We start from the raw sequence: 60,948 nt of genomic DNA on the forward strand, positions 1-60,948 counted from the left end.
TATCCACTCACGTGCTTTTAGTAGCTGTAGCTACCAGCTGTCACCCTTATTTTATTAATTTATCACTTACTCATTGTTTTATCATTCGTGACTTGTGAATTTATTATTAATTTTATTTTTCAACCCTGTAAGAGTGGTATTAAAAAGGTCTATTTCGTTGAATTCTCTGTTGTCTGGAAGAGATCGCTTTTTAACGATAAGACCGCCTGTTGTTTACCTCTTCTTAATATGCTGTTTTATTTGTATTGTTTCTGTATTGAGTTGTGCAATAAAGAGTATTTGTATTTCTGTTGCCGCTATAATAACGAATACATGGATGTTACGTAAGCATTTGCTAAAACAAGAGTTCAAATAATATTCATTAATATTATATTAATATTATATATCTATGTGTGTCTTATTTTTATAGTGTGTATGTATGTTTGTATTTATGTGATATATGTAGTTTATACGTATATTGGTATGCTTTTCTTTTTAATTCATTGATTTTTTTTTCTCTCTCTGCACCAATTGTAAGTGTCTCTGTTTGGTATTTATTTTGATTTTATTTAACATTTTAGGTTCTTGCCGCTGTCTTAGAAAACATATTGTGTGCAATGGTACATAATTAGGTCTTAAAGTTGAAGTTACAAACTTATCTTCAGCCCTTGAATGTAAGAACCCTTATTATGTAAAAGTTACACGAAAGACTATTTCTTCAGGCTGCTTGAATATAAGTGTTCATAGGTGTATAAATGTCACATAAAAAAACTAGGAGTAGGAAAATACATTTTCGTAAGACAGCTCTGCTACTGTTATATTGTCCACCAAAATTAGGGTTGCCAGCCTAAATGCACAGTTTTGCAGTACATTTGCGATCAATTTGCGGGACTTGGGTATACAATGCGGGACTCCTTCACCCGGCCTAACTGGGAAATGGTATGCCTATTTGCCGTCAACGTATTGAAAGGCATGAAAAATTCAACCAAGGTAACTTTCTAAACATTTATAACATACTAGCATATACATCATTTTATTACATAAACATTAAAGAATATTGGTTAATATAGATCGGTTCAATCCCTGAAGACTTCAAATTCACGCGCTGGTGCAACCTCCGTTTCATTGCTTATAATCTAGTCTAGCCAGAAAACGGGACAATCGGCGCCCCGCACGGACCTTTTGCGGGACGCATACTTTAGGGCTCCAGAAACGGGACGTCCCGCATATTGCGGAACGGTTGGCAACCCTAGCCAAAATGTCTGAAAACTATTCTTCTGAGAGCTTTTTCCTGTTGAAGTAAATGTTAGCGTGAGTGGATAAAAATAGGAAGTTACGATTAAAAGGTAAGGTTCTTACATAGGTAAAATATATATATTTGTTCTTTGAAATCAGTGTATGAAGTTAATTATTAATCTCTAGAATGATGTTTAATCACTAGACTACTTTCGTATTTAAGAAAATGTATACTTAATAGAATCTTAATGAGGAGGATAACTGACATTTTATCAAGCTAGGTGGCGCTTTGTAAAACCGTGCAACTACCAACAACTACCTAATCACGTCGACTCACACACTCACACTCCTTTTAAAAAAAAAATATTGTACAACAAATTGTGGAGACAAGGCCTCACTTATATGCAGAAATAATAATAAAATATTTTTCATCACACTTGCTTGAATAAGATATATTATTATATGAAGGTATACTGAATAACAAAGGCATGTATTGGCCCCGCGGTAGTTACGGATTGTGGAAAAAAGCTACAACTTCCTCGCTACGTCGCTACTTTTTTAAATTGTCTGACTAATTCATACGAACCAAATAGGTATTAATGAGTTTTTACTTCTAAAATACTGACGTTTATAATTTATTTTTATTGTTTATGTTAAAAAATATTTAATTTAATAGCCGTTTAATATACTTTTACATAATTTTCAATCGTGGCTGAATGCCGGATAGATCTGTGCCTTCGATGCCTAAACTTTTTTTTTATGATAGAGGAGGCAAACGAACAGACGGATCACCTGATGGTAAGCGATTACCGCCGCCCATGGACACCTGCAATACCAGAGGGAACTGTCAAAGAATAACAATATGGCGGACGAATGTTTGAAATATTAAGAATTATAAATATGTGTAACTCTGGGGGTAAGAATATTGCAAAATCGATTCCTTAATGCACTCCAGTTTTTTTTTTTAATTTCACTTACCCTCCTCGTTGCACAATGTAAGTACCATTCAAAGTAAATAATTCAAATTCTGTTCAAGATACTTGCCAGTCCAGCATTTTGTAAGGCAGCTAAAAGGGCGATAAGTAGGTACCTATTTCCAAGTTTCTAGTGTGAATCTTTTTTTATATTAACTACATTAGTATTAATAATTTTGAGGAGTACCCCACGGACTCTCCAGTGCTCCCGAGAGTCGATCAGGGTCTCCGTCTCCAACGTGTCTTCGTCGGTCGGAGTGGACCCCAAGGGGACCCGCAGGACTCTGAGCTCTGGGTTGCCTTCATGAGCCGACCAGAGAGGAAGATGCATAAGACGCGAGTTGGCACAGTGGTTGTTAACAGCCACTGGGTAGAAAGCATCGCACACCTCACGACACCCCTGAGCCGCTCATACCGGTGTTGCGCCTCGTCTTTACGACGGCAGTTTCAGGGGCCCATCTAGTCAGCGGCAAGTCACCGCCTGCCTTGATAACATGTATTAGCATCGTTATGACCGGTGTCCGGACCTCTTTACAATACCCCAATCTTAAGCTCCAGCCAAACTTCATATATAGCCCTGAACACTTTCCATGTTTGATACAATAGCCCCAATGCCAGCTGAGACCGATTCACGGGTATCTATTGCTGTACCCATGAATGGGTTCCAGCAGGCGTTTAGACATGACATCAAACTTGTCTTAAAGGGTCTCTGCGATATGGGCTTCGGCCCCAAGCATGCCTCCCAAAGGTCCAGAAACCCATGGTCCCTCGGGACCATCTCGATATGGAAAGACATACAAGTAATAATAACAACTTTACTTTTGGCCTGGCGTGTAGATACCGCGCTGTAATGTCAACAGCCTAACCCATGCGGGCGCAGGCGCTTTATCTACGTCTTCGCGATTCAGTGTTTTTGCTACGACAACCGATATATTAGCTGCTTTTAACTGTGTTAAAAAACATAGGACTTTGTGCGCTTCAAGTTGAGTCCTGTATTTTAAGTTTTGGATGGGAAACACTCAGATTTAAATATATTTAATAGATAGAAATTTATATATGATTCAAAATGATTAAAAAAAATTTTCTAAAATACATACCGTAACATATTTTCCCATCATTGCCTGTTATGCCATACATTGCTTGGCTGATTTTCTATCAAACAGCTGCTTAATAATTCCTAGTAATAAATCGCCTTCCTTCCATTATTGTAAGTTAAATATAGACAATGTTTGCTAGAGAATCATTGTTTTCAAGGCAATGTTTGTATAATAAATATATGGGGACAATCTTACACAAATTGACCTAGGCCCAAACTAAACAAAGCTTATATTGTGGGTACTAGGCGACGATATACATATGTATATAGACAAATACATACTTATATATGTACATAGAAAACAGCCATGACTTAGAAACAAATATTTGTTTTAAAAATTAATCCCTTACCGGGATTGGAACCCAGGACCATCGGCTTCATATGCAGGATCAATGCACACTAGGCCAGGACAGACCGGTAGTCAATAATAGTCAGCAAAGAAAATTAATTCCCTGTACTGTGTCATATGTTTTGCGGTCACTGAATTGTCAAATGTCAACTTTTGACAATCAAAGTTAACTACCGCAAAATGTGTGGGTAGCGCCATCTCGTTTACCTATCAAATTCGAAACACGAAATTGTCTTGCATTTTACGCATGTTAATCAATGTATCTTTGATAGTCAGTAATGGTAGGCAATATTGAGATAGTTTTCAGTAATTATGTATATCAGTAAAAGCTTCACATAATGAAGTCACGTCACTGCCTTCCCTAATATTGAGCTCCCGAAAATTTAAACATGAGGATTGATTCGAAAGTCATTTAGTTGCTCCGGTTCTATTCGTGCGCTTTGAATATTTATAATTGCACCAGGGTGCAAGTCCCAGAGGAAAAGTATCATATCATTTTTATATTAAAAAATACCTCTGTACTAAATTCCATCAAAATTTGTTCTGCCGCTTTTGTTTGAAAGAGTAATAAACATTCAAAAATCCAATGATCTAAACATACAAACTTACATTCATAATATTAGTAGGAACCAAGTTATCTTGCGCATTACGAATATGTATTTTCTCAAAAATGTACCACAAGGTTGACTTTTCCAGGTTTAAAATTACGAGATAAAATACATAGTTTATCATTTCATCATTCCCTTGAGCTTAAATACGTTTTGAATTATTCTTTTAGGTGCTTCTGAATTATCCTTTTAGGTTCTTCGAAAAAAAAACTACTTGTGACCGCGGCCGGCAAAACGTCCCACTTTGCAATAAGGACGAACCCTAAAAATATTGCCACTTTTATTTAATAATATAAGTAAAAAGTACTAGTCACGACTCAAGTATCATTCACTACCAACAAAACCTACAACTCAATTAAATTATGATATCGAATTGCATCATACTCAGGTACCTACAGGAATCAGAAATCCGGCAGGAAAATTTCCCAAAAGTATTTTGCGTTTAAACCAAAACTATGAGTAAGTACTTAAAAACGGTGGCTCTTTGCCCCTGTAACCAGTACCAGTACAACGGAGAGTCTAACAATCAATATATATTAGTGACGGGACATCTGAATTATAGTCACTAATGAACTGTTTCTGAACATGTACTCTGCTCTATGAACAAAGGATAATTTACGACAAACCCACGCAACTATCGACGTGGGCTAAACTATTATCTAATAAATAATATAACCAGTAATTTTGAACTTGTATGTAACCTTCGTCATAAACCTCTCGTGATATTTTATCTCTTTACAACTCACATCCGCTTTGATATGTAAGACAGCGACAGAGCTATTGAGCAGAGCATTAACATCTTATACACATACTAAGGAGTTCTAAAATATCTGCGTCGTTGAAATTTGCTAATAGCAGGCATTGACTTTGTGGCTCTCGAAAGAGTTCAACGTTCTTCCACCTCGCCTAAGCTAGATGGTCTCACGATCGCACACAATAGCTTTTTTGTGCAGCCTTGCTTTTGGCTATGACATCATCCTGCCAACTTGACGCTACTAGATTTATTCGAACCAAGTAGCTATATTTTTTTAATATTACCTGGTCATCAGGGTACCTACATGACGTAATAACCAAAGGCGTAGTACGATAAACAATTTCTCGCACTCTTTAATTTAGTCGGCACCTCTTCAAAGTTGGTTTACATCATCTTTGAATGTGATTATAAGTACGAGTATTATATTGTAATTGTCGGCTGTGATTTTTTGCGTAATGTAGTGTATTATTTAACGTCGAAAATGGACGAGAAAGTGCCCCGTCAAAATGTCATGTAGGTAGAGAACGTTACATATTCGCATTTGCGAATAAGTTACGTTGAATAATTCTGTTTCTGAGATCAAGCGCCTTCAGTGCTTAATGCAGAAGGGACTGGAAATAGCTCCTTTGCTTAGACATTTTCTACTAGAGATCGTATTATTTACCAAAATGACGGATCATACTTTAAAATTAATGCGGCATCTGCGAGTTGCATCACCCCAGTATTCATGTGTCGTACTTAATATTGATTATATACAGTTCTTCAACGATTTATACTGTGATATAAGGGAAACTGTCATGCATTGAACAGTTCCTAGAAACACTGAATAATTCACTTTACTGCAGACAAATACGCTTTCTAAATGCAAGGCCCAGTGGCGGCACCCATCACGCTGCGTTTGCTACTGGGAATACTTGCTCGAGATTTTTTCATACGAAAGAAAATAGCTTTTTGCCTAATTAGAAAAAAAAACTTTCTCCTAACTTTGTCCTTTGTTACATGCGTTGTAAGTAAATCCACCATGACAAGGACAGCTCTCTTTGCAGTTATTTAGTACGAGCAACTTTAGGGGATATAATGAAATGCTACAAGTAGATTTATTTATGACGTATGTATTTCTACTCTTATATTTATTAACTAAACTTTATTACAAGCACCTTACTATAAACGTTCATTGTTTTTTTATTAACCAGTCCAACAGAAAAAAAACACTATACTTGTCGTTGTAAATAGTGCATGCATATCAAATATTCATTTTTGTTAACATATTCAACGTAGGGCGGCGATGTTGTAATAAAGAAAGTGTACAGCTTGTCATTCAAAAATATTCAGTTTTGATTCCATCTACTTACCTATTTGTTTGCTTAAGTCATCTTTACAAGTGGTAATATAAGGTGGCCATACAATACAATACAAATACAAATCCTCTTTATTGCACAACCTCTGAAAATAATGTACATGGAAACACATAAAAAACATGAAGATATACATGAAGGTAAACAACAACCATAATGTGAAATAAAATAATAAGTACTTACTTACATACATTTAGGGGGAGTCCGGGAGACTTGACCAAAATCAAATTATCTGTTTATTTTATCAGCACTTCAATATCACCGAACGATATCTATTTGGACATGACACATGATGAACACAAACTAAGTATTTTTATTTTTACACTTTCCTTTCAGTATTTAATGGTTCAAGTCTACCTGGTCAAGTCTCCCGGACTCCCCCGAAGTATTACTAATATGATTCGGATTACACATAATCTGATTCCTACAATACCCTACAAAGCCAACAAATATTTACAGTAACTATTAAATTACCTATCATTGAAACGAGTATAAAGCAACAACTAGATGAGCGTTATATTTTTGCTCAAGTTTATCTCTGTCGAGCCGGCGTGGCCGTAGAGGCGGGTGCGCAAAAACCCGAGGTATAATTTCGGTGGAAGAAGGCTTCGGCCCTCGGGCGGCGGCGGTTACATAAGTTCATCTAGTTTCAAGGTCGAGGACGTTGATCCCAAATCGCTGATCGCGTCCTGTGGAGGGGAGCGACTGACCAGTTTGGATGTTCACTCCTTTTTTGTCTAACACTACATATATATTATACGCAATAGATTTTGAATCGGCGCGAAAAGATTTATAAGACGAATGAGTCTGAATAACATCCTTTATTTGCGTGTGACAGAGACTAACAACTGTACAAATTAAAACTAATAAGAATTAGAACTTCTGTTTTAGTTCAACAGCGCTTAAAACAACCAAGACATACCATATGGGTAAGGCTACAACTCCCATGTCTCAAACCAAAACAGCCAGGTATTTAGGCATTGGATATCCTACATATCAAACACGCTGTCAGACATTCTTGCATAATTCTACAGAATCAAATAGTTCACGATTAGATAGCGACAAAAGAATTAATGGTGCTAAAAATAAATATTATCACCCCTTATGACTATTCGATCAACATCAAAATCTCACGAGATATAGGTATAACGTTTGAAACAATATATTTGTTTTTTGTTTACTTTGAAAACATTTTTAGGCATATTAGAATAACAGTTTTATACGACGAAATTAAGGCGTGATTGACAAGACAACATGTTTAAAATAAGTGTAATATATAGGTACATAATTTTTGAAAGTTATATTTTAACATATTTATATATGTACGTAGTTATAATTTAAAATATTTATATATTAAAATATAACTTTCAAAACTTATTATTTATGTTCGACATTAAACACGACAGTTTTATTCTTATAAACATACAAACAAACCGACATTTTCATATTTGTATATTTAATATAATTTACTAACATGAATCCCCGTGATATGTATTTTTTCGTGAGTTATGGGTGTTTTCTATGTATAATAAATATATTTCAAATAAATATTTTGGGGGAAATTCTTAAATTAACTACCACAAGCCTTATTGAGCTTACTGTGGGACTAACTCGATTTGTGTAAGATCTTCCTATAAAATTTATTTATTTAGATAATCCAAAATATATTTAGAAAAAAATCATTACGGTATATATGTAGCTCATTGGGTTTCAACAAGTACAGAATTGGCAGGAAAAATACCAAATAATTGTTTTTGGACAAAGCATTGGCTTAAGTCGTAATTTGTTATTAATTAACTAGATTTGGACTGACGGCCTTGGCTATTCATCTCGGCCGAAGCAAATCCATCTAAGTCCAAAACGCGCCGAACGCGTTAATCTTTTTTTTATCCGATCTGTATCCCATCACTCAAACAATAGGATAAGTAGTTAATTTATGGGGAAAAAAGAAGAGACTAGCTACCGAAGCCATAAATCATTACAAGTCACTCGGTCCATTTACACGAAGCATGGCATAATTTCATTACAAATTTTACACCCGGGGGTGGTCACTCGCTTTCTTTTTAAATAAATCAGGACAAAGTATGATAATAGGGCTACCCCTTTCTTTTATAGTCCGGCTACTGCACAATAAAACTCTTTCTGAAGGTTGTAAATGGTCTTTGACTGTTTAATTCATGCGGGAGGCACAAAAATGCGGGCACTTGTACATTAACAATCGTTCAATTTGAAAAAAAATCGGGTGGTTTATGATTTTTAATCATGGATCCAAATACCACCAGTACCTATGTTATATTTTAATAACATGAATAGACTAACATTTGCAGGCGTATACAATTGAATTATCTCGTTTTTAGGTTACCTAGTCTTTATTATTTGTAATTATAAGAAATAATCCGGAGAAAAAGAACTATTTGACCAATTTTTGCCAAATTATAATTTTACTGTAAAGGTCGTATCAACTTTACCCCATATTGTCGATTTATTAAAGTTAATTTCTGCCTTCAGACGTAGACCAAACGCCCTCTGGTTTTCGCATTTGTCTCTAACAGTAAAATTACTGTTCCCTTTGAGTTTCTGAACAATCGCACATACTTTTGTCACAGGAAACGTAATAGTTTCTGTCTTTGTGTTGTTTTTTCGCTGCAATGTGTGTTTGGGTGGATGAAGGACCGTTAGATTTTTTACTTATGGGTATTATAATGGGCACCCTTTAAAAAAAAACAAGGCCCGGCAGGTAGAGCAAATCTCTCGATCAAGGACTACGATTATGGTCGCGATTGATCATGGTATAATATTTTCTGTTTTTTGTCCAGTCCCACATTTCTGTGGTGCCTTTATGCAAGCGTAACATAACTGTAAAGGGCTTTTGAACGGCTCAAGTAGGACGGTATTTGTAGCAAATTCTACCAGATATTATCGAACGGAGGCATACTTACTTGAGCAATATTCGCTGTTCTGGCAGATGTCTCTATTACACATATTTCTATGTAATAGAAGTACAACTCAATGTCAACAAACATTAGGCTATCTAAACTTGTGTAATTAATAGTCACCCTGCTTACTAAGCGGGTCCAACAAAGTCAGATACCCGGGAAAGGCGAGCATTTGTAATGTGGCAGGTATTCCAAAATTGTTTTAAATGCATCCGTGATACGGCCGAGAATAATGTGATTTTGTTCATCTTGGCGGGGGCTCTGCCGTTCCCCTAGATCAAATTTATTCAAAACTTGGATTTGCAAAACGGAAACTAATAGAGTTGGTGCAAGTTTAGCCACGTGCACGTCCCCCTAAGAACAAATTTTCATGTAGTTCAAGATTTTCCGTCACTGCAACATTTAAACTTTTTAACCTTAGGTACAGTACAGTGTATGTTTTATCTAGATTTGTATAGGTAAACCCGGAATTGTTTGGCTAGTCTGTGCACAAATCGCTTAGATAAGAGCCAGAAAGATAAACAGATATCATCTTTCTGGCTCTTGAACAAAATTCATCCCGTGCTAGGTTAGCATATTTATTTCTGCTATTAAGAGGGAAATATACGTACTCGTCCTTAGAAAAAGAGAAAAGTTTTTCCACTAAATATTTTCCATCTTCCATGATTTTTAGTATATTATTGACACAATGAAAAGCTAGGTTTACGGGTTTTCCTTTTTTACAAAATCTGGAATACAAAAAAAATTAAACCTATAAACCTAGAATATATTATTTTAAAGCGTTGACATGAAAAAATGAAAGTGATTTGTTAAAATTTAGTTAGTAGAAACCGTTTTCTCCCGAACTGGTATTTCATAGAAAAAGTACCGTTATTTCGTTAGGATTTCAAAGCTATTCTTCCCTCTTAAACAATCTTTATTTATAACTATTACTTCACAAGTGCTAAGGAGCGTCTTCAAGAATGAAACCAATTTTATTTCAATATGAATTATTCGAAAGCATCTGTGATTTAGAAATCAAATTGCCTACATTATGAAAAAAAGTAAATTGCCCCCAGGCAAGGCAGACACCGTGGCTCAGTCCCGGACTCGAACACCCTACATCATATACATAGTTTAAGGACATACCGGGTATCCTTAAACCAAGTCAAGCCAAAAAAGTGGTAGGGCATATCACAGTGTCATTCCATACGAATATGAAGCAGCCGAACTGGGGAAATACCTTACAGAAAAAGTACCACAGCCAGTACAAAACAGTAGTAAAACTTCTACCTATTTATTCTACTTTTTACGTATATGGTTGTGTTCCTGATGGTGAGTAAGGTTTTCAGTGCTCCAAAGGATGCATTTTGGCTATCTAGGGCCTGTTTTTGTCCCTTGTCCTGCCAGTGATGCCAGGCGTACGATAATTGTCGTACACGTACGACAATTTGGGCTCCAGTACGTTGTACGTTCCACAGAGCACTATCGTACGCAAAAGTACGATAATTTTAGCCGTCATACGATGCCATCAAAAAAGTCTAGTTTATGAAGCAAAATATGACGCTTTCCTTGAGAAATAGGCTACAATTAGCACCTATTGGGCGTTTGGCTCCTTGGTTTTCATCAAAAACATCGAAATTTCCTGTAAACCGTTTGGAGCGATCACAAAAATACACAAATATAAAACTAGTTTTTACGCAATTTAGACGAAAATTGCATTTTTATTTGATTATACATTGGACATGTAAGCTTATTTTGCAAGAAATTTTGGGAGTAGTACTTTTTTCATCGGCACGATAATTTTGACACTCAAATACGATAATTCTCTTCCGCTCACCTGGCAACACTGTATCCTATATTTACTGTATTATGTGTGTAATTTGATCCTATGTGTAATCGGTCAGCAACGAGCGTGTAAACTCCACTAGAGTTGCAATCGCCCATAGGCTGCGATGGCTGCTTAACATTAGGGCGGCGGTACACTTGTTTTGAGAATCAAGCCGTGTTAAATAATAAAAACCACAAATTAAAATATTTTCATAGAAAGTAATTTAATTTGTTTTTAGAGAATCAAATCGTGGTATAGAAAAACCTCATCTGTGGTAAATTATCAGCTAATAGACATTGATATTAATAACACATGCAATATGTCCTGTCTCTGAACACAGGCGGTTCTGTAAGTTACGTATACATAACAACTGATAAAACGTAAGTCTTAAATTAGAGTTCTATTATGACTATAAACTTGACCTAGTCTTAATTTAATCCATCAAATTTAACGTTTTAGAGTGATAATAAACAGATGAAATATGTATGAAATTATTTATCACTGAATAAATTGATAGTTTAAAAACACTATAAAAACACGCTTTTATAAATGTGAAACCTGATCGTGTTCAAAGTCCATTACGTGACCTTTCTCACAAGTGCAAACACGACTATGATACGATGTTCCATCATGAAGTTCCAGTTCCTATCTTCCGGCTCCATCATCAGAACAGTTCGACAGTACTATATTATTGTATTGTCACCAGAACTACATACAGCTGCCAATTTTCATGACACTGGTTAAATTAGTTACCTTAGATTCCATTACATAGTTAGTTACATACAGGTCGACCTAATAAAAGCGTGTTAATAAATAGCCGTAAATTAATTTAACTAGTATTATTATACATATGTATGAACGATATTTTTTTTATAGATATATAGCTTAATTAAAACTTTAGAAAAACATGAGAAATAAATTTAAAGCACTGAGTCTATGTTAGTCCTTGAAACTTGACACTTTGGTTAAAATAGTAACATTTACTAATTGAGCATTGCGTCATTTTGTTGAACTCATGAAGATGTGTCACCGGGGTGACACCCAATAGTACGAAAATCGTTCAATTGACTGTGTGCTTGACACAACAGTATGTCCATCAATGTGAAATTCCTTAATAAAAGGTGTAGAGTGTGTATAGAGAGTATGTAGTTAGGGCTTGTAGAGTTAGCAGCTTGGCTCCACAAGAGATCTGATAACTTTATGACAGTGCGAGCCTTATGGTCTCGTCTTGGCTACATTTTATATGAAAATGTTTTTGATGGGATGTAACTTATACGCAAATCTCATGCCAAGATAAAATTCGCTTATTTGAACATACTCATAAATATTAAGTAAATATGTATGTATTATATAGCAATTATTTAGGGAATTAGGCCGGCGTTTGCGGGACAGGGGTGATGATCCTCGTTCTGGGTCGTACTTGCTCCAACAGGTCTCCATAGCAGTTCAGCGGGGGAATGCTGCAGGCATTATGGGGACCTTTGGGCCAGGTGCAATGCAGGGGGGGTTATTTTAGGCTAAGCGTATAATTAATTTTATTTTTAAGTTTTTTATTTTATTTTAAGGTTTGTTTTCTTTAGTTTTTAATAATTTACTTGTGTGTGTATAAAAATTGTGTATGTGACTTTTAGATAATAAAAAAAATGTAATGTTATATAGCATATAAAGGAATCTCATCGAAAAGTACATATAATGAAATAATTTGTTTCTATACACATACAAGGAGGCTGGGTAGCGCTACTAAAAATTAATATGAACAACTTCGGTTCTCAAATCTTTCTAGCAGTCTCAACTATTGTCATATTTGACTGTGAGCTCACAAAAAAACTCTTAATTTTTTGTTTGTTCTAGGTCTCGGTTAGGCAATTCCTAGCAACCACCATGGCTGTGGTGTTGGAGCAAGATGGAGCATGGGGCGTCCCTGTCTCGCGTTCATTCACCCGATCGCGGAAGAGCCGCAGGCCGCAGGTATCGGCGCGCGCGCCGCACATGGCCGCTGCTCAGTCGCAGGAAGCCTCCGACCATGAACGCGATGTTTTATCAGTATCCCGGCACTCTCGGTCCGTCACGCCGCGCCGGCGACATGGACTAAACACACCACACTAGACTGCTAGCAACATAGATCTCAAGAAAAGACTTATATTTTTTAATTATAATTTTAAGTGACGTTCTTGTGAGGTGGATATTTTTAAGTGATATTATTTGTGAAAAGCCGGGATTTTTCCAATTTGGATTTTTCGGCGTTGCTGTTTTTGGATTTTTGGCGCAATTGGTTAGTACATACAAATTTTAATGATATGCGAAGGACGCGCGGGATTGTCTTAGACAGTTAAAAGACATCAACGCGCATCTTACCCGCAAGGTCCCTTGCTCTGGATGTTTGTTTTTAATTTTGTTTACCTTTCTATTGAACCGACGTAGGTAATGAATGGGCAATAACAAACATCTAAAGCTGGTTCAAAAGTTTATTTACAAAAACCATAATAAATACGTAAGAATGATTTTAATTAATTAATTATTACAATCATTATATTTTTTTGGTTTTTGTAAATTTTATCTCATCTATACCACCGAGAATTGTACATATACCGCGAGGTAAGAAAACGAAGCAGAATACTGAATACATTTACATCTAGTTCTCTTTATGGTGCTAACGGGGTGAGTATATCATGTCAACATAGTCGAAAATTTAGATAATTATCAACAAATTTAGATGTTTTTAGCAACATACTGTTTCTTATGGATAGTTGATGGTAGTTACTATAGTTATAAGTCAAATTAGCAGGTAACTTAATATCCTCTGCGAATATTTTTCCTAAAATAGACTGCCCAAATTACCATAATATCTTGCGATCTATACACACACACTCACATACACTATTGTTATTTGGGCCGTCGCTATGTGCAAAAACAGAGCCTTGAACCCCTGGCCGCGCTCAAGGTGAGCGCATGAAGCTTACGCAACGTGGTGTCGTCGCAAAAAGGTATTATGTAAAAAGTTCCATGTAATCAAAGGACGAGTCCACACGGGGTGAGACTTCCCGCCTTTTTTGTTACTGTAACTGAACTTGACTGTATGCGATTATCAAGGTCCCTGATGAATAGTCTTGTTCATGTCTTATCCACTAGAACATATTATCTAGTATTCTAAACTTCATTTGAATTAAACGACTATGTCACCTTTCTTTTACACAAAAATGACACAACGTGGACATCGCACACTGCCTGGCTGCGAGCCTGCTTCGATACTTAGGTATACATATTTATGTTTCGTAAAGCAAAGTTTCTGGATAACTGATAAAACAAAACGAAATAGTGATTAAATTATCAGCATTAGCACTTTTGGCGCGAAATTAGTAGTCAATTAGCGTGTAGCTACACTCAGTATAGTCACTGATTGGACCCTTGGATACGAATTTTTATACTCAGGGTCTCAGTAAATTCCTTTACTGACCTTACACCTGAATTATGTTCTCACTGAGGCAATTCATTCAACATCAATATCATCATAAAATCACTATTTACTCACATTGAAAATGATAATTATCAAGTATAAATAAGTAGGTACATTTTTTTGCATTATATTCATGTAAATAAATCTGGCTCTACATATATCCGAATATCCTACAAACTGTTTAGTTTAATATGTGAATGTCCTAGAAACCGTTTAGTGAAAAAACTGATATTATGAATTAGGTATAATGAATAACTCCACTTTCCACAGCTTCTATGCGCACCCTTAATAGCTAGGTAATTGTTGACGCTTAGTGGCGTACACACACTAATTATTTGCACGCAAGAGAATTTATCTATCCTTCAAGTACCGTACAGAGTAACTAGAGTAAATTCCACAGAAATTTCAAGGAAACAAGTTGAAACATGTTATTGAAACAAATTACAAAATTCTGAATAATTGTAAAGATTTCCATAATAAAAAATCATTCATACGAACTGATATTTCCATATAAATATTGATCAAAAACACGGCATTAAAATATTACTATTTTTTAATCATAACTAGAGACGCACTCTTACTTCCCTGGTTAGACATCTATCTTAAAACTCTAAAGCAACGTGCCATAATTAGCGGGTAATATAACAATCATATTAAAATTCAACTCTCGACTGCACTCAACCTGTTTTACTGCGCCTGAAATAATAAAGTAAAATGTGCGATTTTACTTTATGTAAGTACTCTTATTTACTCAAATGTGCGTTACACACAGATAAAGAAAACTTAACCACATAATGTAGCACAACAAGCTCAAACAAAAGTGAGCCCAATGCAAATCGCAAAAGATATAAATTAGCATGCCCGCATCCGCCCGCGGTTTCGGCAATGACACTGACAACGACCGATGATATAACAGCAGGCCGTCAAACCCGTGAAAACTCGGTCATCGACCCGCGCTGCGCTGGCGCCCGCGGCCCCGCTACCCGCCGCTTTCGCTTGTGCGATTTTCATTCTTACAGCATAGGCCAGAGAGTCGATTATCAAAATTACAACACCTCTTAAATTTTAAGCAGTTTACATCTTGGACTTGAAAATTCGTGACGCAAGTACTTTAGCAGGCTCTCAGTCTTTCTTTGGATAAAATAATGCAAAACCTAATTGCATACTTAAAGAGTTTCTTTGAAATGCAGTGACAATACGTGCGATGGGTTCGTCAACAACTGACAGGGCAAGGTGGCTGAGGCATTTGACATGAGCAGAGACATCCATCAAAATGAGACGTGTCAAAGGATCCATTTGGGTTTTTTTAGCTGATGTCATTTTCTGCGCTGGTCTTGTAATGTTATTGTTTTGAAGTAGGACTTGATTCATTTGTCAGTCCGCCTGTCAATTCTGTCATTTCCATGGCGAGTCGTAGGCAGGGACTACAGTTAAGTGTAGATTACAATAATTGATAGCTAAGCTAACCAGTAATTGGCTTAGAATTGTTCTCTATCATTTTAACAACTTAATAAGACCGCCCAGTAAATTACAACTTGTGGCATAAGCAACGCCGCCTGATAAGACTGTTGACTAGATTTTTGCACTTAGGAAGCAGATTACGAGTCAAGGAAAGCACCATCTCCAATATTTACTCTGATATCTCGAAGCATGTATCCGGAACGCCCTCCCGAAAATGAGGCCACGAAATTAGAACAACATACAGTCCTAAGCAAGGTCATGGCTTAAATCAAAGCTTTCTTCACATGGTTGGGAAGGTCCTTGATGGGTAGAAAGTAAATGCTCGGTCAGCGGGCACGCGTGTTGGCGCCAGGGGGGGTGAGGCGCCCTGTGGAGCGGAGGGGGGCGGAACCTGTTCCCACAACGGTACAGTGGTGTCATGCCTCGAGCGCACACGCACCCATTATGTAATAATCTTTTTCTTGCTCGGATTACTTGCTGCGACGTAACCATTCTATTCTGGGATAAGGTTGTAGATGTTGGCTGAGGCTTTAAGTGAATGGGATCAATAATAAACATGATGGATTATATTTTAAATTTACATAGATGATTTGGATCTCCAAGGGAACTGTCAATCATATGGATGCTTAATTGTATATGTAGGTTTGTCACTCACATTTCGCTATTACTTCATGAATGTAATCATCCAACCTAAGACCATAGTCGAAAGTTGGATATAGGCATATACTTCAACACGAATAAACCACTCGTGTACCTATTTATTCTCTACTATGCCTATTAAAAGCAGTTAAGCAATCAACCCCTTTTATTTCTTAACTTCTTCGCTTCGAACCGTGGCATCAAGTTCAATGTCCAGTATCCATCTATCATTCCTACGTGGACTTCGACTTCGAGTCTCAAACGCGCCAACTTATAAGTGCCAAATGCAACCAGCATGCCAATGAAAGTAAAGCCACAGGAAACACATAGTACATATTTAGATGACTTGGCGAAGTGGGCCGTGCCACATACTTATTATTTATAATATTATGAGCAGTAAGTATGCCGCTGCCGCCAGCCTTCCGGCCACACCGTATAACATTACCACGAACGTAAAGCACCGTTCATTCATTGTTTGTCACCTTGTGATCACATATTTTATTCAAATAGCTGCGGTTTGGTATGAAGCAATCGTAAACAATAGTAAACGCTCACTATAGTGATCATTATAATAATTGTAGTGTTATGTGTGCCCCGCCTACACCACAGAACAAGAACTTCACCTGCAGATATACTTTACTATAGTATAACTGCAAATCAACAAGGATTTTAAACATTTTAGTTTATATTTTACGTTCAGTTTTTATTTTTTCAAAGAATGCCTGAATCACGCAGATGTAAAGATATTAAGAAAAGTCCCTTTTGCACAAATTGAAACTAGCATGTAAAATGTAACAAGTTATACAAACCCCCTTTACTGATTCCTATTTTTAAATTTAACCCATTTAGAGTGACGTGGAAACAAGAACGTGGGTTACATATAGTTAGATCGGTCACGGAATGATAATAAATGCCTACAAAAATAAACAGTTACTTGGTGCACTAATAATATGCATTATGGTAATGGGAATATTATGGAATGAATATTGAAGGCTCTGTTATCTCTTACATAATACACGGAAGCCGAGACCGTCGGCGTGTATCCCGCTGCGCTCTGATTTCACCCTCTTGTATTTATTTTTTTTCCCTTTTATACACAACCTAACGGGACCAGATACCGTATGAGAAGCTATTAGGGCCGCATACGTAACATTAAACCATGGGTGAATTTACCTGTTCGGAAAAAAATATACAGGTTGATTAGTCACCTGGGAAAATATTAAGGACGTCGAGTTTCGGTGCCATTTAAGTAATTTTGCTATATTTCTAGAATGTGTTAGTATGTAATTAACTAAGTTCTTAAATAAATACCAAAAAAGGATTACAGAATTTAGTAATCCGATTAAGTTATGTATTACGTTGACTTTGTGTTGTAAAGATTTCCAAGCATAATTAGGTTGTTATCATTTTAATAACAGGGCTTTCATAACCTAAAACAGGATTAGTTTTATTTGTGTTTTGCTCATAGTAAACTACCGACCAAAATACGATCTGAAATAATTATCGGCTTATATTTATATTCATCGTACAAAACAGATGCGGGGATTAAGTTTAAGCTCCAAAAATTAATAACAAACAAGCGATTTGACCACATTTCCACTGTTGATAGTGAGCATCTATCGTAACGGTACGCTTCACAAAGGCCCGTTGTCCCGCCTTTGATATATCGTTCCATTCTTTCTTCTAAAAGCCACTAACAGATTAGGGGTGTCATAGACTATTGCGACCTTTCTCTTCTGGCTGCGGTGTCTTCGTCTACCTGCGTTTTAACCACTTGCCGGGTCCTTTTGATTTTTTTATAAACCAGTAACCGTGGGTAATCAGCTTTTTACGACTTCAGCGATTATTGCTCTCAAAGGCCATTTATGATTCAAAATTCATACCTCCAAATGTCGTTCTAATGTTAATAATGTCGTCGCTTAAACTTTTTTTACCAAGCATAACTACAATCAGTAAAATAATTATTAGGTATAATTTCATTCGAGTGTTATATTTCGAGGACGGTAAGAGCCAAAGCTAACAAAGAAAAGTATACCATCGGCATCGATGTGGTTTGGTCGATCGATGAAAGTAAAGGCCGGTGCAGACCACGGTCCCGTTAGCCGCTCGAGCCTCGGCTCACGGAATACTAAGCACTGACACACAAGGCGGCTTTTGACCCTAGCACATTCTAGACTGGAGCTGGAGCTTATGGACTATTACAGCTTACCTAACTGATGCGTGGAAAAGCGTAAAATATCGGTTTTAGAGAATTCGCTATTACGACATCTGACATTATGTCGACTTAAACTTTAGCAGTTTTGCTATTTGAAGACTTATTTATACATTTTTAGGTATAACGGTTCTATCACATAATTTGTATGAGTGACATAAATATTTTTTTACATAGAAAGATTATCTAAAGGTTGTCTGGAAGAGATCGCTTTTTAGCAATAAGACCGCCTGTTGTTTACCTCTTCTTTATGTGTTGTATTATTTGTACTGTTTCTGTATTGAGGTGTGCAATAAACAGTATTTGTATTGTATTGCATTGTATGCATACAATTATTAAAAGCTGTTAAAATTATATTTATGTATTGAAATTGGGGCTTACCCAATGCATAATTTTTCCAATGATTCGTTACATGATTAATTTAAAATCTAGTCAATAAGATAATTCAATTCAATGAATGTATTTCAAACACTGGGTCCATAAAATTAATATCACAAGTACGAGTACATACTTAAATTTAAGTAGTTAGTGCCTACATGCTACAAATATATTCAAATAATAACCAAAACTAAATAATAAAAAATTAGGTATAATTTCATTCATAATAGCGTTGCAAAATGGTGAACAGTGAAAGATACTGTAATTATTCCCAAAAAACATTACGTGCTTTCGAAGAAGTCATCGACAAAACCGACATGAAAATAAAATAAAAAACCGTAATTAAACATTTGGGTAAACACTAAAGCAATTTTACTTAAAAAGGATACTGTTGCGTTGGTGTTATTTTTTCCAAAGTTTCAAAACGTCTAACTTTTTGCACTTTTTGTCATCGACCTTATTGTTTGTAACTCATTTCTAAGACAACCTTTTCAATTCGCTAAAGCAATTTGTGCAAATGGCCCTTGCTTTATTAACCCAACCGTCCATAAAACACGAAGGTTATATGAACAATGCTTTGTTACTTCATAGTTGTAGCGTTATTTATATTTGGCAATTACCTGCGTAATGTGCCGACAAAGAAAATTGCACAGTTTGCGTCAAAAGCGAAAACGTGTTGGTAGAATATTTCACAAAAGGGACGAGATTAGAAAATTTCGCCAGCTCTGTCGGGGTAGCCGGTTAGTTGGTGGGATATAGATATAGGAGAGGACAACGACCCTACGCAAAATTCGCTGCATTGGGCTAGGTCTAGTACATGCACGTATGCTGGTATGAACACGGAAGCGGCGGAGAGGGAGCGCGCTATGCACCCGCTTCCGGCAAGAGAGGGAAAAAGGCATGAATGAGTATTGAAGCCTGCCCCAAGAAGGGGGAAATCGAGTTTGCACTGCGGAGCGGCGCTTCACAGATACGTATAGACAGGCCCTACGTCGAGCATTACACTAAATGGAATCAATAATCGTTCCGCCAAAAAACATATGCATTTATGCATATTTGACCGACACAAACCCACAACGTCCTCTTAGCAATCAAATAGGCATAGCAATCACGTTTTTCAGCCCGATTGCTACTGAGAACTTTTCTCTTAGGAAACTTATTTCGAGTTGTGTCTTTTCCTATCCTTTGAAACCGCGTCATATAATTTATGCATCTCGCCGGGGGCGGCCTGGCTTTCATGTTTCGGTAACAGCCAACTATCAAACTTCCTTTTGGCATGTTCTGAAGTCGCTAGAGAGACTTAAAACTTTAGATCCGGTTGACTACGGATCACTTAATCTGCCCAACATTATACACGTTGGCAAAATGTGATACCACAAATTCTACAAATGAAACATATTTAATGTATGAATTTTTAATATTTACGAGTAGATCATTTACATTTTCATCGTGCTCGCATAAACACATCGGACCTCAGCAGTAAAATCAATGTAAGTTGGAAATAGATTAATGCTAATTTGTTTTCTATTCTGGACGACCACGCAATCAGAGCTCGCAAATTTGAAACCGAGAAAAGTTACAGTTTAGAAGCCTAAAGGAAATTGTTTAGGATGTCAACGACCTGTGCCCAATACTCGCACAGTACAACGCATTGCCCGCACACGGCCGCAGAGCGATTTATTCGCCGTGGCGGGCGAGAGCGGGACCGACGCCGGGCGGCGCGAGTAGTGTGGGACGGCGGCCCAGGCCGTTCACCCCGGAAGATTCAGTGTTTTGATACCGCTCAAGCCTCCGACGATGGAAAACTGCATTTTCTTTGATGCGCTATAACTTTTCACGCTCTGATTGCTTGTCAATTTGTTAGGTTCGATTTCAAATGACGCCAATCAACGTTGCTGTTCAACATAAATATTGTATTAGATTGCGTTACATAGGTAAACTATTTTAACAATGCATAAACTAATAACATATATTCTTAAAATAAATGAAACCTTATCTAATTAAACTAAATAAAAAATAAGTACAAAGAAAATCTTAATCTAGTATGACTGACATTGAATTAGTTGATGTTACGCGTGTCATTTTTATAAGCTCTCATTTACATTGCAAATCGCATGGCGCGTGAATCGATAGAGGCTGTGCCTGCAGCCCCAGACATTGGGGTAGGTCGCCCCCTAGACCTTCCATGTCCTACGGCAAGAAAAATACGCATCCATACCTATAATAGTCGGACTCATTGATAAATCGGTCAGGGGTCGCGGCACGAGACCGGGTAATACGTATTTAGTAATGAGCATTCTGAGGGATAGAAACCAAGTTTTATGTACCTATAAATAGCTTTAATAAGTATGAAGAATGAAATAAGATTGTAAAGAATGTTTCCAGTATTTTTTAAAGAAATAGCGTAACTACTCTTGAATACATTTTTGCAAAAGTTAAATTGAAATTAGTAGGTCTATGTAACTTTAATTGCTTTATTGATGGTCCAGCTTTTTCATGCTACACATTTATTGAATTACCATCGTCTTGTTCATCCAAAATATTGAAAAAACTACTAGACTACTTACATAATAATAAACGCCTGTATGATCTGAAACAAAAAACATAAGTACATAAAAGCCAATAATATCTGCTCAACGAATATTTAATATTAAACATTCCGAGCAGAACGCAAACAAAGACTCTTCAACGAATTGCATATTGAAAACACGTCCATCATTCAATGCAGTTTTCAGTTGTTAACAGATTACAGCCTGTAAATAGTGAAATCAATATTGGATAATGGGAGGTGGTGGGCGCGGCGTGGCGGCTGTGGAGGCCGAACACCCTTACCACTTACTTTACTTGTTTTGCTAAAACACGCATCCTATGCTCACGCCTGTGACATCAACATGGGATCGATCTTTTATCAAATTACTCACAGATATATGGATAGTAATTCCCTATAACTACTCGTAAGAAACAAATTATTTTATTAAAGTATTTCGAACTGTGTTATTTCAAGTTAGAAACACTTCTTTATAAATTTTAAACTGAAATAGATGCTATATATGGTACAATGAATAACCAAGGCCTCCAGTGTTCAACCCTGGGCCGTTGATTTCAATTTCTAATGCCCCTTCAAAATTATTCATGATATATACAGTATATGTAGGTATTTTGTATAAAATCTGGAGTATCAAGACAAACCTTACTGGTTTAGCGATACCTTTGTAATTAAGTTTAGATATTGTATTGTAATTACCTGAATATCTAAATGAAAAATAACACAGTTTTAGAGTTTCACTAGTATAAAGAAGCCATTTAGATTACAAATTAGATACATTCTTTTCATACACTTACCTGTTAATCTCGAGACATTGCTTTATTGCGATAGGCTAAATTCTAGTCCAAATAAAAATGATTGGTGAAAATACCTGATTTGTTTTTAATCAATGGAGGTGTTTGGTGGATCCTATAGTCTGCCCCCGAGATCCCAGGGTAGGGGTGCGTCGTGTCGTCGACCCGCGATAGTGAAAGCGTGTTCCGGGGTGGCTCAGGCTTTCGCTACCGTTCTCACGCTACTCGCTCGCACGTTGTTTTCAACTAGTTTTAATTAGTGCTTTTTATCAGCCATGCGGACTGATCCGCGCCAAATATAGTTATAAACAGGGTAATGATATTTCGTATAATGTAATCATTGAATCATATGCGTATCTTTCACTGTTTCATTATTACAATAGTTTCTGATATAAATTGTATTCAGAATGAAAAGATGTCATAAGTAACATTGCATGCATAGTTAAATATAGTAAGTAGCACGCATAATTTATCTGGTTGGATTATACTTTGATTAATACAGGTTAGATAATTTAAAGGTTTAGGTTTTTAAGCATGAGAAGAATTTAAAATTGTACAAAAAAGAGTATCCTTGAACTATTCGGCAACTATTTATATACTATACAACGGCCTAGGGCTTCTTATGGGTACTCAAGTCAGACTCAAGTAAGAAAAATTGCTACCGGTCAACAGAATAATGCTCTCGTAATTATCCTATCTATGACTTTTCCTTTATACTTTCAGTAGGTTTTTATAATAGAAAATAGTTTTATTAAAATAGAAAGTAGCTTGGAGTGCGATGATCGTCAATAAGGCCTCGCCTCGGATCGGGAGCACGGTCGCGGCCGCTCGCGGTACGGAAGTAATGAACTTGAATGCAGTTCGCGGCGCCACCGCCGTCCCGCTCGAGCTCCTAGCCAAACCCTAGGCGGGAACGTGACGCACTCACTGCATTTGCTGTCAAATTCGTCCGCATTCTCCATCACCGGCCGCTTTCGTCGTCGATGCGTTTATCGGAACGAGACGCGAATATGTGTGTCGATTGCATTCTCGTCGTAAAAGTGCATCTAGGTCGGTCGGCGCGGCGGGTTAGTACGATGCGAAGCGGGTAGACGTAGGGCAGGTCGGAGCTGTGGCCTCCGTTGCATAATGCGCACAGCGCTCCGGCGCCCAGCACGCCGGCAGGTCCCGAGCCGCCCCGGCGCCCGCCGGGCTGGCCACGAGCGCGCCGGCTCCGGCCCAGAATCTCGCTGCCAGAGCTCCGCATACTCCTCGAGTGCCTCAAGTCGCTCGACACCGGTCTGCTGAACGCTCTTCTTCACTAAACCAAACACTTTTCGCGGCGCAAAGAATACACGATAATAGAAGTTTGGATGCAGTAAATAAGGAATGACATTGTAAGTTTCTTTTATTTTCAAAATTTGTACTACTACAAAGTTTTAGTTTAAATCATGCCAATCAGAAAGTGTAGTGTAATGAAAGAAAACCACAACTTAAGTGCCTATTGAATGATTTTTTTAAAGTTGCGGATAAGATTTAGTGTTTCTAATATAATGTTGAAATAAGTGTCTGTGAATTCATATTCCTAATTCGGTAAGTTGTCGAATTTTGTACCGTCTCATCTTAAAGTGTTCCGCATTAAAAAAATCTTAGGTTACAGCAAGTCACATGCAGATTTGAAGATTATCTTGGAATGTGAGACTAATATTTATCACCAGCCATGGTAATTCAGTATTAATTAATAAAACCATTAAAAACTGTTTGTAAAGATATTCTTAAATTATAATGAAAGAAGATTATGCCATAATAACTCATAATATTTATATTTCATGAAGAGATATCCTTATGCATAGCAAACATTTGCACTTGTAGCAAGTATAACGTCATTAAAAATCCGTAAAAAGTAAAAGTACTATGTTGTTTATTGTTAGACGTTAGACGTACAACATAATAGCTTAAAATTGCAACTACCAACAATTACGTAAGTTCGCCATATATTTATAATTCAGACATTATACTTAGACATACTTATTAGTTATTTCTTATGATCTCAAGGTTATGCAAAGTATTGTGCAGTTATCTTCTCATAATGCTGATAACGCTGTACTTACGTGCTCTTACACAACTGATATCACCAAACATTTCCGCATTCGTATTTGTCTAATAGTTACATAGCGCATCGAGATGTATGCGTGCACTTATACATCAATTTATTATTAGACGGCAAGGTTAACTGTTCCCGTCGCACTCTGGCATAGCCGATGCATGCGATATTAACACACGAGTACCTATAAGTGTACGATGCATTTTCATAACTAGAAATCACGGATGTAATCTAAATTGTAGGAAGATTGAGAATATTACAGTCTCAGTGCTCAAGTCCCTTTAAGTGTCTACAACGCATTAGATTTGTTTCAAAGCAAGGCATACACGGAGGTGTAATAATTACCTGACAAACGGCCCGATTCGAAGAATGAGATACGATAACGATAAGTTCTGGTTTAGAAAAGTTCTCATTTCGATATTTGTACGTCATATAATTGACAGAAGCAGCTCGATTTTAGGCAAACAATGTCACTTTGACATTAGAAATATCGTAGATAGATCTTATTGGGATCACAGCTGAATCGAAATAAACGTTAATTTTGACATGTCGTTTACTTATCGATCTTTTAAAGACCTTTCCAAGATCTTAAACGTGTCTTAATCATTCTATGAATCGGGCCGAAAGGCAATATCGGTACATGAAGAAGTAGATATAACTATTATGTAGTCAAGGTACTGAACTAGATTATAATCTTGTTAGTTAGTGTTCCATGTTTTCCGTATTTTAAAGAAAATTACGCCCTTTACATTTAGAGACGATTAAGTAAGTACATATATTTCTTAGGGACGATTTTTCATTTAAGTAAGATAAAAACAATTTGATATAAGTTTCAGTACACAGTAAAGATCTGGATGCACTGTTATTAAACTAAGAATTTAAAAATAAGTATTCATTTTAAAATCTATATGCATCTTTTCACTCACAAGTCCCACAAATCACTTATGACAGGGATAACCCGTTGCTCATAGTCGCATATTACAGCATCGTATACGACGACACCGAATGTTCATGGCTGTATTATATCATAAAGCATGAAGAAAATGCATAATCAGCTAAGAGTATTTTTTCAATATGCACACATGACCTTGCGCGCTTGGCGTCGCTTCTCGCCCGCAATAAAACTGCCGATCGTTTGTTCTCTAATTTACTGCGGAAATAATAACGGCATTTTCGTGAAAATTTCATGTTATTGGGATAATAAGTACAATTTTACTCCTGAACATTTTAATATGTAAAACGTGTCATTTTCACTCTTCACGTTTCAGTAACAACGATAGTTATTTGTATGTTAATTGCCAGATACCTATGTAATGAGTCTCGTTATTAGTAGGAATGCACATGTCTCGTATTTTATAAAAGTACAACTAAGTATTGTATATAGATGCAGCTCTATGAAAATGCGCTAATTATATGTGGCAAAGTCATGGGTAGATAGAAGAAGTGGACTGTAATTTAAAGATCTTGATTAGAAGAATAAAACACACTTATTAGAAGCACAATAAACCACGATACATTTACTATAGATCGTGTCATTTACAAAGACGCGTGCGTTGACTTGTAATGTCATGTAATTAAAGGTTAGATTTGACAAATCTGCGTGTCATCGTGAATGACACGAACTATTAGTCAAAGACTACGAGCATTAGTCAAAGAAAAAGAGACAAATAACAATTATGTCAAAAGGTTTAAATATAAAGGCGGGATTCCACCAGTGTGCGGCACTATGCGGCACAAGCATAATTATTTAGTACATTAATGCTTGTGCCGCACAGTACCGCACATTTATATAATGTTGCTATTTGCATATTTCATGTTGCTAAGAATACTCATGTCCACTTAATAAAGGTAGGTACGTAAACATAAAAAAAAATATCTGACGGTAGTTCTCTTTTATAGAGGTTTATTGTATTAATTAGGGTAATTATTAGTTAATTACGCTATAGTCGTATGGTGACCAATATCTTTTTCACCACACCTTGATTGCTCAAAAACTGACAAGAAAGTTGCATTTTATCCACAGGAGTGGCAAAGTAATCTGATGCAAACTTTGAGTTGTTTCCTTATGTTGGCTAGTAGGATTGACTTTTAAATGATATACTCATATGTAATAACGTTCATTTGGATTTAATTTGGTTTGATTTTTTACAGTTAGTATTGTCCTTGCATTGGTGAGGTGAAAAATGTTGTGTTTCTTTCGGTGGCAAAATTTGTTAAGCCCTCGTGCCTGAAACCCTTGCAAAGCTCGAGATTCCACACCTTGTGAAACAAATAACTATTTAAATTTACTCAGCGCCTTAAAACCGTTAAACGTTTTGATAACGTAAATATTAACCGTTTTGATAACGTAAACCCATTTCTTTAAATGCCCATAAGACATGTAAATATGTGTACTATGATGTGTCCTACACCTGGGGTAAATTCTAAAAAGAACCAGACCGAGAATTTACCAACATTGATATTAGACGTAATTTCGCCTGACCTGTCTCACAGGTCATTATGCGTGAAACAGTTGAAGAAGCCTGCAATGTGCGGGCGCAGCGGTGACGTCGCGACGCCAAAGGGCAAGTTCAAGTGCGCGCGCCAAGGTTGCCCGCTGCGCCGGCGCCGCGGTCGCCAGTATGCAACACATGTTTACATTAGATCAGATAACTGAAAGTAATGACTTTCGTAATGTCAAACGTAACACTCTGTTATGGATTACAGGGTTTCTATCCGGTAAAAAGACACACCATTGAGCATTTACAGTTTTCGGGGTTACCAATAGGCGTATTTTATTACACTGCATATGTTTTGGTACATATTCAATAATAATATAAACATCGAACTTAACAAGCGCTGGTGGCCTAGCGGTAAGAGCGTGCGACTTGCAATCCGGAGGCCGCGTGTTCAAACCCGGCTCGTACCAATGAGTTTTTCGGAATTTATGTACGAAATATCATTTGATATTTACCAGTCGCTTTTCGGTGAACGAAAACATCGTGAGGAAACCGGACTAATCCCAACCAGGCCTAGTTTACCCTCTGGGTTGGAAGGTCAGATGGCAGTCGCTTTCGTAAAAACTAGTGCCTACGCCAAATCTTGGGATTAGTTGTCAAGCGGACCCCAGGCTCCCATGAGCCGTGGCAAAATGCCGGGACGACACGAGGAAGAAGAGAAGAAGATCGAACTTAATAAGCCTGCATATGTCACTGTTACGTCGCTCACATTGCATCGCTTTTATTACATGTTCAATATAAATATTAAATACATTCTCTTCTTTATTTTATAAAATTTATTACTTGTATTAAAAGTCTCTCATTTAATTACATATTTATTAATTACCTACATCGCGAAGATTGTTTATTTTTTAGTAAGAATCATTATTTACAGTTCATAATATCCTGTATTGCTTCTAGTTTATTAGCTGCGGTGACATGACACTATGATAAGTAACATACTTATAAACAAATATTGTTAGATTGTTTGTCATAACAAACCGATTATATCAAATCCGTTTACATCATGTTAAATCAATTCCGCCTATGGCCTGTCTACCAACATTTCACAAACTAAAATTGGATTAATTTTCATCGAAAAAGGGTTCCATCTTCCACTGGAGCGGATTTCCTATGACCTACAGTGAAAAACCTGTGCCTAAACTTTAAGGGAATGATATAATAGCTGTATTCATTAAGAAAATTGAGCCATAACTAAACGACATGTCAAAATTGACGTTTATTTCGATTCCGCTATGATCCCAATAAGGTCTATCTACGATATTTCTAACGTCAAAGTGACATTGCTTGCCCGAATCGAGCTGCTTCTGTCAATTATACGACATACAAACGATATCTAAATGAGAACTTTTCTAAACCAGAACTTATCGTTATCGTATCTCATTCTTCGAATCGAGCCGTAAGAGCTAACGGCTATTGATTGGGAACTGAATTAATTTTATCTGTCTCATTTTTTAAATAAATAATTTTAAATGTATAAATAACAAAAAGTCTATAAGTATTGGTAATCCACCAAAGATTATTATAATTAAGTAATCATTACAACACGCATGTACAAAAAACGGAGAAAACCGCAAGCGTTGATCGATAAAATAAACGAAGGCATTCTCGCTCCGTTATAGGCAGGGGTGCGCATCGCGTGTGACATTGCTCTTGCGCAACCGGTCACGTGCGCGAGGTGTAAACATGCCCTTACGCAATCATTAGCTGAATATAGTCCGGTAATTGTTTCTTGATTTTATGTAACTTTGGCTGACCTCAGTTTTTTCTTGGTTTCATTTCGACAGTGCCATCCTCCCCATCCTGGAATGCTTTGCTGGCACACATATACATGTGTTGACTATACATTCGAACTAATGTCAGGTGAACTTTTTTCACTCCACTATTCCAAGCCGTAAAGTTCATTTTTATTTACAGATCTAATAAACTTTACTATAAAAGTGCGCTCGAATTCTTTCCTTTCTTTTGTGACTTTTCCATTACAGTATGGTAGCGCCTATAAATCGCTTTAATTAATAACTTACATATTTACAAAAACTTACGTCATTTAAGTAGGTAGTCCATCTGAACATTAGGCTGTATCCTACTAATATTTAAATCAAATTGGAATAGGAGTTTCTAAATGTGTAAATATACTATTTATCTGCATTGACATAAAATTACAATGTAGGAAAGCAAAAGCAAATGTTAAAACTCACTTTCAAACCATGTCCTATAACTACTATGTATAGGTAATATTAGTTAGGTGACGTCTTCGCCAGGAAATAGAAGTTAGAATCGTTTAATAATAGCTTGATTTTGGCACGCCGAGTGATTGGCATGGCATGGTCAGACTGTTGTCAAAGTAATGCAATGTTCATTTCACTCGTGGTGACGAACAAAGATAAATTAAAAAGGAATTATTCAAACTCTTTCTTAGCCATATTTTGATAGGTGACTATGTATATTATATAGGTCATACTGAGCAACTTTTACTCTTGTTTTTCTGTTTCTTGACAGATTAGATGTCGATGTTTCCTTTTTTTATGATAAGTTGTTTCAGTTACTGGTTTAGGAGGCAAACGAGCAAACGAATCGACTAATGGTAAGCGATTGCCGTCGCCCATGGACAGCCGCAACACTAGAAAGGTTGTGCGTTGTCGCATTTAATTCCCATATTAAATGCGACACGATCCCGTACGAGTACGTTTTTTTCTTGAAGATTTTACTATGGGATATGGAAGAGCCATATTTTTTTCTAAATTCGGGGTAGTCGCAATAAACTACCACGTATTTACTGTTAACTCTAGTTAGTGCTGCTTAGATGTCGATGTTTTCTATGGGAGAGCCATATTTTTTTCGATATTCAGAGTTGGTTTCGATAAACTACCGCGTGTTTACTGTCAACTCTAGTAAGTACTGCTTAAAAATCATGTACTGTACACAGACGCGTCAATGCGTCGAATCTACACATAATGTTTAGTTACTTGCGCAACGTTCTGAATGTCAAATGGGCCGGTTTCGAAAAACATATTTTTGGTCCCATCGGCAGTCGAGTCGTCGCACTCGTTTTCCGGCGATTGTGCAACGAACTGTTGAACTTGAGGTTGCTTCATTACTGCTCGTGGATTGCAACATTGGGACAATCTTTGCTTTAAAGTTCTCGGTAGGATTGCGTCATAGAAACACCATGATGCTTTAATGATTTTTAGCGCTTCGAATCGGAATGACATACCTAATTTGTTGTTTATTATCATTGTTTTATAATGAAAGGAGATTCTTTGCGATTCAGAACACCTTTTTAAAAAATACTAGACATTCTTACACAAATTGACTACGCCCCTCGGTAAGCTCACGATGGCTTGTGTTGTGGGTACGCCGATAACGATATATACTATATATATATATATATTGTGACTCAGGTACAAAATATCCGTGTTCGTCACACAAATAAATGCCTTACCGGGATTCGAACCCAGGACCATCAGCTTCATAGGCAGGGTCACTACCCACTAGGCCAAACCGGTCGTCAAATGTTAATAAAGATGCATTTCCACAATTCGTTTATTCTATATGTTAAAACCTACCTATACTTGACGCGGCCAATGATGATACGTATGACTGTTCCTCCAATTCGCTTTTAGACAGAATTAACTTAAAAAATATTTGATGAAATCATCAATTTATATCTAATTTTTAGATTAGTGTACCCAACCAACCTTTGCTGCATTGCCATAAATAGCGGTGATTTATACCCTGATCCCTATAAGACAGGTTTACCTAGTTAAGACTCAGAACACTAAGTGTTCTGAGTCTAAACTAGGTAAACACTCTACTCCTAGGCTATCTAACGACAGAATACACCTAAAAATGTAATATTCTTTTACTACGTAATAAGCTGCAATTTTGATACCTAATTTTTTTTCACGTAGGTTTTTACGGTATTTTCATTACTTAATTGTTACATTCCTGAATAAAATGTGTTATAGAACCAAAAAAGTCCAAAAATATGACATTGACAGTTACTCCATACAAAAAAAAAGGTATTAATAATATCTTCCTTCCTTCTTGTTTGTGTGTACATATCATATATTTTTGATTAATCAATAAAATCAGACAGTGCACTGTAAAAAAATAATATTCTGTTGTAAAATTAAATTAAAATGTTAATTTTATACAAAAATGAACTATCATAGGGATATTAGGGATCCTCATTGGCCGCGTCAAGTAGATATATTCTGCCCGTTTTTTCATCAAGTACGCCATAGTAAATGTATGGCAAACTTGATCTTAGAAATCGGCCAGGCTATACATAATAATTATTCTTATATTTATCTTATAATTTTATTAGCTAGCTTATAGCTCTATTACTACTTAATTTTACAGCGCATTAGCGCCCCTTAGCTGTAATGCTATAAAATTGAATTTCAATGGTTTTTACTAGAAATAGCATAACCATTAAATTTATTTGTATTTGAAACAATTGACACTTGTTATAAAAATTTGGTACATTTTCTCGTAAATCTGCAGGATTTTACCGAAAGGCTTGGCAAGTGTTCAAACTGCAATTATTTATTGTAAACCTTGGAGCGAGTTTATTTTCATACAGGAAGTAAAATATATATTATTATAAAAATATGCAGTGAATATTTTTTTTTCTTATACAGGTACATGCCGTCAACGATTCAAGACAAATATGAACATACTGATTTGAAGAAACAACAATAATCGATCAAAATGAGACTGGTGAGTATAGTGATGTTTCAAAGCCAAATTATTTAATATAAGCTATCTATTAGTGCCACTTGACCTTTTGCGCAAATTTGGAAGTGTCTAACGGCAAATTTAATTTGCGAAAATAGATATAAGTAGGCAAAGGGGAAGTGTCGGTGCGCAGTGGAAAGTGCGCACTTATCGCAAAACTGGGTCAGTAGTGGCACCTCCCCTTTATCGAGCGGCTCTGGCGGCGTCTCGCCGAGCTAAAATAAACCCTTTTAAGACAAAAATAAATTTCAAATTAGGTCGCTAAAGCCTTAGGATGCATGCGGGTGTGAAGTGGAAAATGCACTTCGCCGTGATGTTTGCATATTTTTGGGGCTTATTGAACGCTCAACGGTGGTTTACTTAGTATCCTTAATTTAGTATCTATTAGAATAATTAAAGAAATTTTTGAATAACCACTTTAACAGTGCACTCTTTACGAGTAACAGTATTATAGTTAGTAAAAGAACGCCCTTGCTTTAAAAATGTTAGCAGGCTTTTAACAATAGGTACTGTATTGTCAACAGTCAACGAGTGAAGAGGTAGCCAGCACGACGGTGGTGGGCCGCACGGGTAGCCCCGCGGCCGTCACCGCCGTCGCAGTGTCCAGCGCCAGCGCCTACGATGTCACGCGCATGCGCGAAGAAGAGTTCGAGAGGCTCACGGTGTACATAGTGATAGACGTGCCATGCGAGCGGGGCACGCCCAACCGAGCCGAGAAGACTCTACCTCGCAGCCTGGCACTGAGGCCGTCAGCAGTTCTGTCCACTCCTAACACACCGGTATGTTTATCAAGAGAAACCCTCAAATATGATTTTTTCTTCCTCTGTAATAAATGTTACCGGGATTCACTTCCGAGATTCTCTTCTCTACGATCAGTAATTAATCTTGAAAATTTCTTACCTACAGACTGAAGGTGTATGGAGCATAGGCGTAATACCCCGCGGTACGCGCTTTGGACCCTTTGAAGGCACCCGAACGCCAAACAAGCCCAACGACAAAGTCTCTTGGAGATATTATTGGAGGGTAAGTCCACAAACATTACAAACACTATAACATCAATCTTCCACTTTGCTTAAGACATCTTTGGGTACGACCCTTGTAAATAATGGATCAGTCTTCATTTAGTACCGTCTTCTGAGCCACCTATCTGGCAAATAGGCACGTTCAACTAACATTATAGCAAAATAGCTTTTGTACAATATGCACTAGTTATTCTTCTTTAACTAACCGATTCATCTCTATTTTGGGCCAGGTACAAGAAACTGTCAGACATCATACTTATGGAAATATAAAGGTGAGATCGGGCTTCATGTTTCTTTCTTGGTGATGGTATCTTTTGTAATTGGCATGACATTTATAGTGGTAAAGATTACCAGTTAAACAGTAACTATTCATAACGCAGATTTTTAGAATTAACCATACCGCAATTCCTGCATCATGAATAGTGGTCATAAATTTATCAATTTACTAGCCCCGTTACCAGCCCAGTCCATAAAAATAAAAATCCTAACTTTAACCAATAAAACATCCTTATCTTCCGTTGTTAATAATGAATTGAGTGACACCGTGCGTCCTTGCTATAGTAAGCATTTACTAATGCACGCTATCTGCTGCACGCGCATTGTAAATACTCGTATCTAGCCTGTCACGTGTCCGGTATAACACTTGTTCGTTTTTGCTGATGACTTAACTATAAATCGTTTTTCAAAGAGTTGGTCCTAATTCTGGATTATGCATTTAGCGTTTCAAAATGATAAATAAAATGCACAGCTATCAGTACCTACACAAGTATGCGAGTGTTTCGCCATAATTCTCATGAATTAATATTATATCGATATTTATTTGTTACTGAATTAGGATCTTGAGAAAGTGTAATTTTTTCATTCATATCTATTTACAGATATTCAAGGATAGTGACTACTATTACCTTGATGGGTCGGACACGAGTGTGGCGAACTGGATGCGATACGTGGCGTCGGCTTACTCCCTGTCCGTGATGAACCTCGTCGCTTGCCAGCATCAAGAGCACATATACTTCTACACCATAAGGTAGCACTCACACTTTATCACATTCCTATCTAATCTAATTTTCATTGTATTTAATATAAAATACCGTGTTGGGCTAAACAGTTTCCTTTAAATTCATGTCTGATTTCAGGGACATCATGCCAAACGAAGAACTGATGGTGTGGTATTGCAAAGATTTTGCAACGAGGCTAGGCTACGATATCGATCCTGAGCGAGCCACGTACTCTATATGTAAGTATGGATTGCAGAAAATTATTAAATGAAACATTATTTTCTTTGTTTGAATATAATTTTAACGAAAGATCTTTATTTTCAGGCAAAGAGGAAACCATCAAAAAGGCATATGGCATACCGCCTGCCCCAGTTCATCCCGAGATTGCTTTCAATCACATGAAGTATGTTCTTGGACTTACAAATGCCAAAGAACTTTTAGAGACTGAAATCCCGAGCAGACGTAGGAAGCGAGAACTGAGTGATAAATCGTTCCACGATAGTCCGCCCCTGTTGTGCCGGGAGGATCCCAGAAATGTCGGCAAAAATGACAGGACACTTGTCAGAACCGACACTTCCCCAACCATCATTCATTCAAAAACTGAAAGCCCTGTTGTAAGTGAACACACACCTTTGTCGCCTAGCGGCTTAATGCAACCACCATCACCCGTGAAAGTGCACCACAGAGACAATTCAACTTTAATAATTCACCAACACAAAGAAAGCACATCACACGTGGTCATTCATCAAATGGAGAGCCCAAGAGTTCACGCTAATAGATCACCTGCTCAAAATCATCATTTAAGGGACATGCGAGGACCTTCACCCATGGCTCAGCATCTTCAAGAAAAAATTGGAAATCGGTCACCCAGCCTCTCTCATTGTGGACCCCACTATGACCATCAGCTAGCCCCTGGCGACGGCTCTGTCAGGTCCGATGAAGGCTACCACAGCAATGGTTATCATGACGAATTTACACCTCCGGAAGATTCAAGCGACTCTGATGTCGAAAACTATGTTCTGGACTGCTCTAATAAAACAAACGAACCCAAAGAAACAGTTATTGTTCAGAAAATGGATCAGGATATGCATCGCAATGAATACAGAAAAGTAAAGATTAAGATGCCAAGAGCGTACCAATATCAAAACCACAAGGACATGGATTGCGAAAGTGAGAAAGAGCTGGTAATAGCGGAAGAAGTTGGGGATGTTTCGCCTCAAAACCTATCACCACCACGTCGCGACCCAGCGACATCGACTGTCATCGTCCTTGAATCATCTCAGAATACCGTTGTTCCATTAAATAAACCGTATTATGAAGACGGGTCAACATCACCCTCCCCACAACCAGCTTTTATGAGATGCTCTCCTTCTGATACTCGAATCCTAGAAACTATTTTAACTACAGGCAACCGAATTGATACAAACAATAACGATCCAAATCGTCGACAGCCCAACGCGACGCCTCCGCCTTCTTCGCCCACGGAAATGGCTTACTCCTACAAGAAGAGTCAAAGGTATGGAAATGCCTGCAGTCCGGACTCCAGTTCTAATTTAACACCGCTGCCATCTTTATTGCCACTGCCACAACAACTGCCGACACCAAATGCAATGTCCGTTTATTCATCGTCACCTCCGCACACTATTCCTCATACCACCGAGATCCGAGAAATCAGAGAAATAAGGGAAATAAGAGAAACGAGATATGAAAGTCACTATCCCAACTACTCGTACAATATTTATTCTCCACCGAATTCTACAATAATTACTCAACTTGGGTCTCCTCCTAGCACATATTCACCAACTGTTACTTCGACGCATCAATATGAAAGATCTCAAAACGGGCACAGCAATCATCATTATCCATCCACTACGAGCGTAATCACTCTCAAAAACTGCTCACAATTAAGTTTGATTCAAAATTCAAACGGGAGCCCGCAACTTGTTCCTCCGCATGGAAGCATGAGCCCTGACGGCTCTTGTAGCCTAATGATGGCCCCTCTGAGCCCTAACTCGCAAACATCACGCGGCTACAGAAGTTTACCTTATCCTTTGAAAAAGAAGGATGGGAAAATGCACTACGAATGCAATGTTTGTTGTAAAACATTCGGTCAGCTTTCAAACCTAAAGGTCCACCTGCGGACTCATTCAGGAGAACGACCATTTAAATGCAATGTCTGCAGTAAGTCATTTACGCAGCTCGCCCATCTCCAGAAGCACTATCTCGTGCATACGGGAGAAAAGCCTCATCAGTGTGATATTTGCCAAAAACGATTCTCCTCCACATCAAACTTGAAGACTCATCTACGCTTGCACTCAGGCCAGAAGCCGTATGCCTGTGATCTGTGCATGCAGAAATTCACACAATTCGTCCACTTAAAACTTCACAAGCGGTTGCACACAAACGACAGGCCATACGTCTGCCAAGGATGCGATAAGAAGTACATTAGCGCTTCAGGCCTTCGAACTCACTGGAAAACTACTAGCTGTAAGCCAAACAATATCGAAGAAGTCCTATCCATCACGAATGCTGCTAATACTGAATGTGAGTTTAACTTTTTTAATGCACTACACTTAATCATTTTTGCACTTTCATTTTTAATTTAATTTGCGATTTTCATTATAATATTCACGAGAGAGTGTATACGCGAGCACCGCCGAGAGAGCAACTGCAGCGCGCTGCACTTTCTCTTCGCGGGTGAACCGTAACTTTCACTTGCGCTCTCACTGAACGCGGCCGATTTCAATTTCGCGTGCACTTTACAGGTCCCATCGACAAAGACTGCCACGAAAGGGAGGGGCTCGAGGCTTACGAGGTGCACTCGGCCGGGCAGGGAGGGCTGGTCGGAGGGGCGCGCGCGAGCGAGCTGCTGGGCGCGCACGCGCACACGACGACGCCGCACCTGGCGCCGCACGCGCCGCAGTACCGGCCCGAGCACGAGCACTACGCGACCGGCGAGCCCCGGCCCAGCGTCATCGAGTCCAGCCAGCCACTCATCATCGAGTGCACCTGAGGCACGCCGCCGCTGCCGCCGCCGGGCGCCCGACCCCGCCGCTACATGTGATCACTCAAGTATTCGTGTAAACTAAGGAACGATAGCGTGACGAGCGCGTCCTCTCGTCTTCTCCAGTGGCTATGAGATTACGTTTCGAACGTTAAGCTGTAAATATATTTTTGTTAATAGATGTAAGCGTAGGATCGATGAGAGAAGTTGATGAGTACTAAGTACTTAGATAAAGGTTGTCCCGATTGGGAACGTGTATTATATTATGCTAAGCATTTGGATATTATTAGATCTAAGGTAATCAGCAGCCTTTGATTATAGACAGTAATGCTCAATTTTATACATAATGGTAGAATTCTATTGTAAATAGAAATTTTCGTGACATCGACTTTATTTTATTTAAATCTATTTCTATGCAATATGCACACATTTTAGCATTATTTGGTGTCGTTGTAAAAGTGGTATTAATATTGGCGATATTTTTTCAATATTTTCTTATTTGGAACTCAGCTATATATATTATTCATGAAGTGGGTTTATGAATTCGCGCTGCAGTTGTTGCAAAATTAAAATTTGTCTTCAACTTTCCAGTGTTACAAATTAATAATGGTCACCAAAGAACGTCTCTTATTAAAGTCACAAAGCTTATATTGATGCCACTTAGTTTCTGTGAAATCCGCGAGGTTACAGAAGCACTGGTCGTTAAGGTTGTTACAAAGCCAGTTTATTGAATCGCATCAAGTCTTGGAATCATCAAGTAATTAGGGCTAGGTGCCAAACGCGCTCATAATGTTTAAGTTATGCTAAAGAGATGTTCGTATAGTATTTTAAATCGTTGTTCCTAATGAATATTTGGAGAGTAAGCGCTTGCGCGCGCCAACTTAATTCTAATGTTATTAAGACTAGAATCGACGAATGTGTACATTATCCCTACGCTAGAACAAATGGTGCTTCACATCGTAGAGTGACGCCGGGCGGCGGCGGACGCCGCGCGCCGAGGCCTTACTACAGTATCTATCGTAACGTTAATTCACCGAGTCTACTAGTTACTATTTTGTATTAAATTCCAATTTCGATTCTCCTGTTCGAAAAGGCTGAAACAAAGTAATATAATATAACGTTTGGCGAATGTCGTTACTAAATATTGGTTAAGTGTCGCACGTTAGTGACGTGGATCGATAGATAAGAAGTAAGCTTATTACGTGATGTAATACCAAACGATAGCTTTTTGTATATTTCTATGATTCATACTATTAAGATTTTTACACGCAATCAATTTAAATTATGTCTGTAAATTTTATACTTACTTACATACATATAGTACCTACCTAAACTTTTATAACAATAATATGCCGAATACTCACCCAAGTATCTAGAGCAGGGCGGCAGCACTATATATATCGACGTTACCTATTCGTGCCCTTATTTACTATGATATCGTTAATATTTTTTCATCGTCGTTAATATTCATTACAAATTTTAATATTTTATGTATGTATAATTGATATATGGTACGTTTACCTATTAAACTATACCTAGTACAGGGTGCTGTACACAGGAACTAAAATGTTAAGTGAAATCGACTAGGTTTTTCGTCTACTTTATAGATGATGTCGCGTTTCTTGACAAATGATAATTGATATAGATGCATAAGTAGGCATGTAGTTACATTTTTATACCATCAGAAGAGACCCTTAAGTAAATATATGCTTCCGATTTCTTCCCAGCATTGAAAGTGATTTTGTGAGATTGCACTTCTTAAGCACTTAAACGTATATAATATCAAATAAACATAAGAAATATTGAAACACCTACAGAAGTCTTCTCGCCATTCCTTATATTATACCGTAAAAATGTTTTGTTTTAAATTACATATAGTATAAATCGTTTAATATTTGTTTTGAATAAAACCGTTTTGCCACTACTAAGTAATGAAAATTGTCTTAGATTTTAATTTGCAGAACTGATAAACGCATGATTGTTTAATATTGTTTAGTTTATCGTTGTAAATACTTTCCCAAAAAGGGTAAGCTAATCTTCAAATGTTCGAAATAAGATATCAATCATTATGCCGTCATAAAACTGTATCAATCTTGTATAAACGATAATAACACTTATAAATAAAATAGATCTTCATAAATAATATTTTTAAGTACTTAAGGTACTGTAAATTTAACATTATATCGAGCATGTATCAACACACCGAAGTTATTAGATAAAATCACTTTGAATGTATCAATTACATCATTACCTCGTAAAAATCAATTAATAAAGTAACCGGGTTACATCAGTAGTTCAGTATAATACTGGTAAATGTGATATAGGGGCAAATGCGGCTGGCTTTAACATTGGGTCCTAGTTAAACATTAATTAGTGTTTATTGCGAGTTCATACATTTGCTACTTGCGTTTATTGGTAAATGTATGAACTCGCTATAAACACTAATTAATGTGTAAACAGGCCCAATGACGGCCAGCCGCTATTATCCATATGCCACACTTATCCGTATTGACCTTACTGCAAATAAGTGTAGCATAGCCTGTGTATAATAAAATACATTTTAAATTGTATCTAAAAACATCGGTGAGAAAAGCGTTAAACTACACTGTTTATGTAATGTTCCTCGTGCTCCATCGCGAGTACCTGGGCGCTACCTATTGTAAAGGCCTGTAATTTTGTACACCTTGATCGGTAATTATTTTACAACACCAAATCCTGATAAAATAATAATAAAGCAGGAAGAAAATTAAAATAATGTGGTTTCATTATGAACTTTATTATACCTTATTACGTGATAGCTTTCAGAATTACTTTTATTTATTCCTGACACGCAAACTTTATATAAATGCATTTCACACTACAAATTTATACGCAAATCAGACAGGATATCAGGACGGGAGTTTGATCACAATCTCTATCTCCTATTATCAAATGCATTCTAACCTAACACCCTGTACTTGGATGTCTTCTGATGATTCTCCTTCGGCCCCAACAGGTGACCCCGTCGTAGGTCATATGATTATGTAGAGTTCTCCGAAGTTCCAGTAGCAGGTTCTGGGGCAGTGCATCTCTTCAAATGGGTTCTCATGTTTGAAGACTGCGTAAAGGCTAGACTGCAGCGTGGACAGGAGTATGGCTTAGCCCCAGTGTGGAAATTGACGTGTGACTTGAGATGATGCTTTTTTGTGAACGATTTGGGACACATCGGGCATTTGAAGGGCTTCACGCCTGCAAAAAATCAAAATAAAATATTAAACTCCTCCTAATCAAAGGGCTTGCTCAGAAACATTCTAAAAGAGAAATTTTGTCCAGCTACAATTCAATCCAATGCATTTATTTCATGTGTCCAAGACACATTTTATTATTAACACTTTCAAACTAAGGGATTAATAGGGGCTGTATCTATACAGCGAGACGTAAGTTTAAAACCAAATAACACTGACGGGAGAATGCAATCCCTAGCAGTGTGACTAGTAAGGACAGTCAACCCTGTCCGCTATAATTCGCAGGATGCTGTTGGGACTGCTGCGTACCCGGCGCACCAGGAATACCGCGCGCGCACGCATGGTAGTGTAGAAACAGTCCACGCCCGCCGATAACCAAGCATCAGATTTTACAAAAGTCTGTACCAGCACAAAGAATACTAAACTTAGTTGATTTTAAACTAATTTTCTTGTAGTATTAGTAAATATCTAATGATCATCACCATCATCACTTTATCCGAGGAACACTATGTGGCCAATTCAAACTTAATTGTGATATTAAAATAATATCTAAATGAAGTGAGTCACCCCGTGCGTCTCACTCGCGCCAATACATGTGCAGACAAATACGATCAAAATACAAGCGCGATTGACATTATTTAGGTATCAATTTGATGTCACAATCTAAATTTGAATTGGCCTCATTGGCACGACCCGCTACTTTGTCACTCAATTTGGAAACATCATATTCATACCTGTATGTAGCCGAAGATGCAGAGTCATGTTAGATCGATCAGCAAAGCGCTTCTCGCAGTGTGGACAGGCGTAGGGCCGCTCCCCGGAGTGTGTGCGTTGATGCTGTTTTAGAAGCATCTTGCGTGAAAACGCCTTGCCGCACGTGGGGCAAACGTGAGGTTTGACTCCTGTAAATAGTTATATGCTGGTTTAACACAACTGGCCATCTATACCTGCCTGATACAACACAACAATGTATATATGTAGGTATATTTAAAATATATATTTGTGTAAGTATACTATCATAGTAGTCTCGACTTGTGTCTATTTCCAAACTCTTTACAATCCTGCACCAAACTAACTATTTCTGTTTAGCCCAATGGTTGACTGGTAGAGAATGCCTCAAGGCGTTAAATCCGCCATTTGTACTCTTTTTGTAAATTTGTGCAATAAAGTTTAAATAAACAATAACAACATAAGTACTTATTATATTTTAAAGTCGTACTTTTTTTTAAACCTAAGTATTCGTTTTTAAGGTTTTCCTAGTTTTATTTTCTTTGTGTTTTCCAACGTGTTAAACTTTATTTTATAATGAAAACATTGTATGTATATACTTTATTGTACATGGAAATAAAAACACGAGAAACACAGCCACAGAGTAAATTAAATACAACAAAGGCGAACTTATCCCTGTATGGAATATTTTTTGAAAAATTAAAAGATTAATAAAAAATAGTAAGCGCCTGTTTCGTGAACTTCTTTCATCATCAATAAATTAAAAAAATCGCGATGCTAAAACAAGTGTAGGAGACATTTGTTTTTACGATATAAGAGAATGTAACCATAACATTTGCATTTCTCCCTTATGCAATTGTTAATATTTAGGTAAAGTAAGCACGGGCTAAGATGGTCTCGACTCTTTATCATTTGTCACCATGCCTGTCACGTTCTAACAAGTATGTAAGCGCGAAAGTGACGGGCATAGTGACAAGTGATAAAAATGGAACCATGCTGCCACTGCAGCCAATGCTAAATATGAAACATAGAAATAGTATATTGTGTCAGAAGGGATCAAAGTACGTTAATGAAGCAAAAGTCTCGTAGCGAGGGCTTCTAAAATATAATCCTGAACGTAGTAAAGGGATTCAAGTATTAATATTAACGCCCAAGGGGAAATAATTTGCTACCATTTGACACATACTGCTTTTCACATCAGCTATGAGGAAACTATCATGTTTCAAAACATTGTATGCAAAAAAGAAAAAAAAAGTGTCCTAGAACAGAAAAGTAGTAGTAGTAGTAGTAAACTCTTTATTGTACAAAAATACATATTAAAAGTAACATACAATTAGTAAGAAGTACTAAGGCGAAGTACCACTTTGATCCCTCCTAGAAGGAAAGAAAAAGCCCCTTTCCGAATAGCTGATATGAAAAAGTCATGCACCGAGCCTAACTCTAAACAGCGTAACAATTTATCTAGAAATATCTAGACATAAATGCAGCCTCGCGGTGAAAGCGAAATTCGTTCAAGTGTGACGGGCGGCGCGGCGCGGGGAGGAGAAAAGTGCAATGCATTCAAGGAAAAACTAGCGGCTGTGGCCTGAACTAACTTACAGGCCAATTCGAACGTCCACGAACGATATCTGAATGATGTCAGTTATTACTCGCGCGTGCGTATCGCTCGCGCTAATATATTGACGGACAAGTACGAACGAAATAAACGAACGAGTGATAACTAAACGACATCATTCAGATATCGTTTTGATACCAGGTGCAATTCCCATTGGCCTGTTAGTGATTGCATCCATCGTACTCGCATGTTTACTCTTATCAAATTAAAAACAGTCAGTTACGGGTATGTATTGAACTGATGTTTAATTTTATAACGTTATCGTTATCGTATAAATATTTTACTATTGCGAATTGAAAAAAAAAAACAATCGGCATCTTGTACATATATACACATTGATTAGTGTTTTGCTTTTAATGAATACATGGAAATCTTACCAAAAAAGAGGTGTTGCCTTACATCTTTCTCTGTTTTTATATATGTTATTTAGTGATGAAATAGTGATGACAAATCCAAGTTTTCGACCTCGAAAGCCCTTCGGATCATTGTGTGTATAATATAAAGTACAGTGAGGGAACTTGTTATAACTGGCATTTCTTGTATATATTTGATGGACCACGCTTGTCCTCTGAATCCACAGCACTTCTTTTGCACCCAGCGTATGTGGTAGCATTTCTTCGTCAACCTGATCAGGCAGGTCGAAATCGTCGTCTGATGGTGGATCATCAATGAATGGTTTTTCAATGTCGGCACACATCTCCGGTCCTGTATATTCTCGCAGGATTGACCATTGCTGTAGTTGCAAACAGCTGAGCATTTGAGTCCTGAATCCCTGCAACCACAACTGCTGGTACAACTTTTTTTGCAGTTACAGTTACATACTTCAACATTTGCAAACCTTTGAGAAGCCGTAGAAACTATTTGGCTCACTAAGGCTATTAATTGCAAATTTCATCTTCTTGAAAGTGTGCATAGTGACTTCTTCCGTAACTCTGGTTCTCGGTGGATTTTTTTTTACAAAAACTAAAAAAGTCCTAAAATTGAATGGATTTTCATGTACTTTACAATGATCCCAAGGGCTTTCGAGGTCGAAATCTTGGATTTATTATTACCATTTCATCACTACCAACATATTAAAAAAACAGAACTACCTCATTTGATGTTAGGTAAAATGTACCAATTCCATGCACTAAATAGTCAATTCTGTGGCCCTAGTGAATATTGTACAAGTCTCGGGCAGCGCAGGTGTAAAAGGGTATAAGTTCTAGGATCTGTTCACTATTGATTAGTGAACAGATCCAATCTAAGGCCTCACAGGAAGGGGCATAGCGATTGTTAATTTTAAGTACATCAAACTGTGTTAAATTATTTTAATAAGCCAGGGAAGAAAACAGGGACTACGTTTTAATGGATTACGTTTCTACGTTGACGTCCACTATAGTCTTAAAAACGTGAGTGAATTGTTTATAAATATTAACTAACGCCCACAATTATCAGTTTAGCCACAATGGACCCGGGTATGTCCTTAAACTACGTCCAAAAGAGAGGTATGGGCATTGTGAATGTCATCTAGCTTTGTGTGTAGGGCACAGCGCACAGCCAGTGGATGTCATTCCAGATCTAGAGCAGAGCCCAACTGGGGAAGTACCTCCACCTTACAGAAAACAGCAGCCAAATAACACTAGACCCTACTCATAGTGTTGTGTTCCTGCCGGTGAGTAAGGTTGCCAAAGCTCAACGAGGGGGGCGGGTTTAGGGTCGGCAACGCGCATGTAACTCCTCTGGAGTTGCAGGCGTACATAGGCTACGGGGACTGCTTACCATCAGGCGGGCCGTATGCTTAACATCAGTTTATATTTTTAATTAAGAGTCCGCAGCAAGCTCGGTTTTTCATACAAACGTAGTTACGCTCTCATTTTAAAACGACTGAAACATTGTACTTACAATAGAATGTAATGCCTGTAATTAGTTTATGTAGCTTTAGATAGTTAAAAAAATACAGCGAATTTAAGTTGTGCATACATATAAAACTTGTTTTTACTGTATTTCGTTTGTTTTATAAGCTTTATAATTACAGAGAGTAAAGAAAATTTGCACATACAATTATACATATATAGCTCATATAATTGTATGTGCAAATTTTCATTACAATCCAACACCTACTTTTAAAATGAAAACGAAACTCCGTTTGTATGTGAAGGCGCAATTCGGCTGAGCTTGCTGCGGACTTTGAAAAACGGAAAATAATATTAGGATACTAGCCTGTGTGTATCCGCACGTGCATGTTGTAGGCGACTCGTTGATTGAAGGATTTCGGACATTGCGAACATTTGTATTCCTTGCGGTTTCTGAAAAAAAGATACGGTTTTGAAAACTAAAAAAATATAAGACAATATGCCATGATGATAGGGATACACATTAATGGGTTCTTACATATAACTTTCATTTGAAGATGTGTATGAATATGAAACAGCACGCCATTCGCCAGATTTTGCATAATAATTAATATGGGATGTCTTTGAAGGGTAAACCAATTTAAAATTGAAGACGCAAGATGAGTATCGTAGAGCATTGTATCCTCTTAAACCCCCGATGCAAAAAGAGGGTTGTTTGACGCTAATGTCTGTCTGTCTGTCTGTGGCATCGAAGATGCGGTTTTTTACGTGAAAGTGAGTTTCCTTGCGGTAGTTTTTAGCTATATTTGATAAAAATCCTCGATCAACGTTGTTCCAAGATCCCCAAGTTCCTAAGTTCAAAATTACTTATTAGTTTAACTTTTTCAGTTTTCTGTTCGCAGCTGGGAGTACATAGGTCGCGTCGCGCCTACTCCCAGCTGTGCTCAACTGACGGCCCGATACGAAGACTGATTAAGACACGTTTTAGATCTTGGAAAGATCTTTAAAAGATCGATAACTAAACGACATGTCAAAATTGACGTTTATTTCGATTCCGCTGTGATCCCAATAAAGATCTTATTGGGGCTATCTAAGATATTTCTAACGTCAAAGTGAAATTGGATGCCCGAATCGAGCTGCTTCTGTCAATTATAGGAAATACAAACGATATCTAAATGAGAACTTATCTAAACCAGAACTTATCGTTATCGTATCTCTTTCTTCGAATCGGGCCGTGAGGGCCTATTGCGAACCACGTTCGACGTGTTACCTCTCTGTCGCACTTATAAATTTGTACATAACTGTGACGGGGCGGAAGGCCCTCTGGGCTTGCAGAACGGATATCTTTATATAGTTTTAATTGACATTTATATTCCAAAGGTACTTAATTTGGTTTAATGTTTTTTATTCTAAATAAAATCACCCGATTTCGTTGCTCTCGAGTGTATTCCAAATATTAGGACTAAGTTACCTGCGGATCTTCTTCATATGACTATAAAGGGCGGAGGTTCTTAATTCTTTTGTATATATATACATATATGTTTTCTACACAAGGTGCCCTTTTATTACTCTCGAGTGTTTTTAAAATGACCACATTTACTATGTATCTTCAATATATACCAAAAGTAGGAAGTTCCCAATTCGGTTGTATGTATTTTTAAACAATTTGACCCGTTTCCGCAGCTCTAGAGTGTATCTAAAATGGCCGCGCTGACCTGTGTATCTTCATGTGGCTGCTGAGGTACCCGCGGTCGTTGAAAGTCTTGCCGCACACGGCGCAGGAGGCGGCGAACTCGCGGGTGCCACGGTGCACCGACATGTGGTACTTGAAATTACGTAGCTGGGAGAAGGTCTTGCCACAATCGCTGCAGGCGTAGCGGCCGCGTGATGGCGGTTGCTGAAACACGTTCAAAATTTAAAACTGAGTTGTATCCGTGATAGCTTATAACTAGGAAACAAATCAGAAGACGCTGGTTGGTCTCCAGCCCTACAAGAGGGCTTAGTCTCTTTTCTTTCGTTCATTACATTTTATTTTATCATAATAGCTTGTTTTAAAGGGGATTTTTTTTAGAAAAAATACAAGGATCTAGATGGTACGTTGAACAGGTAGGGTCATGGTGGCAACAGTGGCTCAGCTCGAACAGTGGCACAGTTTTTTCGTGTGGATTTTAGGTTGAGTGAGCCACTGTACCCGGTTTTTATCTACCGAGCCACTGTATCCTCCTTGACCCTGTATCAAAGCAAATTTGTGTTTAACAGAAGATGTTTAATTTGTTTTATATATGTCTAGGCTAACTTTTCACAGACTCGAATAGTATAAATTGAGACTGTCATTATACCTAAACGTCATAATTTCATAGAAATTTGACATTCATGATGACAGCGTCACACTTTATCAATACAAATGCCACGCAGAGTAAGCTTGGTCCAACTATGGAAGGTAGAGGCAAGGAACAGAATCTCCATATACCAAAAAGTGTCCGACAAAAAACCATAAATAGGTGGCGCTACAATACCTAGAATACTTGAGAAAAAAATCTACTTAATCATAGACTTCACTCCGCCAATAACGCCTAGGTTCTTAGCTACTCTAGCGCTACTTTGGAGAGATTTGGAACTATTATTTATGGCTGGCAGCACTGGCCGGCACTTTTGCAACAGTTCTGCCTAAGGAGATTCTGTTCCTTGCCTCTACCTTCCATAGGTCCAACTCTATTCATTTTACAAGCTTTTATTTAACTTGCCCTGTTAGTAGGTATGTATGTATGTTAGTGTCGGTTAAATCTTGAAAGCTAAATTTTACCCACTTTCCGATTTCCGATTGAGCTAAAATTTTGCATCCATATGTAAATTGGATGACAATGCAATATTATGGTGCCATGGAGCTAATATGATGATGAAGACAGGAGGTGGCCACGGGAACACTGTGATAAAACAACGCAAAGTAATTGTGTTTGAGGTTGTTAGAATTGTCTCGATGAGTATTAGCCTATTAGCTGACTGTGGAAAGAAAAATAGATAGTCAGCGATAAAAGCTTGTACCAGAAGTTAAATTTTTGCCAAAAACTTATTATTGTATCATGATTATCAGGAACTAAAATTAAAATTATTTGCTCAAACATTTTATTATTTCAGTTGTCTTCGCGTAGATCGTGTCCTGTGGAGATGATAAATTTAAGGGCTGAAGGTAGAAGATATCTACATTCTCTACAGTACCTTGTAATATATTACTTTCTTCTCAACTTTTTTTTTCAACTCTAATCATAATAATTCATAAAAGTGAAAATTGAACATAGCATTTCACTTAATGAAGATTGGTTGCTATTCGTTTAGTGTTAGGCGTCTTTCGACTATGTTTTAATTATGTTCTGTTTTAACATTAAATCATACCTGATTATTATCGGGGTGTTTAATTTCTTCGGGATATGAAATTGTGCCCGGTACGAGTATATTACATAGATCAGACGGACTCTTCAAACGTTCATCGTTCAGTTTTGCAGGTATGACATGGACGTTGTTATTACTATCATTTGGAAAATGCTGAAACATTAAGTAAGTAGTGAGGTTTTACAGATTGATAATTATAACATTTATAACAGTAATCTTTCAAATAAAAAAAATCTCTTGCAAAGGTTGTGAACTATCATAGGATTAACTAATCGAAGAAGATAAATAATAGTTTTCTTTGCCTTAAGTTACTATTGTATGAATTCGTTAATTAATTAAATGAATAAAAAAACAATTTAATTAAACAAAATATTTATGATATTTCATTTGAAGGATTAGTTTACTTAATCATTATAAGGGGCTTACACTATTCCAACTGGGTCCTTTTCTTCGAAAAGGTCTGAAGCTGTTAGGTAATCGAGGACACCAGGGGCTATCCAAGGCTTTATTTAAGATCGCCACCTTATGCTGTCTATTAAATGATATATATTTTTCAACTTTTATCTCCATGTGATTATCTCTCTTGGTCAAATTATTTTTGGCAACTGATGTCGGCATAACTGTATGAGCTTTCTGTAGTATGCTAAGGTCTAAATACGACTTATGTTTAGAATTATTTCGCAACGTTTCCATGGATGATGATGCAGATACCGGCTCCATACAAAGGTTACTTAAATTAGACAGTTTTCTATGGAGCTCCATTATACCCACGTTATCCTGGTGTGGTTTACTTGTTAATCTTAAATTATAAGACATTTGACTAGATGCATCATTATCGGATGGCAAATTCACCGTGTCAGGGCTAAAAGATCCATTCACATTTGCATTCGTCAAGAACAGAGATGTCGGGGAGTGATAGCATCTGTTTGGTATTGCTGTCACGCCCGCCGCCCGACCGTTAGCGTTACGGTTTCGAGGATATGTCTCCATAAATGAATCACGTAGAAAATAGTCTCTTTGTCGGTCTTCATGCGGCGATTGCAGATTTCCCAAAATGGGCTTAAACTGTTCATTCCAATTCCGAGACGCTTGTATACAGTCTTTATAATCTGTAGCATATTTTGTATTGCATGAAGCTATTTGCTGATTTAGTTTCCTAAAAGTTACTAGTGACGAGTTACTGTCATCCTTCTCGGAGCGTAATACAAATACACTTGCATCGTTAGGTATGCGTTTTGTTATGGTATAATCAATGTCAATATTAATAGAGAGTTGCGTCAAATACTGTCGGTCGACGAAAATTTGCATGGCTTTCACGATATCTAAAAACTTATCGACTTTTTGTGTCGACATCGTCACTTCGCCGTTGTAAATGTAATAAAGGACCGCCGACAAGGCTTCTAGGTCGAAGTCGGGCAAGACAATTAACGTCGGCGTATCTTCTATAGGACAAGAAAGCAGGATTCGCTGAAAGAAAATGAATGCTAATTAGTTTTAATGAACAACAGTGAGCAAAGTAGCGGTAGCATTTGAGTCATTATGAAGTGCTTTAAGCCTTTAGGGTCTATTCAGGCGTTATTCAAGACGTTTTCGAACAACACAATTGTGGTAAAAAAGTTATAATCCGTTTTTCTTTGCATTAGAAAGAAGGTAAGCGATACGTGTCTTTTTATTGAAAAACACTTTTGAATCATAATATATAATAACGATTTTTAAAGCGTTTTTCAATAAAAAGACATGACAGATTGTTTACCTTTTTTCTAATGCTAAAAAAAAACAAACTATAATATTCCATCGTTCTGTTATGAAACTGATGAAAGGCGATAATGCCAATTTTGCTTTTTGGAGTGTTGTCAAATAGTCAAAGCAAACAACTAGCGTTTATTTAACTTGTAAAGTAGTTGTTAATTAATCGTTTAGGTCAATCTCTGCAAACAGGTTTTCAACCTGTTCCTGGTGTTCAATATACAAAAAAAAATTGCTGTCAAATTCAACGCATAGGTACTACTATACTTGTAAGTAAGTATATTTATCCGGTTAGGAATACCTTTATAGCTACAACATGCATAGACTAGCGTATAGTGCATAGTCAAAAACAGTCAGGTAAACAATTTTTTGACATAAGTAATAATATAATAGGTACAGGAAGGATATATACCCTGAGGAAGCAGCTGACGCTAGCAAGTACGGCGCGGTGGGCACCGAGCGCGCGGCCGCCGCACAGCAGGCTCACGTCACACCACTCCTCGCGTGACAGCCACTCACACATCTAAGGATCACAACATTCAGAAATTAAACTAAAATAAGTACATACAGATACGGCCCGATTCGAAGAATGATTAAGACACGTTTAAGATCTTGGAAAGATCGATAACTAAACGACATGTCAAAATTTACGTTTATTTCGATACCGCTGTGATCCCAATAAGATTTATCTAGGATATTTCTAACGTCAAAGTGACATTGGTTGCCCGAATCGAGCTGCTTCTGCCAATTATACGACATATAAACGATATCTAAATGAGAACTTATCTAAACCAGAATTTATCGTTATCGTATCTCATTCTTCGCATCAGGCCGTTAGTTTGGACTTCGTAGATAAGTAAGATAAGTAAAAAGCACTGGTAGCTGGGCCGTAAAGCGTGCCGTGTGGATGTTGAACGCGGTAGTGGGTGGATTTAAACTTTGAGGACAATTCGAACCTACATTTTCGTATCCAAATAATCGATTTTGTTATCATTCGCGCCTGCATCTCGAACAAGTACCTACGTACTTGTTAATGACGAAAGATAACAAAATGACATTATTTTAACATCAAATTATAAGTTCTAATTGGCCTTCTAGGCTCCGAGTGCTCCAACCAATAAGTTCAAGTGTCATATGTTTGGCGAACACAATTCCTAAACACAGTAACAATTAAAACAGCTGTCACTGTATTTGTATGCCACTTTCCGTTACTTTACTGCTCATAATTAAACTTAAACTAGTCACGTGCGGTCATTTTGTAAAATTCATGATGTTATTACCGCTATTATAACAATTATATTTAGTCGTCGGTAATTTCCGCGTATTTGGCAAAGCTCTCACATTCAGTGCGGCAATTAAGTTAACTCGTAGTTAACCATACTTGTCATATACTTATACAGGGTCAATATGACCTGTGCAGCTCTGAACGTGATATATAACACCAGGGGCCTTATTCGAGATGCACAACTGTCAAATTTCGCGTCCACATCAAATCAACACTTGATTCTATCGCATGTTGATTGTATCAAGTGTTGATTCTATCAACTGTGGATATTATCATTTGGAACAATCAAAACTCATTCATAGAAAAAATAATCAAACAAAAATCAACTTTGTTTATTACTACTATATAGTTTGAAATGGCTCTGAACTCGAAGTGGTTCGGTTTGATTTGTTTGTCACCTGACTGTGGATTGCTAATGTCAAATTTTGACAAGTGTTGATTTTATTGCTAGACTTTATTGTCCATGGGCTTGGGCACCATCTTGGATTTTTTGACGTACGACAGGGAATACCCTTCCTTTCCTACAATATATGGCATAGAGTAAAGCGTCTTTTTTTTTAAACAGGAATCAGCGACATCTTGTATTCGATAGGATAAGTAATGCGCTATGAACAATGCGGCGGCGAGTAGTGAAACTGTACCTGACAACGTCAATCAATTAAAAAGTGACCACACAGTTGATGGTCGATAAAGGCGATTATTAATTGAATTTTAACGACAATAAAGAACTATTGACATGCGATCTTTTTGTTGAACCCACACCTTACACGTCGAATAATGCTCGCTCCACATATTCTCCTATAAACGCTCAAAATTGTCAAAAAAATTGATGCAATTTACTCCGCACCCAGTCTCAAGTTGCTTCTAAACCACGTTCACGAACCAAGTTGTAACCTAACACATCTGTAAATATAAGGCATATGATTTAGAGATAAAGTCCGTTTTTTTTAAATTACGAGATGGTTCATGAATAACCTTTATTACTATAAAAATAATACTACATTTGTCAATTTTTTTTTCTGTATTGCGCTATTACATAATGCATAAAATTGATATAAAGATAGGTACCATAGTAGCTCGCTCACTTGGTCTATCAACAACTATTTTAATGCTCTTTGTACTCGTATACGCGACCCCATTGTATGTACAGCCGCCATCAGATATATTACTTACCAAGACCTAAGTACCTATTATTTATATGTACCTACACAAAGAGAATTCCTATGTTAAAAGGAGATTAAATACATATTTTGTTATTCAACTACAAATAAAATAAAATTTATCTTTTTCAGTTAACACATTTTTTTACCGATTTCTTTAATAAAATAAAACATTAAAATATTATGTGACTATATTTCATTGTCTTCGGTGTAGATTATTTACTGATGTTCCAATTTCCTGTATCAGTTTGGTACCAGGAAATATAAAAACTACACCTCTTCAAAAACTTTGCTGGTAGTTCGACATCTGTAAGTTTAAATATAAAACATGATAAAAACACTTAAGTCAAAAACGTATACATAATATATTTGCCCTATATTCTGGTCGCTCGGTAGGGTGCTCAGAAGGCTGGGTGCATTTCCGCGCTGGTTAACAATGCTGATCCTCTGGTCACCAGAAGCCTATATAAGGCGCTCTCATAGAGCCACACTAGTGCCCTAGAGTTTCAAATTCAACCCCAAGTGCCACAAATATGTAGTAAAGGGTTTAAATTCTGGATCAAGAACATGGAATACTGTTCGCTAGTAAGGCCATAGGTATTAGAAAAAAATAATAGTAGGAGACGGCCGTGGTCATGGTAGGTGGTACAGGTGGGCCAGGCAAGCTCTGAAATTATGCACCTATTTTACTATAACTTTGTTCACCTGTGTATATTTACTGTTTCCATGATAATCATTTTTAATATGTAGCCCGTGTAATCGGGCTGTATCATTGGTCTCATATTTTTTAACACAAAATCATAATTTTAATTCAATAATTAATGGTGTTTTACATATTAATCATTAATGTACCTATTTTGCAAAATTTTCTTGCATATAATAATATTGTTTACTTCAATTGACGTGTTTATTATTTTCGTTACTATGTCAACGTTAATACTTAAAAAAATATAACGTGAAGGTTGAGTCCGCAGTACAGTTACAGTTTACGTACATAGTGGCATTAGCACAGTCGGATTAGGAACAAACTCGAAATGTCTGAACAGTCATGAAATTTGGTATGTATATATACGTTAAAGGCCCCTTTTTCATGCCCACACCATTTGACATTTGGGGACGTCGAGGAACCGCAGCCATCTTGGAAAATGTGGACCATCCAGGAGAAATTCGCGTTTTACTCTAAATCTACGTTCTTTATTCAATAATCGTGTAAGGCAACATTCAAGCTTATAAAATTCTACATAAAATAGTTTTAGACATCTTTGCGAAAAAAAATGATCTTGCTTTAAAAAATACTTACTAAATCCAGATTTAGCCCTTATACCCTTTCATGGGATATTCTCTTAATAGGAAACTTGGAAGAATAAAAATTCCACTTTTAACTATACATTTGTACATAATCTACCCCAATATCAATATTTTACTTGACTGCAACTTAACCAGAAAGTAGGGTTATGGGTATAAGTACTGAGGATTCAGGACACCCTGTAGCTTAGGATACTGGACGGATTTTTTAAATGACGTATTATTTAGCCCTAAACCTTTTTCTTCCGTTAATTTTAGTAACTTTGTATTGCATAGCACTTGTATACTAACTGTGGATCTACTGATGTCTGTTTTACTGTACTCCGCTCAATAGTTTAGGCGCTAGAAGAAAAAATATGATTTAATATTCGGAGTCCTCTCAAGGCGGCTGTATTGATTTTTCTTTAATAGAACAAGTAAAAGTAGGTTGTGAATGGCAAGAGGAATCTAACGATACGTCATTTAAAAAAATCCGTCCAGTATCCTAATACCTAGCTACTGGGTGTACTGAATCATCAGTACTTACACCCATAACCCTTCTTTCTGGTTTAGTCACAGTAGAGTAAAATGTTAATATTGGGGTAGACCACGTACAAATGTATAGTTAAAAATAGAATTCATATTCCTCCGAGTTTCCTTTTAAGAGAATGTCCCCTGGAAGTGTATAAGCGTTAAACTTAGATTCAGCAAGTATTCTCTATAACAAGATGTATTGTTCTGCAAATATATCGAGGACTTTTTTGTGTAGAATTTAATAAGTTTTAATGTTGACTGTTGTGTTGATGGTACACATTTTCCAAGATGGCTCGGATTCCTCGAGGTCCCCAAATGTTAAATGGTTTGGGCATGAAAAAGGGGCCTTTAATTTATATACATAATAAATTTCATGACTGTTACAGAGATTTCGAGGTTGGTCCTAATCCGATTATACTACATTGTGCGTCCGCATCAAATTCGGTTCTCCATACAAATGTAGTTACGCTCTCATTTTAAAATGACTTGCTAGATTGCTCTGAAACTTTGTACTTACAATAGGATATGGTATGTCTATGCCTATAATTAATTTAAAACATAAATGTGAAATGAGAGCCAATTAAGTTCAATATTAAGAATATGTGTCGTTGTTGACTCGCCGACAACGGAATTGAGATCTATATGGGTGCCATGTTCTGTGCTGTGTAGAAAATCCTGAAATTATAAAGGATTTGTCTTGGCTAGTTTTTACGTATAGGCTACGTATCACCGAAACGTCACAAACACCACGAAGGTTCGGCTTGTACGGGCCCTCGTTTTTCCTATATTCTTATACGCTGCGGAGACCTGGACTATCCGAAAGACAGGAGAAGACGATAGACGCCCTAGAAATATGGTGCTGGAGGAAAATGCTGGGGATATCCTGGACCGAGTTTCGGACTAATGTCTCCATCCTTAAAGAACTCCGTATCAAGCAGCGCCTTTCGACTCTCGTAAAGACCCGCATACTCAGTTTTTTCGGTCACGTCTCGAGGATGAACAACGACTCCATAGAGCGTCTAGTGGTGCAGGGTAGAGCAAACGGAAAAAGACCGCGCAAAAGGCCACCTATGCGATGGACTGACCAAATCAAATCTGCCATGAAGGGTCCCCTGAACGCATTTGCCAGAATGGCCCCCAACCGCGAAAAATGGCGAGAAATCGTACGGCAAGCAACATCTGCGCCTGATATCAGCAGTTGACCACGACGCTCTGCAAAGAGTACAACGACAAAGAAGAAGAAGACGTATCATATTTGTCTAAAATTTGGTTTGTTGGTACACACACAAGGGATAGTCTCTAGCTAGGTACGGGGTGCCACACTCGTCAGCGCGACGGCGATATTTTTTACCTTTTACCTAAAAATTTCAAATTTGTGTACGGGCTCAGCTCCTGTTTCGTCTTAAGCCTGAATTTAACAGATTCTGACTCACAGGGGGCTTTGAGCATGCTGTTGCGTTCGTTTTCAAATTTTGAAAAAAAAGAACTAGCCTAACAACACAATAAATGCTTGTTTTTCCGCATTCTTCACTATATCTCCCTGTCTCACTACTATCTGACCTTCTAACCCAGAGGGGAAAATATACCTTATTGGGGCTACTCCATCTTCCTCATGATAATATATTTTACTTTACTGAAAAGCAATCGGTACATGTTACAAGATGCACATTGTTAAGAGCCGGGGTTAGAACCCACGACCATTGGTTTTAAAATGAAGCTTTGTATATAACTTGTATTTTTATAATAAATCTGTTTTCTTGTTGACATTTTGTGGTATTGTATTGCTTTATGTTAATTGTCAAGATATTTATTTTATCCTGGACAATTGTCACATGCGTCACATGTACGTTTTTATGATAGATCTACATCGACGCAACTGCATGTCATTGTCAAAGAGCATATAATCACTACGTTTTAAGAGACGGGACTTCCATACTAGCGAGTGGAATCAGTTTGTTTCGCAAATCATTACCAAAATGTACGACAAAGAACTGTCAAAGAACCATAGTACCAACATAAGCGATTTAAATAGTGTAGTACGCTACACGCTTACGATTCTTATCGATATCGATAAAATGGGGAGGGTTGAAACATAGGCTCCTGTCTACAAATTTTGTACTCGAAATCAGGTTAGCATCGAGTCCACATTTAAGTTGTATGTTATATAGTGGATAGTTCTTAATTGGACTACTATCTGGTCGGGCTTAATGTGGACCCGAATTATTTTAATACAGTTTTTAAGTCGTGTTTTTTTATTTTATTAAATGCTTGATTTTCATAATGATGTGCACATACATGTTGAATAAATGTTACTTTTCTATGGGAAGATGTATCAGGTCTTCGTTCCCAACAAATTTGGCCCACTGCCTGCATCTGAAAACATACAGCCTTGGAAAAACATGACTTTATCTACAGTTTATATTCCATGTGTTTGCTAATGAGATGATCAACTGATTATTTCGCGCTAATATGCATCTATAAATCATGTTTTTCGGCATCCAGTTATCAACAACCCTTTATCAATGCTTTAACTTTTTATGTATTTATATGTCTGTTAATCATGAGAACGGGTCTGGCCTTGTTGGCAGCCGACCCTGCCTATGAAGCCGATGGTCCCAGGTTCAAATCCTGGAACGGGCATTTATTAGTGTGATGAGCATGAATATTTGTTCCTGAGACATGGGTATTTTCTATGTATTTATAAATACTTATAAATTAGGTCTATGTACATATATATATACATTATTGCACAAACTGACTTAGTACTAAAGTATGAATGGCATGTGTTGTGGGTATATATATATAAATCGTTGTCTAAGTACCCACAACACATGCCATTCATACTTTAGTACTAAGTCAGTTTGTGTAATAATGTCCTATAATATTTCTTTATTTATCATAAAAACAGATTAATTTTCTTACATTTTAGGTTAATATATTAAATAATCACTATATAAAAAAAAGATGTTAACTAATGACCAATAATGCATAAGTAATAGATAATTTATGCATTATTAATCTTCGACGAATTAATTATGGTCATATTGCATGCTAGTTCTAAGGAAATTTCACATATTTAATTTAATTATTTACACTGATATACAAATAAAACTACAGTTATCGATAGTTATAGTACATCCCTAGTTTACAACGAAAAATAACGTAAAATATCTAATTTTCGATGTGTTTATAGCCTGCTGACCCAAAATAAGGTCAAAAGTATCTAAAGCAATACTTACCAGTCTTCATCCAAGGGAAATTTCGCCATAAAATCCCTTTTTTCGTGATTTTCTCGAGTGGCTCGCTTGCCACATATTTCACACTTAGTAAACCGTTTTCTCGCTGGCATTGTAACAAACTCGCTCTTTACTCTGATCACGGTTGACTATTTTCGATTTTTGCACTAAATAATAAAGAAATTACACGAAATACCCGAACAAAACATTGAAGCCTTCAAAACAAACAAAGCAATTAGGCTGACAGTAGACTTGATGTAAACTTGACAGAATAAATAGCACTGACGTTTTCTTTTTCTTCGTTGGCAATGATTTGCGAAACAAATTCCATACAAAACTTTTTTCTTCCTAGTTGAGTCAGCCTGATCGGAATTTGGCAGCTAACTCCATCTTGCGTCCAGTAGAAGAATCAAAATCGTACAGGTAAAACTACTCTCTGCCTTAGGATCCCCTTTTAAATGTCATAAATCCAAACATGGCAGCCATACCCATCGACAAAAAAGTCTACCGTTGATCTAATTTCATTTGACAGTTAACTTATACGTATTCGACACGCTTATATTTGACAACTAGAATCCTGACTAGAGCTGGGACTGCGTACCAAAAGTACGTCTCTGTTACTCGTACCAAAAGTACGTCTAAAATACCAGTTTTACGAGTATGACCCCCAATAGGCAGTTTACGTATTTGCCGTGCTTAGGCGTCTTACAAATAAGGATTATTTATACAAATATCGACTTATTATTTCGGTAAGGGTCGGAAATATGGTGACGTTTTGAGTGAAGGCTATGAATCTATTGTCATATTTTTGTTATATATTATTACATTATTTTTAGATACAACAGACACCCAGACGACCATCTGTTAACAAAATTTTATTTTACCTAAAGTAACGGTAAGAATGGAGGTACGAGGCGATAAAAGTTTCATATTTGTTTTATTTCAGAAATCAAAGTCCGTACTTTTAAATACTCGACAAGCTAAAAGTAGTCTATTACAAATAACCTGTTCCAAAAACTATTCCGGTACAACGCCCCGCCTCTAGTGTGGATATTGTTCACTGACAGGTGGTGATAATAGCAATTCGACAAGTCACAATATTTCTCACATCAAATGGAAATCAACACGAAACGTCACTTTTAGCATGTCGAATAAGGGCCCTGGAAATAACGCCCCCGCTGAGTTAGTCAAGTTAAACGTTCGTTACGCTGGACCTCCGCTGGACCGTCCGCAAACGAAGTAGCTGTTAGTTGTGGACGAAGTCCTAAAGTTTAGATGGACAAGCAAGTGCTTTAATTCTATTTTAAATCAGATACAGTGAGCGTGAAGACAATAAATGTGAGCTACATACGCATATGAATATTCTACGATCTTGTTGTACCTCCTCCTCCTACTCCTACTCAATTTATTACGCATGCCAAACAATTCTATGAACCGAGTATTTTCCTATTGAAGTAATTGTCCTTGTAAAAGGTAGTCCAGAGTCGGACGATAGGTACCTGAGAGATATCCCAAACGACTATACTCTCCTGGGTACTAAACTTTGCTAGTTTGAATTTCAATTTCACTCTGTCAAACTGACTAAAAGTCAAAAATAGATTGGGGCTTATGTACTCAGTACTACGCGTAGGACATCGGTCATCAGGACTCAGAAGGCTATAGACACTTGTCTACAGTTTAGTTAAAACTCCTGATTTTTATTTAAATTGCCATCAGGTGGTATTTAAGTCTCATAATATTCTCTGAAAATGCTATCGTCAATCTTCATCGGTCAGAGTAGCTTCAAACTCGGATATAAATGCAAACACACCATGTTTGCGACTGCGACACACTTTTAATACTCCAGTAGAGCAAATAGAAGCCTCCGTAACCTGTAGCGAGCACTGGGGAGATGAGCAGAGCACATACGTATGACCAGGTCAACGTTTTTAAACTAGCACCCGTGAAAGTGCAAACAGAGGTGACCAAAGAGAAAATTGGATGCAATCGTCATTTTTACCGATTTGTCAACTGTTTGAGTAGAGAACAAGTCTCATTGCGACTGGTGCCCGAGTAGTAAGATACCTGTTTGCAGGGTCCATGTTGGGGCTTGTTGACCTGACATCGATTTCAATAAAATGTTAAATGTTGAAACTGTTCTTGAATATTTTGGCGTCTGAAGACTTGTTCCTAAAACTAATACCCACGAGTAGCTACGCTAACATCTACGCGTGTCGTGACGATTAAAGAAATATTAACTTGCAATTCAGATACAACTTGCATGATTATTTTCCCGATCTGGTCTCGGATTCAACGATCTTTCGTATAATAGGGTTGTTTCCATCTACAAATCTTAGGGCAGAATTGTATCCCAATAAATTCTTTTGGATTATAAGACCTGTAATGACCATATTTTTGTAAATATTGAATTTAAAATATCTTTTGGCACACGTCACGTGACCAAACTCGAAACGTTATTGAAGATTCTGGTGACGTCACAACTCTCGGATTGACACTGTTGACAGTTAGGCGATAAACAACAAATGACAAATGTCAGTTGACAGTTCGTATCTTCTACGTGTGTATGTAGTTATGTGTCAAACCGTAAACTGTGACGTCACACAATTTTCAAAGAGCGTTTTGGGCGCGAAAGCATCTGTCAAAATATATTTTGTTAATTTAACATCTGTCTATGACCGTAATAAGATTCATATACTAGCCGTGTCTTATCCAACCTCGACATTGGCAGAATCATCAACACCTTGATGGAGCCATAACACGAAAAATTGATTGATTGATATTTAAAGCCGTTTTTAGTATAAAAGTTGAATTTTAGGGCAACTTTTAGTTAATATAGAACGTAATACAAGCGTTTCAAAAAATTGGAAACAACCCTATTTAATGCGGATTGAAACACTTGTGGTAGCGCGTAGCGCGAAGAATAGTTTTACTTTACCTAGGCAAAGGCATATTAGACCTACGTTGACGCTCTGAATTAGGTACACCGATATGCCAAAATCTATTATTTACTTAGGTATAATATAACATCATAAAGTATTTCACAATCACGAGAAGATTTTGTCTGGGCATCATTAAAGTGACACTACAAGCCTTCATGGGTAATAGTTTTTTTTAGTTCTTCATACATACTCAATTCGAACTTTCTCCTAAAGAATAAATCAATTATTTCAGGGTATATTTATAGACATGTAAAAATACATTCGCGATCATTTTATCTTCCTATGTACTATTTATTACTAACAATAGAAAGTCAAAGTCGATCCACAGCAGTATCGTATATTATCAATTATTTCCACCCAGGCCTAAATTCTAAGAAATATCATACATAAACGTAAATCAACATCGTACCGTGAAACATACGTTATTACACACTCTCTACCACAGGTCATGGAACGTTATGCTAAAAGAGACTTTGTGTAATACAGAAATATGTTCAAAATAAAAAGTTTAAAGTTCAAGACTAGGGGCAAAGTTGAGTGCGACCGCTATTTAAACGTTAACCACTTAGGTTGGTTAAGTAATTGATTTGTTGATTTCGGACATTGACAAATAACCGTTAACATCAACTGTTAAATTTTCAAGTAAAAGTCTATGATTTCACGCTAAAATAAAGCTTAACTTGAACGAATGGTTTAGCTTTATTACATAAGTATATAATACTAGTTACATTGCCGAACTCTTGTTTAACAATTAAACTACTAGTAATAACATAGTAACTAGCGGCCATGTAACAGTAGTAGACACATGTGCAAGAACTTGAAGTTTTCCTTTTTAGGGTTACGCTGTACGCAGCCAACATAGCAATAAGGTTTTGTCAAAAATTACATATTCTTAAATAAGTACATCTTAGAAACACAAATATTAATTCTGCCAAAACAAACCTTTGGTTCAGAGAAAGCCGTCATTCGCTTTTATCATTGACTGTACTTTTCTTACTTCAGGCACTCATTGAAACAATTCTAAAAACCCTAAACTCAAATATGTT

General features: G+C 37.1%; 2 protein-coding genes across 5 annotated transcripts; one reads left to right on the plus strand and one right to left on the minus strand.

The window, feature by feature from the left end:
• Positions 1–13,350: 13,350 nt before the first annotated feature.
• On the plus strand, positions 13,351–39,683 carry LOC133520047 (PR domain zinc finger protein 1). 4 transcript variants are annotated; one of them, XM_061854312.1, is made up of 9 exons: positions 13,351–13,369; positions 31,808–31,886; positions 32,429–32,683; positions 32,811–32,927; positions 33,157–33,198; positions 33,805–33,953; positions 34,063–34,163; positions 34,249–36,468; positions 36,690–39,683. In XM_061854312.1, exons 2-9 carry the CDS (start codon positions 31,878–31,880, stop codon positions 36,935–36,937), a joined length of 3,141 nt encoding a protein of 1,046 aa, XP_061710296.1. In that variant the 5' UTR covers positions 13,351–13,369; positions 31,808–31,877; the 3' UTR covers positions 36,938–39,683. The 4 variants fall into 4 exon arrangements, with proteins under 4 accessions (XP_061710296.1, XP_061710294.1, XP_061710297.1 ...); XM_061854310.1 differs by lacking the exon at positions 13,351–13,369 and adding an exon at positions 23,647–23,956; XM_061854311.1 differs by lacking the exon at positions 13,351–13,369 and adding an exon at positions 24,036–24,152.
• A 131-nt stretch (positions 39,684–39,814) lies between these two features.
• Positions 39,815–50,904, minus strand: LOC133520048 (zinc finger protein 677-like). Its single transcript, XM_061854314.1, has 7 exons — positions 49,877–50,904; positions 48,145–49,185; positions 47,722–47,871; positions 46,047–46,228; positions 44,699–44,784; positions 40,887–41,054; positions 39,815–40,156 (listed from the first exon to the last, which is right to left on the minus strand). Exons 1-7 carry the CDS (start codon positions 49,985–49,987, stop codon positions 39,948–39,950), a joined length of 1,947 nt encoding a protein of 648 aa, XP_061710298.1. The 5' UTR covers positions 49,988–50,904; the 3' UTR covers positions 39,815–39,947.
• Between the last annotated feature and the right edge of the window lie 10,044 nt (positions 50,905–60,948).

This window comes from Cydia pomonella, chromosome 7 (genome assembly GCF_033807575.1).
Source record: "Cydia pomonella isolate Wapato2018A chromosome 7, ilCydPomo1, whole genome shotgun sequence".
Taxonomy (NCBI): Eukaryota; Metazoa; Arthropoda; class Insecta; order Lepidoptera; family Tortricidae; genus Cydia; species Cydia pomonella.

Coding starts and splice junctions, on each gene's coding strand:
- LOC133520047 (XM_061854312.1), top strand. Junction 32,684..32,810: donor TGTCCACTCCTAACACACCG/GTATGTTTATCA, acceptor TCTTACCTACAG/ACTGAAGGTGTATGGAGCAT. Junction 34,164..34,248: donor GCGAGCCACGTACTCTATAT/GTAAGTATGGAT, acceptor CTTTATTTTCAG/GCAAAGAGGAAACCATCAAA.
- LOC133520048 (XM_061854314.1), bottom strand. CDS start 49,987: ATGTGTGAGTGGCTGTCACGCGAGGAGTGGTGTGACGTGAGCCTGCTG. Junction 46,229..47,721: donor AACACCCCGATAATAATCAG/GTATGATTTAAT, acceptor AACGTGTTTCAG/CAACCGCCATCACGCGGCCG. Junction 41,055..44,698: donor GCACGTGCGGATACACACAG/GCTAGTATCCTA, acceptor AACTATTTACAG/GAGTCAAACCTCACGTTTGC.